The sequence below is a fragment of the Dermacentor silvarum genome, chromosome 4, assembly GCF_013339745.2.
Source record: "Dermacentor silvarum isolate Dsil-2018 chromosome 4, BIME_Dsil_1.4, whole genome shotgun sequence".
NCBI lineage: Eukaryota > Metazoa > Arthropoda > Arachnida > Ixodida > Ixodidae > Dermacentor > Dermacentor silvarum.
In genome coordinates, this window is record NC_051157.2 from 140,300,897 (window position 1) to 140,372,985 (window position 72,089).

The 72,089-nt window shown below is 45.1% G+C and overlaps 2 protein-coding genes across 4 annotated transcripts; both read left to right on the plus strand.

Moving 5' to 3' along the window:
* Positions 1 to 10,292: 10,292 nt before the first annotated feature.
* Positions 10,293 to 45,885, plus strand: LOC119450682 (uncharacterized). Of its 3 annotated transcripts, none has more exons than XM_037714195.2 (6): positions 10,293 to 10,715; positions 16,651 to 17,135; positions 22,870 to 23,156; positions 36,844 to 37,035; positions 39,695 to 40,546; positions 44,792 to 45,885. In XM_037714195.2, the coding sequence occupies exons 1-6, from the start codon at positions 10,537 to 10,539 to the stop codon at positions 45,062 to 45,064; spliced, it is 2,268 nt and encodes a 755-aa protein (XP_037570123.1). In that variant the 5' UTR covers positions 10,293 to 10,536; the 3' UTR covers positions 45,065 to 45,885. The 3 variants fall into 3 exon arrangements, with proteins under 3 accessions (XP_037570123.1, XP_037570124.1, XP_049522094.1); XM_049666137.1 differs by lacking the exon at positions 10,293 to 10,715 and adding an exon at positions 11,044 to 11,237; XM_037714196.2 differs by lacking the exon at positions 36,844 to 37,035.
* A 7,464-nt stretch (positions 45,886 to 53,349) lies between these two features.
* LOC119450683 (uncharacterized) lies at positions 53,350 to 60,993 on the plus strand. Its single transcript, XM_037714197.2, has 4 exons — positions 53,350 to 53,905; positions 58,825 to 58,899; positions 58,972 to 59,153; positions 60,690 to 60,993. The coding sequence occupies exons 1-4, from the start codon at positions 53,672 to 53,674 to the stop codon at positions 60,895 to 60,897; spliced, it is 699 nt and encodes a 232-aa protein (XP_037570125.1). The 5' UTR covers positions 53,350 to 53,671; the 3' UTR covers positions 60,898 to 60,993.
* Positions 60,994 to 72,089: the final 11,096 nt, after the last annotated feature.

A 72,089-nucleotide genomic window follows, 5' to 3' on the forward strand; every position in this document is an offset into this window, starting at 1 on the left:
GCCTTGGATTTCTCTTGATATTATTAAGATGGCCAGCCACAAGCGAGCCTTATTTAAGCGTGCTGCGCAGCTCAAGTGCCCTGTAACACTAAAGAAAGCCAAGGATCTCCAGCGCTCAATGAAGGCTACCATCCAAGTGGCCCATGATGATTACGCACGAAAAATTGCTCTCAAGGCTAAGGAGGACCCCAAGCTCTTTTGGTGGTATATTAAACGCTTTCAGTCCACTTCCCACAAACCTTGCTTTATGGACAACGCCGTACCTGTAACCGAACCCTCATCGATAGCACGGTTATTTGCTTCGCAGTTTTCATCCACATATAGCTCTACCACTTCTCTTGATCCTGATCTCCTTGCCGAAGAGGTAGAAACCAGAGTCACTACTCCTGCAGCCTCCATCAGTACCATCTCCTTCTCACATGATGACCTGCACGAGGCCGTGCGTTTCATTAAGCCGTCCCAAAATCCAGGCCCGGATTATATTGCTCCTTCCTTCCTGAAACTTATCTACCCACACGTATCCTACTCCCTCCTACTTATGTTTCAGTCTTTTATGGACAACGCCTTTGTTCCCCAGAAATGGAAGGAATCCTTTGTCACTCCTGTCCACAAGGGCCGAGGGAAGCCCACATGTGAGATGTCCAGCTATCGCCCAGTCTCAATCACCTCCATCCTTTGTAGGACCTTCGAGCGTCTCGTCAATCGCTCCATTATAGCCTTCCTTGAGCAGAACAGCATTCTTGCTTCCTCTCAGCACGGATTCCGTCCCAATCGCAGTTGTGAGACCGCCCTAGCCACGGTCGCACATTATGTCAGTTCCAACATGGATAGCGGCACGCCAACAGATCTGATCCAATTGGATCTCACTAACGCATTCGACACACTCGACCACGCAATTTTGGTGACAAAAGCAGCCCAAGCTGGTCTTCAAGGCACATTGCTCCTCTGGTTAGCACGCTTCGTGGTGGGACGCTCACAGCGGGTCCATTACCACGGATCGCACTCCGAGAGCTACCTTGCCCTTTCTGGAGTTCCCCAGGGTTCTGTGCTAGGTCCGACTCTCTTTTCCCTCTATGTTAACGACATGCCGCAGTCGAACGACGTTCTCCTGGTGCAGTATGCGGATGACACATCTATCTTGGCCCCTGTCTCATCGTGCGATAACTCCTCTGTCCACCTGCAAGACTACCTCACCCATGTTTCCCAGTGGGCATCGGTCAACCATCTCTCCATCAGTGAAACTAAGAGTGTCGTTCTCCGTTTTCACAACAGCAAGAGAGCTACCTCGCCTGTTTACACGCTTGAGGGCTATGTCCTGCGTAATGTTTCCTCAGCAGCAATTCTAGGAGTCACGTTCACCCCAACTCTTGATTTCTCACTGCACGTCTCCAACGCAGTGGCCAAAGCGCGTCGCACACTCGGTTTCGTGGTACGCACGTCGAAACCGTGCGGCCCGGATGCTTTCCGTGCACTTTATACTGCCCTTGTGCTGCCACGACTGGAGTACTGCTCTTCTGTGTGGAACCCCTTTCAGGTTCACCTAACCAATATGCTGGAGAGCGTCCAGCACCGTGCCACCCGGACATTGTTCACCCGCCTCGGCTGCAGCCGCGAAGCACTTCCACGGTATGAGGCACGACTGCAACGCCTTGGATGGCAGACGCTCCAGCAGCGGCGCACTGTCGCCCGGATAGGCTTTCTCTGCCGCTGCCTCGATGGATCCCTTGACGACTCCTACATCAGCTCAGTCGTCCGCTACAGCAAGCGAATGGGTCAGCCCGAACCAATGTATGCGAGAACAGTCCGCCACCAGAATTCACTCATTCCGGCTGCAGTGCGGGACTTTCTTTCTGCCCCACGACATGTGCGAACACCCCTCCCTTCGGACCGTGCGTCATCTAGGGAGCTGTGCAGAACAGTGGCAAGAAGCCTCCGTGACCGGGCCTAGATCCTGAATTAGCTGGTCAATCATTTGCCTTTTGTCTACCATCCTCCACAGTGTTTTAATCCTCCTCCCCCCTCCCCTGGGTGGATGGCTGGCAGGCGCTCCGCGTACGGGTTTGTACCTATCTGCCACGCCTAGCACGCCACCCAGGGCGATCCCCCTCTTTCTCTTTACTCCTCCCCCCCCCCTTTTTTTCCCTTCAAGTGCAAATAAAGATTATTATTATTATTATTATTATTATTATTATTATTATTATTATTATTATTATTATTATTATTATTATTATTATTATTATCCACCCTCTGCTAACGAAATCTGCCCTGATGGTAACGGACAAGAACGAAGTCACCAATAAACGATCTTTGCACAAAAGCCGCGGCCATGAATACTGTAACAAGCTGTAGCTGCAATTGACGGCAATATTTGTGTTTGTGTTGCACTTTTCAAACTGTGCGTGCGTGCGTGCGTGCGTGCGTGCGTGCGTGCGTGCGTGCGTGCGTGCGTACGTGCGTGCGTACGTGCGTGCGCGCGCGCTATGAGTCCCCCTCCATTACCCCCGAAGAGACTCTTAAGCCCTGTTTAAGACGAAAGAGAAGACAAATACTTCTCTGTTGTCTTGACCCTTGCGTGGTCCGCTTCACATCGCGTAATGCAATATCAACTATAGTACATCAGTCTATTCTGCTCAGGCACATATCCTCCCGAGACCCGAAAACAACTATATGGGATATGATCGCTCTTCAAGTTGGTTTCTATTGTCTACCGTTATGTTGTGAACTTAAAAGCCAATTTCTAAAATTGAAATACTATGTTTAGATGCCAAAAACTGCGGCCTCATGTACGTAAAGAAAATAGCCATCTCCATGATCTCCTCATGCTTGCTATGGCAAAATCTGCATTTCATTGCTTGAACGCAGAGATGAACATGGAAATGCGCACAGTACATTGCTATGTTGCTGCTGCGTCGGTATTTTCAGGCAATCTCAGTGATATCGAAACATGCCTCAAGGTTTCTTTCGGCCGTCTGGGACGACACAGCGGTCTATAACAATAACACAGAGGTTATAGATCAAATGACTGTCACATTCCTTGGAAGCGGATGACAAGAATATCAGTAAACCACTTATTTATAGTTACACATGCACCGTACTTCATACACGGATTGAATATTTTGCGTATAATCAGTTCCGTAAAAAGGTTTAAGAGGGTTAATTATGTTTTAAAAGATTGTATTGCCTCGATTCTCCATGCAGAGTAAAACCCATGCATTTAAATGTGCTTAGCGAAACAGAATGCGCGAATTGCATGAATATATGGCCGCCTAGGAGTTGCGAACAAAAGGCATGAAAAAAGTATAATAAAACGAACGACACCTAATTACGAAAGGCAAAGAAACAAGAAGTCGCAGTTTCGCCCGAAATGCGAAGCATCGATTGCGATTGCAAATTAGTAGACAGCTATACGAAGTAATGATAGAAGTTTTATCGGCCGTATAGACGAGGCAACCTAAAGTTTGCCCGCGTGGCACCAGCGCCGGATGCTCCCCTGGCGGAAGGATGGGAGTGTCGAAGGTCGTCGCTGGGCCAGCGCGCGCCCGTCTTCTCTACGGCGCGAGCGATCGTGCGCGTTCTTTTCGCGACGGCGAGTGCGACCTCATTAACCAGGAAAGGTGTCACGCAATACTTCTGTGTTGTTGATTGCCACAACAGCCTCGAAAGATAGAAAGCCGCCCGTGAAGTCGTACAGAATTCCCGGGAGGTGGTACGAGAAGGGACAAGCGTGGATAACTGCAGTGCGCCGAGTAAAGTAAGTCACGTACTTTCGCATTCGCGTGCAATATCACGGCCGCTCGATAAAAACGCAGTAGTAGTATGCCTGTATTTAGCATATGGCCGTTTCTTTTAGACGTGTCGCGTAGTTGAATCGTACAGTGGCATCCGTCGTGTTAGCTAAGCGGTAAATGCATACGTGTTGCGCCGCTAAGCTCGACGATGCGAGCTCGATTCACGGCCACGGCGGCCGCATTTCGATGGGGGCGAAATGCAAGAATACACTTGTCGCCATGTACTTTGATTTTTCTCACCCGCCGTGGTTGCTCAGTGGCTATGGTGTTGGGCTCAAAAATCGTTTACGGTGGCAAGGTAAACGACCCTAGGCTCTTTCTCCCTACTATGGACACACAATTTGCACTAGAAAGGTTTTTGTCGCGGACGCCAGAAATATTGTCACACACCCCGTGAACGAGGCGCCAACGTCGGGCCAAATTCCAAAGCCGACTTATCAGCTTCCGAAAATAACCCCACGAAAGCAAGGACAATTAATAAGGGGCCCTCTGGTGCGCCAGCGAACGCCGGTTGTGGTCCAAAGACCGAGTCAGAGCCCAGAGTTGTCAAAACACAACAAAATATATTCTTTCGGACAAGGCAGTTACATACACACGTGTACACTTAGGCTAGACACATCACAATACAATTCAGATGGGTATTAACGAAACACTGGAGAATAATTTAACGACAAGCACTAAGAGTCCGACCCGTAAAGTACAGAATGAATAGGAACACAAAGTTTCCAATCGTATTCACTCGTGCTGGTCTTGAGCCGGACGATCTCGCCGTAGCTCGAGGCAAATGTCGAATAAGGAACTTCTTCCGGAAATGCAGACGCTCGAGGAACTCGTCGACTAGCTTGCCGGGGAATCCTCTTCCGCAGACGGTCAGTCTTCACGTCACATCTCTTCACCGGCGCGGTCTGATCCCCCTTCTGATTCCCGCACGACGCTTTTATTGCCTTCGCCGGTTCTTCTCGAACCTTCCGTCGGAGTCACGATTCCGTAGGATTAACAAAGCCTGGGAATCTTCTAGACATTTCTCGCGTTTTCGATCGCGGCCGTCGGAGCGTCATCGAGGAGGGTGGTTACTCATCCGTAGGCGCAAGCCGGGTTGTCGTCCTCCCCTCCTCTCTCTCTCTCTGCTCGCCGAGTGAGAGGGTGTTTCGACGCGCGCGCTCTATCTCTCTCTCGTTACCATCGCTAGGGTGGCTAGCCATCCTACCGTCGCCTTCGCGTATCTTGTTGAAGCTTCTTGACTCCGTTTGTCGCGTCGGCTGTCTGTGGCTTATGCGCTCTCTCCCTCTGTCGAAGCTGCCGCGGGGCCGTCTTGTTTCCTTGCTGGCTCGAGTGATGCGCGGCGCGCGCGTAGATTATGCGATCTTTTGTGACAGTGGGCATGCGCAGCAGGCCCCTGTGATTGTTAGTTCTTAATGTTTCTGTTTCTTTTTTCCTTACCAGTGGAAATACTTCTTTTTCTTTGCATCTGTTCCTGGACATGCATAGATAAAGCATGTCAATAAAATAATCAGCTGGAAGTCAGCGGTTGTCCGTGTCTGCTATTCATCCCCGTGTTTCTTCTCGCGCTGTGTATAACCAGTATGAATAACCAACTAGCCCAATCAGCCACCTCCATACCACACAAGCCATTTCAAGAAGTTTTCTAGAAGTTTTGTGTTTGGTGGGTAGTGAACAGTTGTCCCCCCCATTAGTATGAAACGATCTTTATACATACTCGTATATTCACAACATTAGCACAACGTTAGCAACAGAAAGGTCTGTTCGATTCGCCTTCACCACTATAAACCATATTTAACGGCGTTTGCGCACGCGTATGCGCTGCTGCTTCGCACCTGTACGCCTGTACCAAGTCGGCACAGACATTAGAAAGTAGAGCTATTTTTTTTTTTTACTTGGTGTAGAAAAGTGTAGCTCCGCCCAGCTACACGAAGCCATTTTTCATAGATGTAGTGTAGCATGAAAACTACACTTTCTACAGTGCGGTTTCGATGAGTGTAGGCAGCAGCGACGAACAAGCAGGCTGGCGTTGGAAACGCGTGGCGCCATTTTGTCTACGACTGTCGGCGCTTATAGAGCGACGATAGTGAATATTCACTGCAAGGACGGTACCGAAGTGCTGGCAAGACCATGTCTCACAGAGTAAGGTGAGCTAATCTTCCAAGAAGTTAAAGGTATCTTACTCGCGGACGGTGCGGGCTGTTTCAGACTCCGCGCTCTATTATATGCATAGACAGGGTGTCTTCATGCACTGAGCATTCGCTATGTATTTCGCTTCATTTTGTCTAATTTTTTTTATGAAATGAAACTCGTACATTGGCGTTTAGTTTCAGGCAAGGGCATATAATACGCAGCCGGTAAGTGCGAAGCAGGGGCGTAGCCAGAAATGTTTTTCGGGGCGACTGGGGGGGGGGGGGGGGGGGGGGCAAGCGTCAGCTTTCCTCTGCGTGACGTGATCGATAATAAATATCGGTGCTTTGAGCAGACTCTATACATGTATATCAAAGACATGAACCCCCCCCCCCCCCCCCCCCCCCCCGCGTGCGCTTGTGAAGAAATTAAGCAAAAAGTAAAGTAAGCGCAGCAAAATACAGTAAGTACGACAGGTACAGTGGGCGTTTGGAGCAACGGCCTCTCATCGCGCCACTGAATGGATCGAAAACGCATCACTGAGACGACCCTCCCGATCGGAGAAGACATCGTAAAGCCCGGTCCACATGGTGCGATTTTGCACTGTGTTTTCAGCAGCTACGATTTCCGCAAATGCGAGCTTCGCATTGCTGTTTCACATGCACCGAGCGCGGCAGCTGCGATTTTCGCATTTGCGAGCACTTAGCGAAGGACTGAATTATTCTTGGCGTCAGTTCGTTTCGGTGAAAACAAAGTAAAAAGACTTTGAAACTGTTTTCGTGACCGTTTCTTGGGTTCGACTGCGTTACTTTATCAAGCCAAAAATTGAGCAGGCAGGCCACAATGACGCGTCTACGATCGACATTGTGATTGGTTCCTCGTACTTGCCGCATGTGCGTTTTCACAGAAAAGTTCAGCACTCCGAACATCGAAAAATCGCTCGCACGAAGGGTCGGACGGCCCATTTGACGCAAGTGCGAAAACGCAGTCAAATTCGCACCATGTGAAACGGACTTTAATCGTTAATCTCCGTTAAGCGTAGATGGCGTCGTCCTCGTCGGGGCGAAGTGCGTTTCACAAGTCAAGGACGGCTGAAAGATTGAACAAATGAAACATGAAAGATTGGTTGCCATCGTTCTTCTAAACATCCACCGTGAAATTCAAGTCCACCCGGAAGACGTTCTCTCTGTTCTTACCGGGAACGTAGACGGCTTCAGCTGAATGTGTAGCATGAACCACAGGCGCCTGCTGAAAATCAAGCAAGAAAGTGAAGTGAACTTATTCCGGGATTGAGATTTATCGAAAAGTCGTAAAAAACACAGTTCTTAAATGCTAATTGTTTCGGTTTAACGTCCCAAAACCACGATATGATTATGAGAGACGCCGTAGTGGAGGGCTCCGGAAATTTCCACCACCTGGGGTCTTTAACGTGCGCGCTAAATCTAAGCAAACACGCCTCGAGCGTTTTCGCCCCCATCTAAAATGCGGACGCCGCATTTGTTGCTTTATGTGTTGCGCATTCTCGCCCAAAACCTCACAGAGTGCCACAACCTTGCCAAACACCGCAACACGTTTTTTTTTTTTCCGTATGCAAACTGTGGGGTCTCAGACGGGCTCTTGGGACAAAGGAACGACAACACAGTAGTGCAAACAAACACAAGGGCATTTATTGCACCTTTCATACACTAATACAGGCTAGCTGAATTACTACCAATAGAACATTCACATGGGCGCGCGACAAATCAAGGAAGTCTGACTCACCGCGACCCGATAGCGAGCGAATATGTTCGCCCCATGCTGTGACACCATCGCCTAGTCGTTCACGCGTACGGTCACGCGAACGGTGGCGAGTTCGAACGATCCGTGTTCGTCCATACCGGTGCCCCGCTCCGAGCCACGCGAGACGTCTCGCGAAGCGTGGATCGGCGCACGCGCGGGACGTCCGCGTCGCGCTTTTGACCTTTTTCTCCCAAGTCACCCAGCCGTTCGGTGGCGTTAGCATGGCGACACTCGCGCCATCTCTCGCAACGCGCCGCAACCACTACGACCGCCTCCGGCACTTAGCCACGCGGTGAAGCCGGATTACAGGAGACGCGTGAGAGTCGCGCATCCCCACAAGATATGATTCACTGTAAATTACCAACCCAAACGGAAGCGCCCAGGAATGCAATTGTGATAGTAGCACCTGTTTCTTGAATCATGTCAGCGCGAAGCGACGAGAAGAAAGGGGGGACAAGTAGAGGGGGGGGGGGGGGGGGGGGTTCCTGCGCCCCTGGTGCGAAGGCAGGCGAAGTGTGGAGTCAGGCGCTTTTCGTCTGCTGATGCAGAAGACGACGCGCCGTCTGCTCTGATTAGCTACAGCCCAGTCAGCCAAGTGCAGCCTCTGCGCGGCACTACACTCGTCCACACGTGTAGGTAAAAACAAAAAATAGCCCTAGTGTGCAGCCAAATCGTAAACCAGCCCTGCAAAGTTTTCTGCACCTTCTGAAATGAACGGCGTGGTTCATAGCGTGACAATGCTGCGCTGCTGAAACGAATAGTAGGGCGCATCGAATCGGACGTACCTCAAGTGACAGCTGTTTAGCAGGAAAAGTCTGGCTCCGTGAATGACGCAGCGTGCTCCCTTACGTAACTTCTCGTCTTTTATGTCTACTATATGAGCGGCGGTATTAAATTTATCGCAGTTTCGTTCCAATTGTATACTTAATCGCGCACAGTTGAAACATTTTAAATGTCTGTTGGTGATTTCAAATATTCGAAAACTATTCGCAAGATATTTGTATTTACGAATAGTGACTATTCCGTTCAAAGGCCGATTGTAATAGGTCAATATTCAATTTGGTATTCTAAGGTTTCGAATTTTCGCACAGCCCTAAAAAAAATACCAAGCTAACATTTTTCTTACCTTTGTTGGACATGTTTGGCAGTATTGGGGGCGAGGAGTTACGGAGTCGCCATTTGTCGGAAGCGCCTCGCTTGCGTAGTATGAGGGATAACGCGGCGCATTCGTCATAGGTTTGGCTGTTGACGCTCAATAAAAACACCACGCGGGAGCCCTCCTGGCCATTTCTGTAAGTACTCTCCAGACGAGGGAAGTTTCTTACTATCAAAATAATAATCTTGGGCAGACAGAGAGCGCAGAATAGTTTACAGGCGATATCTATTTAGCGAACACGTATAGTGATCGCCCATTGCACGCGGTCGACGCGATGGAGTCCCCCGAACCAGCTTCTTGTGTGAAAGGTAGGCAATCGCTAAAAGCTATGTGAAACGTGTTCTTATAGAGTGCTGTCTGTATAACCAAATCGAGCACAAGAGAATGAAGCCTCAATGCAGTGATCGCACGGGTTCGCAGCTATCGACTGCGCGTATGCATGCATGTCCGCGCACGATGTTTCGCTTTCGCTGCGAGCGCGTTTCCGCAATGTGTCGTGAGCTTTAGGCCGCAGCATATGAACATTTGACAGTACACAAGAAACCATTGTTGCGTGGACGCTATCAGAGCTGTTCAAAAATAATTGCGTTATAACTATAGGGACTTCAACGCTATACGGCGACTCGTGATGTGATATCGTGGCGATACAATCATTTTTTTTTTTCTTTTCTTCTAAATTCTTGGGCATTTCAATATCGTTATTCCTCACGTTGCGTCGCACTGTATGTTTATCGATCTCCTCAGCGAGGAATTTCCCGCTGCTTCTTTTTGTTAATCCAGTATACATTCATTGTTTTTTGCTAACACAAACATGAACATATGCCATGTCTTTTTTTTTAATGTATTCTTACCGTTCCCTTTCCATTCTGGTGAACATGCCAGCCAGTATCTAGCATAAACAAGTCCATAGACCAAATCTTCATGACATTAACCGGGCAGCGGGCGCGGGCTAGCTTCTCAGGGCGCGCATTCTGCTACTCACCGAACATCGCAACCCCAACGCCGTAGCAGAAATCTTCCTCGCGAAAGTGCTTGCTACACAACCGAGAGGTAGCCGATGGCTGCTTGCCAGTTCTAAGTTTCGCAATCCAAGCTACACGCAGCTTCTTGGATTTCGGGTACGTGTGAAGGATGACACCGGACTCCGTTACGTGCGCGTCCGGCACTGCGGTACCGAGCAATAGCCTACCATGTCGGACGCCTTCAAAGGCAGCCACTACGTATTATAGTGCTTTAAAGTGCTGTCAAGCAGGCTACTCGAAGAGGGAAAACATCCCCACTTAATCAGAACCGTAGCGCAGGTGGGACTAAACTTTTTCGATCGTTTTCAGCTCGCTTCGGTGCTTCCGAAGCAGACGACGCGGCCGCTGTGCCCACGTGATCCCTCATACCACGTCAAGCCGATGGTGGCGCTTGCTTTTCCAGTGGTGGAACTCGCTAGTCGACCGGTTGGCGTGGTTTCGAATTCTATTCAAGAACTTTCGCGGCGTGTGAGCTGTGTCGGAACACGTGCCTATCCGTGCATTATTCTGCATTGTTGAGTTAAATATGTGTAGGCCGATTATCGGCTGGTATCTGCATGTACTTTAGTGAAGGGTGATGTTAATTACGAACATCATTTAGCTGCGCGCACCAACGTTTGTGAGCACATATTGTCTCCAAGTGCGTTTGACGCAGAAACCGATGATGTCTGGAACCAACGAAGTCATCATGGTGCAGGATAGTGCCGCATCTACGCCGAACCAAACTGTACTGCGCGCAAACATCGGGACTGCGCGTGCGGCAGAAGATTGGGTGAAAAAGTACAGCGCAGAGTCTTGCACATCTTGGATAGTCGAGAATGTGCGAACCCGTTGCACCAGGTAAGTTGCCCAAGTGGGTAATGACCGGTGTTGCAGGGGGGTTATTCTGTAAGTGTCCACTTACTGGACATTTAGCATTTCGGCTGCTGCTGAAGTGCTGATTGCCTGGGCTGGGGTACGCGCGAGGATGAGATAGGCGTCCTGTCTTCTACCCCGTACAGCTCCATTGCCAATCAGCGGCGGCCGAGATGGACAGCCCACACTTGCAGAATACTTCCCCAGAAGTTCCGGGGCGTCTTTTACGTCGCGTACACCGTCCCAAACGCCACATTACTCGTCTGAAGCGCCTATACTATGAAGAACCTAACTGGCGTCGCATAAGTAAATCGAGCTGCCAGTGCAAGCCACAGTCTCCTGGAACGTGTGCTCCGACAACCACTTCAGCGATACTATCGCCTTCGCGTGACGTAGTGCTCAATCAGCTCATCCGATTATGCTCTACCAGCCTATCATCGCACGCCTGTCGATACTGTCACCGAAAGTGATCGTCGCAGAATACGTTCCCAGCAGGTCACGAGAGAAGTGAGTTGCGCGTGCACTACGTCTAAACAACGTGCCTTTATTTAGCATACTTTGGCGGTGCCTATAAAACACCAAAGGGGCAACGTGCAAGTGTTCTGACTGATATTTCGAGGCCCTTTAGTACATGCATAGAAGGAAGCCGGTCATCCGAGAAGCAGCCACCCAGAAGCAAAATTCAGTGATTCTCCTGGGCCGGTATTTTGTAGCGATGCCTTTAAAGTAATAATGCCTTTTCGCGCTTATCGCGCTTTGTCAGTGGTCAGAGCGACGGTCCGCTCGCGTTATCAACGTTGATATCGTGAGCGGACCGTCGCTCTGACCACTGACTAAGCGCGAAAAGGCATTATTACTTTAAAGGCATCGCTACAAAATAGCGGCCCTGAATGAACACACTGCGGTATTTTTGTGCTACAATGCAGCGTGCTTATCTAGAGCACAAACCTTGTATTGTTTCAGAGTGTTTGTGATGCCTAATTTTTCCACTGTGATCGTGATATATAACTAGACGATGGACTTCTTGGCCAGGAAGGCAGCATTTTGATGAGAGCAGTTATGGAAAACATGCTTATGTACTGAGACATTCGTGCATGTTAATAAATTGAGCCCAAGTTGTTGAAAAGCACTGCATTCCAGCACCTCTCATACCTAAGCTGTAGGTTTGTTGTGTGAGAGAACTGTAGTTGATAAAGAGATGGTGAGGATAGTGCTCGTACCGTGTCATCACTTCGTCACTCAACACCGCCTGAGGTATAAGCTATGCAGTTTAGTGTCCCGGCCAGCACTGAGCCATGGATGCAAGAGGATACCCAGCATCGGTTATTTCTTGTGGCACTCAGCTGCAGAGCCAAACCGGTTGTTATGCCTACAGTTATTTTCAGCCTTAAAAGGCCATCCGTCGTAAGGGACATGGAGTACCATAATAATGTGTGGGCTGAAAGAATTGTGCTTTTGTGTTATCACATCACGAGGGAGCATCAGTAAAGAAGCGCCTTTGCCATCGCTTTCAGCTTACGGTTGCTTCACTCTTCAAGAGTGAAAAGATGGGCTAGCTTGTCAAGCTTGAGACTAAACATTGCTCTGGCAAAATGAAAAAAAAAGATCTTTGTGTGTTTTCTAATCTCCTTATCGTGTTTCCTTGTTTTCCTTTTTTTTCATTTATTTTGTATTATTTTTTTGCTTAAGCAATATTTAGTCTCTATTGCTTCTTTCAAGGTTAGAGGCTGATGGGATGACAGAGAGGCAGTCAACATGATGACAAGAAAAAGGGTTGTTGTTCATTGCATGCATACAAAAAAAAAAAAAATGGCATGAAAAAGATAAAAGTTGAGAGAAGCTAGGGGAGGATTCAAGACTTGCAACAGCAGCGCCTGCAATGGTAGGTGGAATGGAAGAGAAATCGGAATGTCGAGACTCATGAAAGAGGAACTTAGCAAGAATGAGCAAGGGAATGAAATTATGACTGTGAAGCTGGATGTAGGCAGTTATTTCAGTTGCATTTATTTTCTCCTTGAAGGCCTGGAGGCATTACATAACTTTATTAGATGTGACAATGTCAGAACAAATGAACAGAACACGAAGAATTGAAAGAGAGCAAAAAAAGAACTGTTGCAAAACAGGCAACATGATACCATTGGTAGGGTAAGGCTGGAGGAAGAGTATTATAATGAGATTAGACAAGATGGTTAGTGAACATTGCCTGAAATAACTTACGGTCAGTGCATGAGACTAGTGCATGTTTTCTGGGAGGCTGTTCCAATGGGTTATTGTGTCAGCGAAGAATAAAGTGTTCATGGCAGATGTCCGGGTGATAATGCATGTTATGGGATGACTGTAAGTGGGCAGATGTACATAAGGGTGGATCTAACAGGGAATGCCTGGTGTGCGGATTTTAATAAATTATGTGTGCTATCAGTGCGTACATGTTAGAACGGGGAACTAGCAATAAAAGGAAATGAAGAAGGGGGTCTTCTGGAACAATGTAGATGAACCAGTGCGACAGCTGGGTGTTAACGTTGGAGAGGACCTGAGCATGCACTTTGAAGCCCATACTGTACGTGTGGAAGGCCACTGAACGGCATGTGGAGGGCTCAGCTCTGAGGGAGAACAGCTGCTTCTCAATTGCATTAAACTGGAATCGTTAGCTCACTATTAGCAAATAAGACAGAGTGCACTATCACTTGTCTTAGCAGTTGGTGGAGCGCACAGTGACTGCTTTCTGTGCTGAATGAGAGATATGAATAGAATGCTCAAGACAAACATTAAAGGGACCCTGGAGCACTTTTTGAACATAGTAAGAAAACATTGCTGATCTGTCGTAGAGGCTGCTGTGAAGATGTAAGCCAAATATTACTGCACTGCATGCCACAGGGCATTTAAAATCCCGTGTCAAAAACCGTGAAAAATCGCTTGCTCTTGCTTACGCAATGCCGTCATGCAGCATCATCGAAAGCATCTGGACTTGCCAACGCTATTGGCTGATTCGGTAATCACGAGAGCATTCTCAGTAACGCATAATTGCTAGTCTTGAGTTAAATAAGTGAAAAATAAATATGCCTACGATCTCAAAAATACGGCGGAGTTATTACATCTTTGCACTGCTCGTAGCTGCGTCAGTTGCATGTGGCCTCTGAGATGGCAGTGGCATGCTGTATAGCGTAGTCTACCGCGGCCGCTACAGGGTGCCACAACAAATCCATTTACCCCCGAGGCTTTGCTCTCTTGGTTACTCCAATGTGTAGCTTCCAGAGCGCTAGCGGAGAAGAAAAGAGAGAAAGCCAGGTATCGGTGCGATAACTGCACTTACAGATGAAGGATGCGAAACATTTTTGCTCTACGAGATTTGCAAGACGACGTCCTTTAATAGTGATGCCATTCTGTGGTTAGTTAGAAAAGTGTTTCTCAGGGCCCCTTCAAGTTAAGCTCTTGGGACCTTTGAGGTATTATGAATAAATACGTAAACTTAAGTGATAGATTAGCACTGAAAGATGCCCGAGTCATCACTTTTAGCAAGATCAAAGCTCTTGCAAGCAAAAAGATGATGTTGCAGTCACGTATTGAATCATCATAGGCTTAATTATTAAAGAGTGGTAACCTTTCTTTTCTTTTTGTAAGAACCTCGCAATGTTTTATGCCGAGGGAAAGAACTGTGGCTTCCAAAAGTTGCTTAAGCGATATGAAGAAATTATGCTGCTGTGATCAGAAAAACCGAGCATTGAGAAGATTGATATGCCCACACACGATAAGAGATATATGTAAATAATTTTGTGTGCTTAAAGAGCAACTCTGGTGATTTTTCAAGGTCAACGTATATTAACCCCTTAACCGTTTTATTTTTTTGATATTTTCTGTGCCCAAACTGCTTATTTTTTTTTTAATTTGATATTGAATATTTTCCTTCTAAAAAGCAAGTTATCGGTGCTGAAAAAAAAAACAATTCAAGCACATACTAAGTCAAATTAGCATATTAAAGCTCATGATAAAAGAGGTCAGCTACTTGCTGGTAATCAGCAATAAAAAACAGAGCAAGAGCTCTGTTCGGAAAGGTTTATCAAGTCATCAAGCAATGTTATATTGAACGCCTTACCAGGGTCACCCAAAAACTGAAGCTGAGGACTCGTGGGAATTTCCTTCACATCGATGCGCCGCCAATGACATGCACTCGCAATAGTGTCTTCTAAGCAGTCTTCTTCATCTGATGAACTGCCAATTTCGAAGTCATCGCTATTGTCTGCTTCCAGAAACAAAGTAAACTTCAGTTTCTGAATCACTATCGTCCGAAAAGCTGGACGACGGCGAAATGCTTCTTTTCCGCGATGCCGGACCAGAAACACATGCGTCACCTCCACTGGATGATATTTTTGTAAACACGAGTTTCCCCCCAAAAAATGTGAAACGGCACTTGAAAAAACAAATTACCTGCCCAGTGCTGCCATCTGCAAAGCAACACACCAACTAGCCCGCAAGCGAGCGTGTCTCTTTCAAAACACTCAAAAGGAGATATCTCGAGCGGACGAGCTACACTCGTCCAAAACGGTTTTGGGACAGCTCGGCAAGGGACGAGCTGTGCTCGTCCGAAACGGTTAAGGGGTTAACAGAGTTTCTGCTACGTGTTCTTTGGCACTCTGATCATTTGTGCCAAACGGTACAATAGAAAGTTTAGTTTTACTTCAAATGAACTTTAAATGTTGCCATGTGCGCTCCCCACTCGTTCATGCAAAGTTATGACTTCTTACTGACCACCACATGTTTCCTGATGTCAGCAGACAATGATGACGAAAGAGTGGGTGCTTGCCGTTTAGTCTTTGGTCTTAAGCCTGTAGGCATTAGTATTAAAGCACAGACCTTTTAATATAATAATTTAAGAATAACGTTCAGTGGCTTCTTAGAGTCTTTAAGTTTCTTATATTCGAACTCGATGAAAACAGGTACTTAGGCAGCTCACAACCTTCACTGGGAAGTAGTTTTACTTTCTCGTGGAGTTGCTTCAAAGTATCCTTTCCCAGTTCCGTTGCAGTAAAATTTGAGCCACTTCAGTGCATGAGCACATGTGCTGTAGGATGCACTGGCTGTGCTTGTTGGAGTGCGGGAGCAGATGGTTTCTTTCATTTATTTTTCTTCTTCTTTTTAAGCAATCACTTATATAGCCCTAGTTGCATAGTTTATCATTTGTTCTTGTTTTTAAGTGACTGTTGCTGGCAATTGCTTCTCGAAACCATCTTTGTGTGCCTTTTTTTTTTGTGTGGAAATCAGACTGCTCTTAATTGTCATTTCAATTTTTGTTATATATGGTGATGTAAGCGCTATTAGAAGCCACATCATCACAACATTTACATTGTTTTGCACTTCTGGTCAAAAGCTTCTTCCCCTAGCTCTTTTTCTCTGACAGTGTGATCTCTGTGTTGAAAGGGTGAATCGACTGAATTGCGTGAAAAGCAACAGCTAACAACCCTTGGGCCTTGAAAACAGTGGTGTAGTTATATGTCATTTGAATTTTGCCAAGCATCCTCATAAATACAGTATCTTGAGAAATTGTTGTTTTACGTGTAATTAAAATATGTTTGAGAGGTAACTTTTCTTGCCTGTATGATTTTGTGCCTTGAAGTGCTGGTGACATGAGAAGCACACTACTTGTCTGAAGAAGCGTTCACTCTTGGTCATATCAGTTTATGGCCGTTTCATTACCCTCTTTCTTTCTTTCTTTCTTTCTTTCTTTCTTTCTTTCTTTCTTTCTTATTTTTTTTGTCTTGGTACAGGCATTTCTAGGTAGGCTTTTTAAAGATGAAATTCTCACAGGGTGTCTACAAATAGTGAGAAAAGATGTGGCTGCACTCAATAGCATTGCCAAGGTCATAGTTGCTGAACCTAAGGTAACAAGCTATCAAGACGGCTAAAACTTCTTTTTTTTTTTTCACAGGATGGTGTTCCACAAAGTATGGCTCTGCCATCTAAATCATCGGAACAAGACTCGTCCCGCCTCCCTGGAAAAACCATCTTGCCCAGCCAAGCTAAGCATTAAGATAAAGAAAATTAGCAGGGGCACCATAGCAAAGGACAAGTTCCTTCGCTCAAACCGTCCGCTTCCGGCCGTCATCAGACTGATCTCCGGCCACAATCACACAGTTGCATCGGCTGATGCACCTGTGTCGTTGCGATCTACATCAGAGACCAAGGCCCAGTTTGAACGCTACTTTGAAATGGGCATGATTCCATGCGAGGCAAAGCTCTACCACGAGCGGCTTCTTGCTGCACAAGGAAATGACACATTTCCCCACTCTAAGGCAGCACCAGACCCCACATCCATCTACAACTGGCACAAACAGTGGCGGAAAGCCAAATATGGATCACCCGAGAATCCTTTGCCAAAGTTGATGGAGAAAGCATCCGCCTATTCGGCAAGTGGTAAGTGGACGTTTCAGCAGTTCTTGTGAGCCACTGTGCTGATATCACGCATGCTCTCATTTGAAATTTCATATAGTAATCCATCTGAAATGTATTACATTATTTGTTTTTGTGCTCACTACAACACAGAAGCAAGGGACATCCAGGCAAACAAATTGAGTGTAAAATAACAGCCGACTTATTTTATGCTCAAATGTGTATGGCAAATCAGTTCTACGAAAGTCCGCAAGGTTAATTGAGGAAGGTTCCTGAAAAAGAAAACTGTAAGGGTGGGTAGATATTCGAAGGTTGGAATACATGTTAATTATTATAACGAACTATTCATATTCTAAAAGGAACTATTGGGCATTTTGTAATATTCAATGCTAACAAAATATTTTTTGTTATTCAGTACTAGCAAAATATTTCGCAACGTCCGACTGTTGAAGTCTGGATACTTTTCTCCGTATACCAAGCAAAGTATCGCAAAGTTTCGCAAATTATAAGAAGTGAAGCGACGACAAAAGTTTTGCAAGCAATGCAGAAACAAAACGGGTAGTGCAAGCTCCGTTTTCGGTTTTGCGGCAGAAACCTACATGACTACCTGTGATCTTTACTTGCAGTCTGTCATTTAGTATTTTTGCCACTCTAGTCATGTAGCAATTTTATTTTTAAAGACAAGTTCTGCTTTGATGACTTCAGATCGATTGGGATTCGTGGGATCTGAGTAGCTAACCGCTTTCCTGTAGTATATTACACGATTTGAGGCCTTCTAGTGCAGGTAGGACAACGAAAAAGGCATCAGAATGAAGCCTGGAACAAAAATGATGCACAAAGTTAGCGTAGAACCATGTACAGAGCAGTAATAATGCATAATTAGCACAAAAAAAAAAGAAAAAAGAGGCCCAAAGGTAACTTGTTCAAACTGCGCGCACCTAGAACTGAAACTGGAAGCGTGGCTTGTCTCAACGAAAAATGTGCGCTAAAACCAGAGATAGTGCAGTCTAAAAAGAAAGAAGGTAAAGTAAATGTTAAGTAAAGGGCTTATGGTAAGGGCAAGATGGTAATAAAACAGGGTTAAGTGCCCTTGGTGAAGTTAAGGCGATTAAGCAGCGGTTGACATCGAAGAAAGAACAAGGTCTTCTCGGAGAGCCTCTGTTCCCTCGTGAATAACAAACATAAAAATATTGTTTTTATGTTTGTTATAAAAACATAAAAATACCCCGCACCTCCACCAAAAATCTCACGGGTATAAACTATTTACAAGGTGTATTTACAGGAGATAGATAAACAGCAGCTGAGAATACAGAGAGGCTGTTTCCATGAACAGCACTTCATCCTCCTCTCCGTCGTCGACATTGTCTGCTTGCCTACCGTAACAATATGGAACAACAAACCACATGGTACACTAATGCACCCCGGAAGACCTAGTCTTTCTGCAAAGTCAGTCGCTGTTGACTTGCCTTTTTATGTCTTCTGTTGTTCAGTAAGACAGCGTCCAAGCACGTATGTGCCCGACATGACTGCAGCGTAGTATTTGAGATGACCTTTATATCTGAAGTGTTGCTAGATAATTTTTGCACGTTACAACCAATGATTTTTTTTCTCTTGCAATGGGCCCCTTTTCATGCATTTATGGCACGCAAATCCTTCAACAGTGTTTTTTCTCTATGAGTTACCACTACTTTTCCGCATCATGTATATCTATTACTAACATTTTTAGTTGTCCGATCCTGAAAATATTGCAGTCTAAATATGTGGGCCAATCACGAAAATAGTGCAGTAAAAAAGTGCAAGCTACCCAATGCTCTTCCTACTCCCCTCACGAGAGGGCTAACGTGATAAGAGTGCTGCGCACAGTGACTCTGCCCCTTTCTCACCCCCCAACTCACTCGGGAAGACATTGTCTTTGATCAACTTCAACTAGAGGTTCAATCGCCTTCCAAGTTTTTCTTTTGCACAATTGTGGTGGAATCAACGGTGCATGCCCATAAAATTGGGAAGGGCCAAGATCACGAACTGGGACGTCTTTCGGATGGACGACTACCCAATGAATATCAATGACGACCTAGAAGAGTGGACGCGGCTAATCGTACAGAGTGTCAACAAGCATGCTAAGGAGGTTCAACTCACCTCTAAAGCTCCTGCTGCAGACCCACATCTCCTACACCTTTGGGAGACACGAAGAAGCCTCACCTGAAGGTGGAAGAAGCAAAAAAGAAATAGGACGCTTAAGAAATGTATAGCCATGTTATCCAAGCAAGCGGAGGAGCACGTGGATAAGCTCGGCAAGAAAAATTGGAATCAGGTCTGCGACGGCCTACAAGGGACGCCAAGCACCTGAAAGACATGGAACATTCTACATTCACTCATCTCGAGAAAGGAATCCAAAACTGCGACTGGCCAACACATTGAGTTCATAACTTTCCGGGGACGGAAGAAGACGTCCTGAAGGCTGTTAAAGAAAAATTCACAGGACCACAACAATCATTGTCGGTACAACCTGCCACTCATCCCGACTACAGTGGACTACTGCACCCGGCCCTCGGCTGCCCATTTACCAGAGCCAAGCTTGAAGCAGCCCTTGGCAAGCTTACAAGAAATATGACTCCAGGATGAGATAGAATAAATAACAAAACACTTAAAAATCTCGCCAACGAAGCAAAAGAGAGCCTCCTAGGTCACATCAATGAAAGCTGGGAAAGTAGCACAATACCGGCGCTATGGAAACACGCCGACATTACAATGATTCCTAAACGAAACAAAGTCATCACAATACAATATCATCGACCCATATTGCATGACGTCTGGTGCCGGAAAGTTTTTCGAGCACGTGGTTCAAGATTGACTCTCTCCCTACTTGGAAGATAACCGAAAGATCCCAAACACCATGTATGGATTCCTACCACATTTGTCTACACAAGATATCCTTCTACAGATCAAAGAATGCGTTATTGACAACCTCAGTGCTACCCAACAGAATGCTATTCCAGCCCTTGACGTTAAAGGTGCCTTCGACAATGTGTCTCATAACGCCGTGTTGAAGAACTTGCAAGACACCGACTGCGGGCAAAGGGCCTACAACTATCTCAGAGACTTCCTCTCCAACCGTACAGCAACCGTAGGCCATGGAAGATTACGCAGTGACAAGTTTGCAATCTTCACAAAGGGCACTCCTCAGGGGTCAGTGTTATCTCCATTAATTTTCAACTTTGCAATTGTGAAACTACCTGAGAGACTGTGCAGTATTGCGGGACTCAATCATGCCATTTACGCAGAAAATATTAAATTCTGGGTCACAGGAGGCTCCATGGGGGAACAACAAGACGTCTTACAGGAAGGCGTCGATTGCACAGAGATGTATCTCAAAGCGTGCAGCCTCTCCTGTGCCCCTGAAAAAACAGAACTGCTTGTATTGCGCAGAAGGAGAGGTCGACCACCACCTACAAACCCCGACCCTTAAGTCAAACTTAATGGCACCATCATCCCATTGGTTGATATTCTGCGTGTGCTTGGGCCCGCTTTCTCCAAAAGGACAGAGCTGGCTCAGCCACTCTACAGAAGCTTCAAAGCACCATCACTCAAGTCACACATCTGGTGAAATGAGTGACGAGCAAACGACACTGGCTCAAGGAAGAAGACGCCCTAAAGCTAACACAAGCCCTAGCCACCAGCCGCGTCATCTATGGCACTATGTATTTGGGACTGAAGAATGCAGAAAAGAAGAAGTTGAATATTCTTACCCGCCAAGCGCATAAACTTGCACTGGGGCTCCTGACAAAAACCTGAAATGAGAAACTCCTCCAACTGGGTGTTAAACACACCTCAGAGGAGTTAGCGGAAGCTCACAGAGTCAGCCAAATCGAGTGACTCAATCTACCGGTACCTAGTAGAGCCACCCTATAGCAATTTGGATACAGAGAAGGGCTCGAGCGATACAGTGAACACAAACGCATACCTCTCCAACTCGGAGAATGTATTACGGTTGCTAATATACCTCGCAACATGCACCCTGTGTACCACAAGGGCAGACAAGAGGCAAGAATCAAAGCACTCAAGAAGGCGTATGAGAAAGATGCTGCAACAAGATACGTCGACACCGCTTAATACCCGAGCAAGACGGTGAACGCGGTGAACGTCACAGACAGATCAGAAAAAGAGCTTAATACAGCAACGTTCATTCTGAGCGACACCGACTCAGCAGAAGAGCTGCGATTGCACTCGCCACAACAACCTGTCAGGAACAATTTACAATACTTATTGACTTACAAGCAGCATGCAGAAATTTTTAAAAAGGCCTTATCTCCACAGTGGCATTCAATATACTACTCAAGGTACACATCCCACCACACATTCATATCGTGTGGATGCTTGGGCACGATTCCTTTGCGGGAAACAGCAGCTGATGCTGCAGCTGGAGGTCATACCAACCGGGCATCCTCAAGAGGCAGTCGTAGTGCGACGCCCATCCCAATACGATACAGAGGCATGCTAGAACATTAGTTTACACAGAAGGAAATACCCACCACCTCATACCATATGCTTAGTAGGGAGGAAGCTGTGCACCTACAAAGACTACTATCAATTTCCTTCCCACCATGCCACATTATTGCATAAGATACATCCCACACTATATGAATACAATTGTAAGTTCTGCAGAATACCCAATAGGCTCTATCATATGGTTTGGAAGTGCAATGGTGTCATGGAGGTACCAGCAAGTAGAGCACCATCTGAAGAACAGTGGGAGGACCTGCTGACCAGCGCTGACCCGGAGGACCAGCAACGACTGGTGGACCGAGCAAGGCGGACAGCCAAGGGCCATGCCATCCCGCACTAAGGAAGCCACCCACCTGAAGGCGACATACACAAGATCGCCGGCTCAATTTTTTTAAAATAAAATTTATTTTATCATCATCCACAATTGTGATGTTTTTTTTCAGCAACCATTTTATTTAGCTTTTATGGAAAGTTTGTCATCAGCAGCTAGTCATTCTCGGAAAGCTTGTTTGCAACCAGGCTCTATAGATGTTGGGAGGCTATTTGTGCAGTTTTTTAATGACAGTTAGTGATGTTATGTTTAAAATTTATCCTTTGCCCTAAAATTGAGCTTTTTCTTTTTTCGCTGGTTAGTACAAGCACGGTACCTAATTATACCGAAATAAATATTCTTGCTGTGAATATATGCGTCTGCGTCTGACCATCAGATATTCAATACTTACTATTCGTATCTGAAAATGTCGATATTCGCCTACCTCTAGAAAATTGTCATCCACCTGATTGTGGCACGAAGCAACAAAGGAAACCTATACGGGTTTTTTGGAAAGAAAGCTTCGAAGTTTACGAAAAATTCATCCTGGTCTGGGAGATTGAACCCAGCACCAACGCCTTTCATTGGTGGTCGCTCTCTACCATGTGAGTTAGACGTGTGCGTACCAGATGTGTGTATCTATAGAAGGGTTAAAGGACAAGAAATCATTGATTGACAGATGCATGTGAACGTGAGTACAAGTGCATGTTAATCACCGTACATGTGATATGCACAAATCTTATTTCTGCCTTCATTAAATGGTTCTTTATTGCTTGTCATTGCCTTTTGCATAAACCCTTTAAGGTGTGGTTTAATATCAGTTTGTGCTGCATTTGTCTATCTGTGTGTTCTCTTCCTTGCTTCTGTATTGTACCCAATGAAAAAAAGAAAAGGAACAGCAACCAACCAGCACCCTTCGTTTCCCTGTCCTACATTTCTTTGCAGGAGCAGACGTGAAATTGAGTGGCACGGAGGATTCCTGGGCTGTTATGATAGTGACACCAATCATGCATCGTGCCCAGAAGCTAACATCTGCTGGTGACTTGATCTTTGTGGACACTGTGCCCTCGTGCGACACAGCAGGAAGCACCGTTACTTCCTTATTGACAGCCACAAGGGCCGGGGCCGTGCCAATTGCTGTGTTCATTCACAGAGAACAGACCACTAAAGGGTACCAAATGGCCTTTGCCTTGCTTAGGACTGAGTATCCATTGTGCTTCGGGAACCGGCAGGTGAGAAGCCCTCCGTTGAGTGCTCTTCTGTAATTAGAATTGAGTAAAAGTAAGCTTGCAGTATCTTCTGCTCACTGCTAGTCTAACTAGCAGAGCATTGGCAAGCGACTGGTATGAAATAATGTGGGAAAAAGAAAACCAAATAGGGTAAACCTTGTTATAATGAAGTCGCACCTAACACAAAGGCACCTTTGTTATATCTAATAATTCATTATATCCCTAACCATTATATATCCAGTTTCAGCTGCACTTGGTTTATTGTGCAGTTTCTCTTGGTAAGCTGTAATTGGTTTTGCCTCGTGTATCTTCGGCATATTGTGCAGGAAAATATTCTACTCTTGACACGCTGTCTTGCCTTTGGGAGCCAGCATCTTTCCCTGAAATCAATTACTAATACATCTTGTACACCACTGTGTAGAAGTCTGCAGCGAGCAGCATCAATCATCAGATCTGTCTCATGACTGTTTGGTGGTAATATGATGGGACATTAGGGGCGCGATCTTGTACGCGTTCCAAAATGGAACGGAGGCGGTCCGTTCCATCGATCCGCACACGATTGGTCAATTTGAACCGTGATGATCAAATCGACCAATCGTGTGTGGCTCGATTGAACGGACCGCCTCCGTTCCATTTTGGAACGCGTACAAGATCGCACCCTAGGTATGTTCCGGCGTGCAGAAGTTGGATCAATGGCTTCGGGCTCTTAATTGTCTGTCACAATCTATGAATGGCTGAAGCTTTGCAATATGTGAGTCTGTCCTCACTCCTGTGTGTAAAAGGTCCCTAAGCTCCGAGTGGTAGTAATTCTAGCTGAACCAAAGATTGTTTTGCAGCTTGAACTTCAGTCGTTACCAAGGCACCTTTAGGTATTGTTTTGGTGAGGAAAGCAGACAGTGTCAACAACGGAGAAGACAACAAAGTGGCAACCGCCTCTCTGGGTTCTCAGCTGCTGTTTCTGTATCTCGTGTAAATACATCTTGTAAACAGTTTTATACCCGTGACATTTTGGTGGAGGTGCTGGGTACGCGTCTTCACCACGGAGCTTCGCAGCGGACGTCTCACCCAGCCTTGCAACATGCATCCAGCGGCAGGCACCACGTCTGCAGCTGCATCGCTGACTACGCATACCCAGTACGTCATTCTACCTCAGCCGCAAGACCCCGGCAAATTCAACGGCCTTAATGGTATTGACGTAGAAGAATGGTTGAAGATGTATGTGCACATCAGCAAGGTGAGCAGGTGGGATCCGACCATAATGCTGGCCAATGTCATGTTCTACCTCGATGAAACACCGCGAACATGGTATTACACACACGAGGAAGAGCTCACCAGCTGGGAGTTGTTTAAAGAGAAGCTGTCCGACGTTCTTGGCAATTCAATCGGTCGACAGCTAGCTGAAAAGCAACAACTAGCCACGTGTGCGCAAACTGCTACCGAGTCATATGTCTCCTACATGCAGGACGTCCTCGCCCTCTGTCATAAAATCGACACGTCCATGCCAGAGGCCGACAAGGTTGGGCACATTATCAAAGGCATTGCGGACGACGCATTCAACCTTCTGGTCTTTAGAAACCTATCGACTGTCGACGCCATCATGAAGGAATGCTGCCGTTTAGAGCATGCGAACAGTCGCCGTATGCATAATCTGTTTACACGGCTTCCAAATACTGCAGCGACCTCTTCTTGTACCGACCCAACCGACCAATCTAGCTTGCCACCACCAAATGAAAAGTAACCCACATTGTGTGCCGCGAACTCGAAGCAGCGTTTCCTGTCTCGCCTCAACAGACATCTTGGACCAACACTGCTGAGACGATATCGCTGATTCAGTCCGTGGTTCGCCAGGAAATCGCTAATATGGGTCTCCCCAGCGCCTGCTCCTTGAGTCGTCCTGACAACGGCCCTGCTCCTATGCCTCGGTCCTATCGCAGTCCACACTACAGTGCCCGTTATTCCTACAGTGCCCGGAATCCATCGGACTGGCGTACGCCTGATGACAGGCCAAACTGTTTCTGCTGCGGCCGAATCTGTCACGTTTCCCGTCACTGCCGTAGCCGGTAGTCGTCCCCGCCTCGAAAAACTTTCTGGAGTTCAAGTTCGCCCCGCAGTTCTTCACCCCGTTGCTTCTACGACGCTTCCGACGCCGCTACCTCTACTCGCCGCAATACTTGCTCGCCCTCGCCTCAACGTCGCCAGCCCCAGCTTCACCGCTCGCCCTCGCCGACCTGCCCAGGACCATCCCAGCTGGAAAACTAGGCAATGCGGCACTTTGGGGTGTGCTGCAATGTCGAATTCGCCGCAAAATCCTCCTTTGACGCTGTTTACGAGACAGAACCTTCTCAACGTCCACGCTGATGGCACTCCCGTCACAGCACTCATAGATACCGGAGCGCACATATCGATTATGACCAGCTGCCTTTGCTGCCATTTAAAAAAATTGTTACACCTGCCGTTACTCGGGTCGTACGAATCGCTGACGGCAGCACGGTGGCCGTGGTCCTTTGTTCTTACTTCCGCCACTTTGTTAAAGGTTTTGCCACCATGGCACGCCCCCTGACAGATCTTCTGAAGAAAAGTGTGCCGTTTTTATGGGGAGCCTCTCAGGCCACCGCCTTTTCTCGCCTTACCGCCATACTCAACCTCCCCCCCCCCCCCCCCCCCCCCGATTTTGGGACACTTCGATACGTCAGCCCCTGCAGAGGTGTGCACCGATGCGAGTGGCCACGGCATCGGTGCCGTCTTGGCACAAGTTCAGCACGGCCGTGAACGTGTTATTGCGTATGCTAGCAGTCTTTTGTCACCTGCGGAGCGGAATTGCTTTATTACCGAGCGCGAATGTTTGGCCCTTGTGTGGGCAGTAGCGAAATTCCTCCCCTATTTATACGGCAGGCCTTTTTCTATTGTAATGGACCACCATGCCCACTGTTGGCTTTCATCCTTAAAAGATCCCACAGGGAGGCTTGGACGATGGGATTTGCGGCTACAGGAGTATTCCTATTCTGTTGTGTATAGATCTGGTTGCCTACACAGTGACGCTGACTGCTTGTCCCGTTACCCTGTACACACGCCCGCCAACGCCGACACGGACGCTTCCGCAAGTGTTCTTTCCATTTCCCAGCTTTTGGACATGGCCCACGAGCAACGCCATGACGCTACCTTGAGGACCCTCATTGACCGAACGGAATCTGCTCCTACTGACCCATCATTACGGTGGTTCGTCCTAAACCAACGGATATTGTACCGCCGCAATTTTCACCCTGACGGTTCTCCCCTTCTATTTGTCGTTCCCCAACACCTCCGCTTAACCATGCTTCAGGACGCATCTACTGCCGGACACCTTGGGGTTGCATGCACTTACAACTGTGTGCACCGCCGCTTCTACTGGCCCGGCCTTGCACGCTCCGTACGGCGATACGTAGCTGCTTGCAAGCCCTGCCAACATCGGAAAAAACCAGCAATGCTTCCTGCCGGGTACTTACAGCTGATCGCCATTCCAACTGAACCATTCTTCCGCGTGGGTTTGGATCTCCTTGGCCCTTTCTCCCGAGTCCAGCTCTGGCAACAGGTGGATCGCTGTGACTACTGATTATGCGACGCGCTACGCCATCACTCGGGCGCTTCCCACAAGCGGCGCGACTGACGTCACCGATTTCCTACTCTGGGATATCACTTTAGTCCATGGCGCCCCGCGACAGCTCCTTACCGACCCTGGCCCCACTTTCCTCTCCCGAGTGATCGCTGATATCCTATGCTCCTATTCTACCAAGCACAAACTAGCTGCCTCCTATCATCCTCAGACCAACGGCCTTACTTACCATCACTGACATGCTCTCAAAATATGTTGCACCCGACCGCAAGGACTGGGATGTTGCGCTACCCTACGTCTCGTTCGCCTATAATTCGTCACGCCACGACATTGCTGGGTATTCCCCCATTTACTTGCTCTTCGGTCATGATCCTGTATTACCACTGGACGCCATCGCCCACGCTGACCATGCGCGCCAGCTTGCCCGTACTCATTTGTTGGGATCGCAGGAAACTCAAAAGCACGCCTACAATTGCCGCCATCATGAGACATACTTTTCACCAGGCTCTCTCGTCCTACTTTGGTCCCCTTGCCACCGAGTGGGGCTCTCCGAGAAACTCCTTCCGTGCATCAAAGGCCCTTACCGAGTTCTACGTCAAGTGACCAATGTCACCTATGAGATAATCCCAGTGACATCCGTCATGCCACCCAGTTCAGCATCACCTGACGTCGTACGTGTCTCTTGGCTTAAGCCTTACTATGCCCTTCCCGATGGTCCCATCTGAAGCACAGGGACGGTGCTTTTTCCGACAGGGGTTGTGTTACGGTGAAGAAAGCAGACAATGTCGACGACGAAGAATACCACGAAGTGGCACCAACCTCTCTGGGTTCTCAGCTGCTGTTTATGTATATCATGTAAATACATCGTGTAAATAGTTTTCTACCCGTGACAGCATTAAATCAGCTTTCTCGCAGAAACGTAGTATCTATGCGGTAACCTTGAGGAGCTTGTTCAGGTTGCTGTATTTCTGAATAGGTATTGGATCCGTTTTTGAAAGGTCTCTGGTTTTAACGTGACGAACTGTTGTTGGTGTTGAAGGGTCATGACTTTTGTGGCCAGTCACCTTTGGACAAGCAAAGCCAACTAGATCCTTGCCACCAAACTGTGCTGTTTAAAATCTCATTAGCTGTACTCCCATGACTCAGCAGTTGAAGGGAGGAGAAGAATGAAGGGAGGACCACTACCCGAGACGTTAGTAAAGTTATCTTTCGTGTGTGCCGTACTAGGGCTTTACTACATGACAAAATGTGATTCTATGTGACAGTCGCTTATGTCACAACTCTCAAAGGCCACAAAAGTTGTGTTTGGGACATTCACTGTTTCTTTACTTATTTGGCGCCGAAAAAGGCCACTTCAAGCAGGTGTAGTGAAGCCAACTTTATCTAGACTTACACAAATTGTTCTGGGTGTCCTGCAAATAAATATAGTATTGTGAGTGTATTTCGGACAAATATTTAATGTGCTGATTCAAACAAAGCACTTAGAAATCGGCATTTTGGTAACTTTTTGTTTTTTCAACGATAACTCTGGAAGTAAAAGTTAAACATAAGTGATCTCGGAGCAAATAAGCCTAGCTGCAACACAGAACATTAGTTGCCTTGCTTCACTGACAACCTCAGGCACTGTAATAACATATTTTATGGTTTCGCACCTACTTACCTAAAAAAGTGCACAAAATGCATGCGTCTTTGGTATAACACAGCACTCATAACGCACAACTAAACGAATGGAAATTTACTGGTAACCTAAAGAAACCAAGGTGAACCTTCACTAATTCACAAGCAGGTAGCTTCACACTCGGATGGCTTATGGAACAGTATGCTGTGCCAAGAATCTTAGTCGAACAAGAGTGGTGACTGTCATGTGCAGTGCCTCGGGGAAATGCATGCAGCAGTACCTGCTTTCCTGCCTTTGCTCATGCCACATCAGCCGATTAATCTCGATTAAATCATTAATCGACAAATTCGAGAGTAAGAATTGCCCTGCAGATAGCACTGCTGGTAATAAAATCACCTCCATCGCTTGTCGAATGGATGCCTAAGTGCTACAGTTGACCTTTCGAGGGGGGGCCGAGCCCCTCCTTAAAAAATGGAGGGGGGGCCGGGCGCCCCTGAGCCCCTCCTGACTTTAAGCACTGGTCATAGGCGTGTCATATGTGTCATGGGAGCTTACCACTGTCGTTGAAAAAAAAAAAGTGTACATTCATTGCATTCTATAGGTGCTAAGATGTGGTGCAGAAACTTGGAGGTTAACAAAGAAGCTCGAGAACAAGTGAAGGACCGCACAAAGAGCGATGGAACGAAAAATGTTAGGCCTAACGCCAAGAGACACGAAGAGAGCGGTGTAGATCAGAGAGCAAACGGGGATAGCCAATATTCTAATTGGCATTAAGAGAAAAAAATGGAGCTGGGCAGGCCATGTAATGTGTAGGATGGATAACCAGTGGACCATTAGAGTTACAGAATGAATACCAAGAGAAGGGGAGCACAGTCGAGGACGGCAGAAAACTAGGTGGAGTGATGAAGTAAGGAAATTTGCAGGCGTAAGTTGGAATCAGCTAACGCAAGACGGGTAATTGGAGATCGCAGAGAGAGGCCTTCGTCCTACAATGGACATAAATATAGGCTGATAATGATGATGATGATGTGTCATAGGCGTCTTGTTCAAAACAAGAAGCTTGACGGTCACATATAACACTCCATCTTTGTCCCACACTGTGCCAAATACTTTCCGCTTCTTAGGCGGCAGTATTGGATCCCAGGATTCAGCACCAGAATGTCTAAGAAAGGAGAACATAGCCATGACTGGACCTGGAGCTGAACTGGAGTCTTCCTTCCTCATTATGTGCTGTCAGTGACATAATCATCATGTATTTTATATGTATGATGATTATGGATATATCTCATTATCTTCTTTCTTCAAACAGAAGTGTAGTGCAACACAAGAATTTTCTTGGCCCATTTCTGTTCAGTTTGATGTCACATGATATTGTTAGCATTTCTGGGGCTCCCGTCTATATCTTTCACTATGGATGTCTTCACTAGTGTGTGTCTGCTGCACTCGGAGCACTACAATGCCAATCACAATACCCACCAGTGGCCTGTTATACTGGTATTGCGGATTTATCAGGCAGCTTTGGTCTTGCTGTGTGTGGCACTTCAGTAGTGAATTTCATTGCAGTGCCAATGGCTTGAATTTACAGTTAGTAAAATTTTGTCATGACGTGAACAGGTATAAAGGTTAACAGCGAAATTTCATTTTGTGCAGCAGAACATCACAGCCAAATTGAGACTACTATTGTTTAATTTGCCTTTTCCTCTGTCATAGCAAATTTTTGTTTTGTAAGAAGCGGTGATATTTGTATATCGCAGTTTTTCTTCTTTTTTTCTCTCCTTTTTCTTTTTTTTTTTCATTGGACGCACAGTGGCCTAGCAGATGCAGTAATAAATTTTAAGGAATAGATTAAAAATTAGTGTTAGCATCGACTGCAAGAGAGTCGACGGGCACCCATGAAACCAAAGGTATTGTGTTGATGCATTGTATCACAACCTCAAGTGTCGTATAGTTGGTGACTTTGTCCTCTAGGTCCATGAATATGAAAGCAGTACACATGCGTTGCCTTTTGTGTATGAGTCGACGATAATGACAAACAATGCGCTGCCCGCCAGGCCTTGCTCCATCAGCTTAATTACTTAGGTACCCCTAGGACCGTGGTCTCATCTTTCTTGTTTTAATGAAGAATGACCAGTCAATTTGAAAGAGCTTGTTTTGAAATAGATAGGCTAGTCTTTAACATTGAGCTGTCCAGATACTCAGAATGAAAACGGTTCTGCTTGACATGCGTAGCAGCCATCGATAGACTTAGGCAATGTTGCTTCATGAGGCTATGAATTATGTATGCTAGTGTTGCCTTTTGTAAAGTTGACAATGTTGTAGTGCAGTTCTTTCAAGCGCTGTGCTGGTTGTTATTGGCGCAGCATCTCTCCTCCCAGCTTTTATGCTCTTGCATTCAGGGTGTCAAACGAAACCTTTTTCGGGTTCGGTTCATGTTCACGCTTTTGAGTTCGGTTCAGATTCAGCTCCGGAACGAAAATTAATATGGTTCAAACCAGTTCAGAACCCAAACCAGTTGATTTGGATTCAGACAGTTTCAAAGGAAAAAAGAAAAGCATTGGCGTGCCTCTGGTTGTTGGAGAAACACACTGTATATTAGCAGAGACATGTTTTTTTCGGTATTAAGGTAGAATTACTGTAAACCGTTTTTTTTTTTTTTTTTTTGCACGGCCATTAATTTGAAAGGATAAATAATTAAGAGAGATGTGGCACCCTGTGCGGCTATCCAGTGCATTGCCCTTCCACCCTCCCCTAAATTTCATCCTTCTTTGGTTTCTTAATGGGACACTAAAGAGAAACAGTAAATCAGTTAAAAAAAAAATGCTTTGTCAGTCTAAACTTTATTACCATTAATTCCACAGTAATAGGTTGAATAACGTGAGAGAGACAAAGAAGGTTAATTCCACTGATTGGATTTTATGTGGTGACTTCAGCACTGGCACAACAGTGTGATGTCACGGACTTCAAACGTTCTTGCACAATTGGACCGTTGTACCTCAGTAAAAGTTCTTGAAACTTGCCAAATTTGGTCATTGGCTCTTTTAAAATGCATTGTAGTCCGTCTCTACCGATAAAAAATTAACTGTACGCAAGCAGACGTCATCAAAATCAGTGACGTCGCAGCGTCCTGGTGCGGGAGCTTCAAGGCGGTGTTGCCAACCGCCATTAGTTTTTGCATGTTTTCTAGCTTGCCAATTCCCTTCTCATGATAAGAGCGGGTTATTTTTGGTACTGTGGAAGGGCGTCTTACTTAATGTAGCTTAAATAATTTTTGAACGGCAAAGCTGTTTAAGCCAACCGTAAGTCCGTGTGTCGCGAACAAAAAACCTCGCTGAACAATGACGTCACCTGCGTTGCCTAGCAACCACCTGCCACAGCTGCACCTCGCTTCTCCTAGCTCCAGCAATGCTCCGCCACTGCCGCGCCAGCGATGATATCACTGCACGTTGCATAGCGCAGCTCGCAAAACCGACACGGCGTTCCAGCAGACCCGCTCTGTCAATGCAGTCGCCTAGCAATCACTTACCCAGCTTCACCCAGCCATATCAGTGCTTCACGCCACAATTCTTGCTTTGCTTAGTCATGACAACACTTTGTGAAGCTTGGCCATGATGTCACACTGATTATAAAGATCATGTCGCCGCAACAGCGACACACACAACTCTCGTAGACTTCGCACTGAGTAAATGTAACATGGGATGGCCGAAGAAGTACAAGACTCCCGAAGAAGAAGCCGCTCAGCTGGAAGCTCGTCGTGCCGCCAGCTGAGAACGAATGCGGCGATTGCGTGCTCATCCGGAGTATCATCCGGAGCCTGGGAAAACTTAGGCGAACGTAGCAAAACTTAGCCAAGCCTAGTGAAACTGGAAGAAGCTAGGTGATCACCAGCTCCGCTGTTTCTCCAGCCGTGCACAACTTAGTGCCAGCTATGCTAATTTTTTTTCTTTGTTTCTTTAGAAGAGTACTGACATAAAATTGTGTTGCTTTGTTAGCTGCTTGTTCTGTAATTGCGGTATGAGACCCTCAATTCCTCGAAAGTTCAACCAATCATAGAAATTCAAAATGCATGCCAAATCGAGCACGGCTTCTTGGCCTACGGTGTTACTTGCAAAGGTTCCTCTAGATGTCATGAAAATCGGGTTGTGGTGGTTATGTCGTATCACTGACGCACGGGTCGATGTGGTCAAAGCCGCATTGAAAGTTTTAGGTGACAGCATACATGGGAGAGAAGGTGATGAAAAGGGTGCTGCATATTCTGAGAGAAGCGACTTCAGAGGACCAAGCTTATTATCCCATATCGAATAGAAGCGTAGAGTGAAATAGAAAGGAATATGCTATGCAGCGTGCATCGAGCTTTCAGCGATACGTTCATTATGTTGCTCGCAGCCACTACACCAGGATTGCTGATGCATGCTCAGCGGTTTCTGATACCACGTGACCACTGCCTGCGATTTTTGTGACTTGTAGAGAAGCCCTTGTAAATAATTGCCATGCCAAAAAGCCCTGCTCCATCTATCATGTGTTTTGAAAAAGTCAATAAAAGAGAATATAATGAGTGATTACTTGCGCATTCGAGGAATTCTGGCACCCTACTGTAGCTGTGGGGTCAACAGCTAACTAATGGAGAAGACACCAAAATTTTGTGTCAGTGTTCAGCTAAAGTTGCTCACGCTCATTGTCCACATTGTCCTGCAGAAAATAAAGTAATATACCTTATCTAATGCTCAACTTCCCATGGATTCTATGTTCATTTTTGTTAAAATGAAAGAAGGCACCTAGTTCTAAGAAAACATGTACGATCATTTCGCAAAGGTGAGCTGTTGGTTGTAATTACTGCAATTTTACAAATACTTCCTTGAAGTGCTTTGCATTGACAAAAAACAGTAAGTAGTGCAGACACTCAGCAGAACACGGTAGACATCATGTGATATTTGTTCCCGCATGGTTGAGTGGAGATCTCGGACTAATGTATTTTGGCATTCTGCAACGATAATGTTCTATCCTGACTTTCTCCAGAACGCTCATGCAAACTGCCTCGCAAGCAAAAAGGAATGCCACCTAAAACCTATACAAAGAGCCTACAATTACATGAAGTCGTGATATCGGCTATTAATAGGCCGAGCACAGTGAAACAAAGTCTGCATTCCCTCTTACATTGCTGAGTTGTCGCCATCTGCAGGACCAATAAAAGTCACTGAATGTACACTGCAATTAAACTGCAACACACGTATCGGACAGCACAACCAATATGCTGCTGTGCCTGAACACAGCACATACCACGAGCACGAGCAGTATCCTCCACGCCAATGACGCGCCGACTCAGCGCACAATGTACAGTTTAGCCAATCATGCCATCAGTTGGGTGAGTCAATTCGATCGCTGTGAAGAGCCACATGACTGTTTCCAATCAGCACTAGAGTGTAATAGTGGAGTGGGTCCCAGTAGTACACCACACACTGGGCCATATAGGTACAATAAATATTGTCTGCTCTCATTAAATTACAACAAATACAACCTTGGGCTGAACCTGTGATCAAACGAGTTCGGAACGGTTCCTCGAAAAAGTTCTGGTTTGGGTACAGTTCCAAGATGGCGGAAGAAGTATTCATTCTGTTCGGTTCCGATTCAGTTTCAGTTCAACATCTTGCTTGCATTATCCTGAGGTGTAACCGAAATGAGCAGCATAGGAATAGGATTAATCTTAATAAAAGAAATAAAGAAGCTGGAAAAGACTTCATGTTGGGGTCCCTCTACTTTTTTTTTTGTCATCATCATGTCCCAACAAAGTAATGATATTATGAGGCTTATTAAACTGCCAAAGCAACTCACGTGCTATGAAAAAATACTGCTGCAGGGGCTCTAGATTATTGTAAACCACATGGGGTTCTTTTAACATGTGCTCAAAGCACAATACACAAGCATTCCTGCTATTAGCCCCTTTCAAAATGCACGCACCATGGCCAGGAATCAAAGCCATATGGTCTCGTGCTTGGAAGCAAAACACTGTAGCAACTGAGCCACCGTGTTAGGGTTTAACAAGCTGGGCTACTTTTGCAAGCTGGCTAGGCCACAGTATGGATCAGAATAAGTTTGTAGAGTTCGAAGGAAAAAAAAAAAAGATATCAAGAAGGTGTTTCTTATGTGTAGGAGGTTCCATGTTGGGTTGCCTGCATGTATATTGTAGGTTGGGTAGTGGAAATTGAGCGTGAAATCACAACCAAAAGGGACTTGCAACTAACAGCAACTAGTAGAACTGCTCTCAACTGGTTAAAAAAAAAAAAAAAAGCTGTCATTCTTAAAAGTCCCAAAGGCTGCCTTACGCGAGAAAAGGGTTACAGGCTTGGGCAGTGCTTGTTATAGCAACGGCATTTGCTTTTTCCTTGTCCTAGAAGAAACTGTTATCTTCAGCTGTATTCAGCTGTATAGGTGGTCTGTTCTTTATTACTATTTGTTTCACAGCGCATTGCGGATTCTTTTGGGCTGCAATACCTTGCCTGCCTCTTATTTTGCCAGAAATGAGCATGTTAATTTCCCTTACTACTTGTCTGTCCTCTCTAATCCCGCTGTGATCATTTCACCATGCCATTTCAACAGCTAGTTACTTGTAAATATACAAGGATGACTGAAAAGTTTTTGAACCCCTATAAGAATGAACAAGGCTGAGATTTTTTGCTTTCATTTTCAACATAACCTCCTTCTAATGCAACAACCTTGTGTCAGGGCCACTGCAGTGCCTTCATCGCCGTAGTAACAGAACCTTTCAAATTCTGAGTCCAGGAGCACCTCCAAAATTTATGTACCATGACTGCCTAAAAGACAGGCTTTTCCTATGTCTTGATAACAGAATATTTTTATTCTTATAATGATGAAGTAACGTCTTCCAAATGGTTTTTGGTCATTTGAAGTTGCACTGAACAGAAATAGTCTAATTATGCTAACCTAAGCAAACATAAAATTTTCACTTTGAAAAGTGGGAATGAAATTTATTTGCAAGAAAATAGTGTAAAGCATGCTTGACGATTGCAAAACATGATAGTGTGTGGTGCAACTAATCTTCAAAATAAACGGCTTGTCAGTGAAATTATGATTTTTCTTTTTTCTTTTTATTCATTCAATTTATTGATAAATCACAAGAGATGGTTGCAAACTATCTGGACCGATAGCCTACATTGGCTTGTGGTCGCACATATAGAGCTTCTATGTGCGACGCCAAATTACTAGAATTATGAGCAAAATGCAAAATCTGCATTCCACTACCCTGTCGCTCAGTCAATGCGAAGTTTTTTGAATGAGCCCTGAGATTGTGCTCCATTTTCAAAGCTGCATAGGTGGTTTACTTGCTCGATGTGATGTTTTGTGACTGAGTCACGGGATCATGTCCTTAGCCTTGATGGCTGTGGATATATGGAAGATACATATTGCCACGAGACAGTGAAGGGGCTGCTACTGTCGGTCGGACGAAGACGACAGCGACGAAGTAGCCAGAGGCGCGCGACAGCCTTGCATCCGTCGCCGCTGCTTGTCCAAAGTTTGTATATAGCAATACTCCCTAACTAAACGTTATCCCCGTAACAATATAAATATACGCCGTTTGTTGGCCTCTTAAGGCTGGCATTTATAAAATTAACATTAGAAAAAAATATGAGTGGTAATTGCAGAGCACAGTGCTGTGCAAGCACGCAGTTCAGAGTGCAAGTAAACAAATGAAAATGCGGCTATTCTAGCCCGAGCACCTGGTGGTGGATCTTGCACCGAGCTTTTGACAGCAGAGCATGAAAGGTCACCATCATGTAAAGTACTCAGCATGTCAACAAATTTAACAGCTTGATGCGGAAATGTAGCTGAAACTAAACTCTGTACAGCATTTTTCATGCTAATAAGGGCTCGGCCCATGATGCCTACATATAGCAGAAATACAGAGTTGTGCTGGGTATTTGTGCATGATGCAACTTGTCAAAGAAAGTAACTAACTCAAGTTATAGATAAAAACAGTTTTCTATTGAGCTAGTTGGTGGTTTGGAATGAAAAAAGTGCACTCTAATAGGCCAAGAAAAGAGGAGGCAGACACCACAGAGCTGACTTGCAAATCTTTTTTTTTTTTTTTTTACTTCAAAGTATAATTTCCTTTCCATGCAGTGATGTATATATATAAGGAAAACAAGGGAACATCACAAAATGTAATTGTGAGAGTGAGGAGAGAGGAGCACAACCCTGACGTCAGCGCAATAACGACCTTGAAAAGGCGAGATGAACTATATTGCGTCACAAACACTTGCAACAGCTGGTGCAAGGTCAGTGTGCGCAACAGCAATTCTCTAAGCAGGGCAACAGGAGTCTTCTGGCCAGTGCTGAACTGGAAAACAAGGGAGGGAAATCATCACTGTGTGTCTTTGGACCGCAGCAAAGTAGCAAGTCTTACTTATTGTTTGTTTTACAGTTTACTGTATTAGTACTAAACAGTTAATGTAATTTTTCTTTTCTTCCAGCTTCCTGCAGCCTTCGTAACTGATTGTTCGGCTCCAGTTAAGGCAGCTCTTCTCCAAACTTGGCCAGGAGCCAGACAGCTGCTCTGCCATGTCCATACTCTGCAGGCAGAGTGGCACTGGCTCAATAACAGTGACGAAGCAAGTGGGGTGCCCAGACAAAGCCGCTTGAAGTTTTTTTCTTGTTTCCGAAAGGTGAAATTAGCTCAGCACTGGTCTAGCTGGCATGGCCCATTGCGTATAACTTTTAACCGAAAGGCACTTCTAAGTCCTTTGAACTGACTGTACATTTTGTGCTTGGAAGTGTCCATAAGCAGAGACAGGCTAGATGGGACAAAGAGTTTCTTCAAAAGCGGGTACTGCCGATCTCATTTTACGGCCACTGTAGATTCCAGTGTAGATTTTTGACGAGGGTGCTCAGTTGTGGGCTGCTCTTTCACCCCTTCAAGACACCTGTCCCAGCTGCCATGCACCTCTGACGCCTCTGTTCACATCTCCGAGCGTCTATTGCTGTTACCATATGAAGTTCTTGCATAAAAATATGGCATTTGGTGCTTCAGTGGACTTTAGGGGGGGAGGGGGGGGGTTATTCTGTAAGAGTTCACCTAGTTGACTGTCCATTTCGGCCGCCGCTGATTGGCTGCAGCTGTACCAGTGAGGAGACTGGCTGGGGGCGCCTGTCTCCTTCTTGCTGGTACCCCTGTCCAGCCAATCAGCACTTCAGCAGCTGGCGATATGGTCGGCCCACTAGGTGTACTCTTGCAGAATGCCCCCCCCCCCCCCAACCTCCTCATCAAGCTGTGTAAGCACATTGCCAATTCTTCTACCTGAGTCTTCCTTTAAGGGCCCCTAAACCACCCAGAGGTCGAAATTTAGTTGTGGTGTTGCAGTTGTGCACAAGTCTACAACGAACACGCAGCCGCGAGAATTTTTCGAAATGGTGCCGTAATAGTGGAGTTACACGCGTTTGATGGTCGAAACATGGCCCTCGCTCGTTTCGCTCTTTTCTTCACTACTCTCCTCGTCGGCTGGTCTCTCCTCCTTGCTGAGTGCTCCTTTAAATGTTACGTGACATACGTCATCGCCAACGCGCTTCTCAAAACATTATCCACTTCCGGTTAAGGCACGTCCACGCTAAAGCCCCTCCATCCACGCGTCAGCACCACTATTGCTCGGTGAAAACGTGTATGGAGAGGCTTTAGTCCACGCTGGCAGCAAACATACCGACGGCGAACCAGTCTCCAGCGCCGTAGAACGTCTACCGCGCGAGAGCTGTCCAAAGTAGATGGCAGTTAGGCCGACGCACCGGCTGCAGCACGATCAACAGGCCAATCGACGACCGCGAAGCTGCGCGTCTCCGCCACCGGCGACGAAAACATCGGCTGCAGCTTCTGTTGCAAGGAAAATAATTTCCACTAGATAAAGCAATGCATAAATTGTACATTTTATGAAAAACAATATCCACTGTCAAACGTTAAACATGAACGAGAGCTCCGATACTTGTCGAGCTCAGCAGCAGTGCACGGGTTATACCGACGGCACCGCTAATATCAGCGTATTTTTCTTCTTTGTGTACAATTATTGCGAAGAGCGATAACAACAATAAGAAAATATTGCGGCTTGTGAGCGTTGGTAATTCATTCTGAAAAGCCGTCCGCTTTAGCATTTAAGTGAACCGTAAAAGGCCTAGCGACGATATCGGCGCTGTCGAGCGATCAGCGGCGGTGAGGCTGCCACACAAATGGGTCCCGGTCTCATCCTCTCTACGGCAAGGAAATCTCGTCGTTGACGAGCAAAACTGCCGCCGAACGGCGGCCCGCGAATGGGAGCCCACGAATGGCAGCCCACGAATAGCAAACGGCATGCAGCAAGTTACTGTGCCGGCTACCCACTTTTGCTGCTTTCACGGCTACTCGCTGTTGCTGCTGTGCCAGCCTGTGCTCACGCGAAGCGTGCTGCTATGGACCCTGTGTTGCGCGCACATGTAGAAAGGCCAACACCGTCGAACTCTGTTCGCGCAGCTAATCAGACCGCTAAGCACGACTGTGTTCGAACGTGATCAATTTGGCACTTGCGTTGCGGGCTGTAATTATGTCAATTCGCAAGTGCGCACAAGCGAGCAAGACGACGAGGCGGAGCAGGGAGCGCGCGTACCTGCTAGCAGACTAACCGGAAGTCGTAGGTCCTTGCTCGACCATTGGACATCGTCACCGCTGTTGACATCACCAGATGCACCCTGGTGACATCGTGACGACCGCTGGGGATACCGGAAAAGCCAGGAGAGGAGGACGGCATCGTTTTTTTTTATGTTGTGGCGCGCCTGCAGCGCGTAGCGTGCAGTGTTTGGCATCGTTGATTGTGACGGCATTCTGAACTCAATGCACGTGTTTACTTGAAATGTTAAAAAAATATCTGAGGTGGTTTAGGAGCCCTTTACCTGACACTTTTTCAGTTTACTGCATGGTAGCTGCAGGCTACCTGCCTTTGTGGGAGAGTGAATTACCTCTCCAACTTCAGTCATGTGTTTCACTCCTAGTACAAGCATGTTGGTCACATTCAGGTGCACCAAGATTTTCAGTACAAAAGATTAATGCCTGTTCACAGGATGGAGGGGAGAGACCCAGAATTTATCTGAGCACCTTCTTTGCAGCACTCCTGTGCACGTTAATTCTGGGAAGAATATTAGATTACACGTTGTGACTTCAAAATTGCATTGCTCCTGTCATAGTGTTGTTCCTGACCTAAAGTTTGTAATCAAACAAGGCTACTCACGTCGACAGTCTTGATGTCAATAAGAGGCACTGCATTTTAATAAATGCATAATTAGTAATATACTATGTCTCTCTGCCTGTAGGTTCTGTATGCAAGGTCAGAAGAGGAACTTGAACGGGCTAAGGAAGAGATTCGTCAGTGCAAACATAAAGCCTATTTAGAACGGGCTGAAGCCTTCTTTGTTCGTGAGAGAGAGTGGTCACTTTTGTGCCGTGTTGATCTTACTGCACAGAAGCAGGACATAAATGCTTATTCTGAAGTCTCCATACGAATCCTCAGGGACATTCTTCTCGGCAAAATGTTACCTTATAACGCAGTTGCGTTACTGGAAATTGTCATCACAGAATGGGAGGCATACTTGAAAGCAAGAATCCTGCAGCACAGTCACCCTGCGTCCCACTTTGACCACCGCTGTGGAGGTTCGTGTGTGAAAAGCCTTGCAAAGCTTCTTAGATGGACGCCAAGTGCTTCTCAGGGCATCCCTGTCGTTCAAAGGGAAAGTGAAAATGTGTTCTCTATCAGAAGTGCTCCTGGTCGCATAGAATGCAAGGTGCAGTACGACCTTGGTCTCTGCAGCTGCTGGCCAGGCAAACAGGGCGCATTTTGCAAGCACCAGGTTGCCGTTGTACAGGAGTTTAAGCGGCCTTTTCCCTGCATGCCAGAGACGACTGCTGAAGAGTGCCGTCAACTTGTGATGCTTGCACTGGGCAAGAGATCTCAATCCCCATCCTCCTCTGCGTCACCAACCACACAAACCTGCAACTTGGACTCAACATTGGATGTCGGAGAAGGGGATGTTGGGAAGACACCTGATCACAATGGGTTGGAGGCTGCTACTGGAGATACCGGAGACCCCCGCATGCAGGAGTCTGAACTGGAGATGGAAAAGTCCACCTGTTTAGAGCACCTGCAGGATAATGCACGGGTCCCAGAGGTGTGTCTTGTTTTCATTGCTACATTTAAGACTCTTATGAACGCCTTCAAGTTCTTGTTATTCGGAAAATGTGGAAAATAGTTGAAAACAGAAGAGTTTACTGTGTAAGGCAACTTACAAGATGTGTGCAAGAACTGTTACCAGCTGTACAAGTTAGCTTTCCGTAGAAAAAAGAGACGTGGCCATAGACAGTGAGACCAAAGTTCAACACTGTAGTCTTCGTCCAATTTGCCACTGAAAACTAACATATACAACTCGTTAAACAACCACCTCTTGAGATGTACAGCCAAGTATAAGCAGTGTTTTCACTCTTTATTGCGACAGCAATTATACAGGCACTCGAGGCACGTTTGTTCTATCGCCATTGGTGGCATTGTCGTGCTGTCACGGTATTGTGTAGGTTTAGAATGTCACCAGAGACGCGCTGTGCTCATTCGGCTCAGTGGGAGCCAGGGCGGTGCTCTGGCTACCTCTGCTGGCATGAGCACTGTGCGCACACACATTAGCGTTCCCGCTGAGTAACTGTATGCAAACCACTCCGTGTTGCATATACTGGTGCGAGGGAAAGGGACGGTAAGCATCTAGGTACGAAATCGTATCTAATCCTTTCTTTGGGCGCTGACAAACGCCCATGGTTTTCCTTCAGTCACATCTCATGCACCATCGAGATGTGACACCTACAATGCCATTGGCATTGCTCTTTATCACGCCAGCTTTCTGAGACGCCCTCGGCGCAACACTATACATTGCCATCGCTTTCAGCGCTTTGCCTTTGGGTGAAACTGCCAAATTTCTTAATGCTGAGCATTTTTTTACTCATCCCAGGTACTTTGTGGTCGGTAGTTGGCTGTCTCGCGTTTCATAAAAGAAAAAGAAAGTGTGTGACTTTTTAATCGAACCACCGAAACTGAGCACACCAGTCCGATGCTCTGTTAGGCCACAGTCGCATGCATGCTTGTCTCATGCCAGTGCCAACTAGGTCTCCAAGACGACCGACGTGTGCGTCACGTGAAGTAACACGAGCTAGAGCATGTGTGCTTATTCTAGTTTCCATTCGGCCACGGACTTACCGCCGTCTTTTCCTTGCGTCACGACATGCCAGTTCTCCCATTCTTGCCTCACGGCAGCAAACACTCTCAGACATTGTGTCGAACTTCACCGCTTTCAGGACCTGCCCACACTCCCCAGTCCTTTCCTCATGGCAGAATGCTACAAAGACACTGCGCGACATTGTACCACCTTTGGTATCAGTCCAGGCTGTAATGGAACAGATTGCAACATTTATGCCGGGGGACAAAAAATTGGTTGTAATGCCGTTGTTGCCTTATACTTCTGTACTCTCTGCATGCTTAACACAAACATGTTGATTCTTCTGGTAACTCTTCGAAGAAACCCAAACGGTGCTGGATAGCCAGCTACCTGTAAAATGCTGCAATACAAAATCGATTCCCACACTGCGTCGGATCTTCAAAATTTATTTTAAGCAGGAGCATAGCCACACCTGGGAGGCTTTACCAGATGTAAGGTCTTTTGCAGCTCCAGCCACTATATGGCATTTTTTAGCTAAATTTTAGTGTGACAAGTTTAAACCTCTCTTAAATTTTTAGCAAGCGCATGAATGTTTTTGCATATACCACAAGATCACTGGCAAACGAGCACTGTGCACTGGTTCTAGTAATTTGCATACTGTAACACCCAAAGCACTCTTTACCTTGAAATATTGATTGTTTTGTTTATATGTGCTTTCTAAACATTTTTGATGTACAGTCTACATCAGTATGACAGGGCACACTTCTCTGTTCTGTCTCTGTTCAAACAGTGATTCCTGCCTAAGCTAAGCAAGAACTTCAGTCACTGTTATTTGATATATAGTTCTCGTGTTGAAGAATACCTCTTACATAACCTAACCTAAGATTTGGTGCAATAACATGGAAAATCTGGCATTCCTGTTCATGTTGATGTCTATGGTGTACCATGCACCTCACAAAGACAATCGTTTTTACATGATCAAAGTTGCGATGGACATGCTACATAGACTATAATGGTTGCTTTATGACTTAGTAAGTATAAAAATTCGAGGAAGGCAAATATAAACTTTTTCAAACATGAATCAAATGTGAATAGTAAGTATCAAATATTGAGAATAGACAAACGCAGACGCTTATATTTACAGCAGAAATATTTATTTTGGTATAATTAGGTACCACACTTGACTAGTGAAAAAAAAAAAGGCAGCCAACTATGACGGACAATTAGGATCAGTTTTAAACACAAGATTGCTAATTGCCAATGAAAGAACTGCTTGAATAGCCTCTCAACAACTTGAGAGCTTGGCTGCAAACAAGCTTTCGAAGAATTAATGGCTGCTGTACGACTAGCTTTGTAAAAACGCGAAATATTAGTTGTTGAAAGAGGATCAGAAGTGTAAAAAAAAGAAGAAGAAAAAAAAAGCTATTGAAGAACTTTGTGCTGTAGGGGACACATGTAAAAAGTCCCATTGCAGGAAAACATCACTGGTTGTAGCATAAAATACAAAGCTTCAACATTATTAGACTGCAAGAAACTTCAAAATACAGATTACAAGCAAAAATCACAGGTTGTCATACAGGCTTCCACTGTAAATCCGAAAACAAAGCTTGGATTACCTATTTTCTTTTTGCATTGTTTTGAAAAATTCAGTCATTGTATTACTACTGATAATTTGCGATACTTTGTTTCACCATAAGGAGAATAGTAAGCTGACTTTAACAGTCAGCTGTTGCAAAATATTTGATTAGTTTCGATATTCGAAAATATCAAATATATAATTTACAAATACGAATAGTTGGTGTCAAATATTGGATTCGTATTCGAAACTTTGAATATTCGCCCACCCCTAATAAAAATAATTCATCATGGATGTTCCTGTGCAATGATAAAACATGTTTTGCCTTTTTTTTATCTGCACACTCTAGCAAAAAAAGAAGTGTGACAAGGTCATTTTTTTTCCTATAATTTTTCCATTTCTTTTTATTGACCAGCTTATATCTGTGTGAACTCTTGGTAGTGAGAAAACATTTTCAACAGGTTACAAAAGTTGACATGCGATTAGCAGAGACGCTAGCACTGAGCTATCTGAAAAGTTTACCGTTGTCACCTTTAATTCGGAGAGGCTGAAGCATTAAGCAACAGTTATACGTGAAATGCACGCTGTGTGTGAACTTTCCCGTAAAAACTTATGCCATGGAAAGTAATAGTAAGAGTGTGGGCATATTTATTTTCATGTTTATTTTCTGCACAATACATGCGAAGTTTTTCAGATAAACAATTATTACAGAGTAAATGTACTAATCTTAGACATTGCATAATGTGTCAGGTAGAGTAGTCAGCATCAAGCCATGACATTTCTTCCTTCCCATTTTTTCTTTCTCTAAACTTTCTTTTTATCATGAAGGTATATCTTTAATTTAATAGTTAATTCAAGATATGTGTTCAAATGCAAGGAATCGTAAGCAGTAGCCCCGCACAGAACATGTAGCACTCACGTTGACATACACATTTCCAGACGTGAATTATTTCATGGTGCAGCATTGAATTTGGCAACATGACATTTACACAGATAGGAAGCTTCAGAAGGAGCTGCACTGAAAGAGGAGTCAGTTCCCATGACAGGGTCTCAGTAGCTCCTGACGGATCTCTTGAAATTTCAGTGTCTTTTCATTTGTCAAATAGATGTTCACTGTAAATTTTCGTTCAGTGTTTTCGAGAGATACGTGAAAGTCATAGAATGAGAGTGACATATGCATACATGCATTTAGAACATCTCCGGAAGATCGCAGCGAGTTTTCCCCGGATGGCGATATCTGGGACTGTGCTATTGCTGTGTGTCAAATGTCACCTTGTCACCCACCACAACTATGGCTTAAGTGGTGATGCAGTAATTGCTGGCTGCATGAATGCAGCTGTCAATCAGAAATTGTGTCCTCATTTGTGCATGGTAACTGTGAGCTCATCCATAAAATAAATATGGCCACATTGCCTCTTGTTCTTAGTAATTGCTGCAGGCACACATCATTAGTAATGGCAGTGTAATCAATAAATCATGCTGTAATCAATAAATCATGCTGACAGCCTTTGAGCACAATGGCCTGAAACCTTTGCGAATTCTAGTAGTCCTGTGGGTTCTTTTGTGTTTAAGCTACTCAAGTTGAAAACGATGCGAAAGGCTCCAAGCTGTTGAATCTTACTGCCATGTAAAATCTGCAGGAACAAAGTTACGAAGCTCTGGTGTCATCACTGAATCAGGTCCATGAGCTGGCCAAGCACGTCCCCGGCTACTTGACCCTTGTGGACAGAGTTGTCTCGGAAGTGAAAAAGCTGGAAACAAGCCATGCAGCGTACGGCTTCTTGTTGCGACTTGATGCATCAGCTGCTGCAGAAAGGCACAGGTTGTTAGCGCCAACCTCCAAGCGTCCCAGAAAGAGGCTTCGCACTTCAGTACAAGACAAGAACAGCATGCCTGGAGCTGGACTGCACTAGTTACGAATGCTGGCCTTCATACGTCCATAGACATGCCCGTTTCACCACTTACATTCAACACATTGCATGTGTAGAGTCTGAATATTTTCATAGTGGACTCTATTGAAAGCCGTGAGCAAGAACATCTGTGAAGCTCGTTATCAGTACCTGAGCTACATTTTAGTAGAAACGTGGACATTTAGTGAGATCAAGTGTTTTAATGAGAATTTTAATTTTGCATTTATTATTTAACTGCTAGGGCAGACAAATGACCTTTCTCTGTCACAGCTATCTTATGGTCTTTCGTAAAACTGGTGATGTGTTTTCTGATTTTGCTAATGTAAGTGCTTTTTTGTCTGCTATTTAATCTGCAAAACAACCTGCTGGGCAGTTTGGGAACAACTAGTCAGAGTGCACTGCATTGCGTTAACTTATAGTGCTTTTGTATTATTTTTGCAGCAGTGCCAAAGTACAAGTGTCTTAAAAGTGTCATTTGTTAAGAATAACAAATGTGAAATAATAAAGTGTGATTGTTGCTGACTTGGCAGAGCTGACTCAATTACAAAACTTATTTGAGGGAAATTTGAACTTCCTCAGCTATGCATCTGAAGCAGTGAGCTTCATCAATTGCATGTCCACCACTTGTAATGGCATAAATTTATTGCCCCCTTTAATGTGAATAGCGAGGCAAATTAATTGGAGTAATGGATTTGCATAAAAGTGCCTATCAAGTTTTTGCACTTTAATAGACACAAAGTATGTTATTTATCAAATTTGGTACTGTGTCATATGCTTTGACAGACTTCATTTGATGTTTTTATTGCCATGCAGTCGAACCTCGTTATAGTTAGGTCACGTCCGACATTAAAAAGGTTCGTTATATCCGATATTTGTTATATATGTACTCGCCAATATCAACAACAAAAAATCACGACCAAGTCTATGCAAAAGAAATGCAAGCGGACACCTCCGACGGACCAGCAAGGGATCATTTGCGGATTTTGACTGCCCAATGGAGACATGTTGTGCCGATACGTGAAACGGGAACAACAATTGCGATCAGTATGATCGCACGGCGTCACCACGTTGGCTTATCGACTGCGGTCCAAGCCAAGCTGCGTGCAAAAGCGCACACGCATCCAGAACGTGCCATTTTAACATCCCTTCCCGTGTACTCTTCTAACAACTGCGTACTTAGCGCCGGAGCGGTTTCTCGCGCGCACCATATCTTGAAAGCGATCGCCAGACGGCTCTGACCTTTTGTATGCGCCGCGCTCTCGCCGCTCAGTTTCCGTTGAAGCGATAGACCGCACGAACCTTCGCTCGCTGCGGGCTGCGGCGGCCGCGCTCGCTCGTGCGCGCTGACACCACGCGTGTTAATTCAGTGAGTTTTTTTTTTTTTTTCTCTCAAGTTTCGGTTGCTATTTTGAACGTGGCGTGTACACTGAGCAGGTGTCTCGGAGACCCATGTCTCAGTGATCGGCGCTACCTCCTGTACCTTCGCGAGAGCTAAGCTGTGCGAAGCTCGTTTCTTGGATCTCCATGGCGAACTCCGTTGGCGGAGATCGCCAACGCGGTGACGTTCGTGTCGACTGTACACGGAGACGACGTCATTGCTGCGCAAATCCAAGCAAGTCGATCCCCTCCAAGCGTAGTATGAGGCAGGGCATTATTAGAGATTTTTTTTTAAGCCGCACGTACTATAAGTTTTTTTTTTTTTTTTCCGCCGAACGAATTTTCCGGACTATTTTTCAGTCCCCACGAGCTTGGAAAATCGGTTGGCGACTGTACGGAGCGCCCTAACCTAACCGCCGCACGTTGCTACTAGCCAGAAACTTCGAATTATCCGAATAGAGCCGCGCGGGCCATTCAAATTATCCGGTAGAATTTGCATTGAGAATGACGGGACCGCTCAAATTCTTCGAATTAACCGAAATTTCGAATTAACCGAGTTCGAATTATCGAGGTTTTACTGTAGGTGTTTTGAATTCGCGATATATTGAGGCGAAGAATTTGAATCTGAAATACAGGGTCTCCTCGGCGGCAGCGCTGAGCCTCTGCTCAGCAGCAGCAGACGAAGCAGCAGACGAAGCACGCGTCGCTCATTATTCAGAAAGAAAGCCTGAACACGGGAACGCATTGTGCGCACGGAGCGCATTCTGTAGTGGCGGCGGCACAGGCAAAGTAGCGCGTGCAAAGTAAGTCCGAAGCCTACGCCAGCACTTTGTTTCCATATGTGGTATCAGTGGACATGCTCGCCGCATGCCATAGTAATGACGTCATCGGTGATGGCGCACGCTACTCTGGTACCATCTCGTGCAGCACTCCGCTTTCCTCTTCACCCTTTCGCCCTACTCTCCTCTTTCCTCCTCGCGCTCTCTTTGCTATCGCCATCTTTCATGCTCCGCCGCACTCTGCGTTCGCTCTCTTTTTTTCATTCCTTGGTGGGCTCGTTCGTTCTGCCGGTTACGCCGAGGCCGATGCTCAACGCAGGAACGGGCTCCTAAGAGCTGCACTCTAAAACGAGAACAGACCCATGTCCGAAAAATCGGGCATCTGAAAAATCGATTTTGACATTTTGCTACCAGAATTTATATTTTCAGCCTTGTGCAAACAAATTTGCTTCACCTTAATCGATATCGCATCAGATCCCGCATTTTCGGTTTCATCTAGCCGCAGAATACTACACCGAAATAAAGCATGCTCAACCGCATTTTTATATTTTCTTTGTTATATCTGTTTTTTATTTATCAAGGCTCCACTTACTGTCGTTTTATTGTTAAGAAATGCTTGATGTGATAGCTAGCCTAAAAATTGTGTGTGGTTACTGCCAAACCACAGTTTAGCGAAAATCTGCCAAATGTAATCTGATTTATTGATAATAATTGTTATTTTCATTCCACAGATACGTCCCCGTGGAAAATTGGGCATTACCTATTTCGACTTACAGAAGTCTTTGTGCTTTGTACAGCCGCTTCTGCAGCATCCATGACAGTGAAGCACACGAAATGAACAAGCATCGGAATTCTAATGAAAATCTTATACAGTGCAATCCCTAGGGAAACACGTCAACTACTGCATTAGCTCATTAGTTCATTTTGCCTTAGTAACACCATAGTCCCTTAATAGCAAACGCCAACTGTTGTCACATGCAGACAGCCTCTAATGAGATCCAGTTTACGCTCCTCCTCTGCTCTGACCACCAAATTCCTAGTAGCTGCCTGCACACGACATGCCTCTGAAGATATCATACATCAGACCAGCGCGCTGTCACCCAAACATTTGTGTGCTTTTGATTTCGCATCCGTACCTTGTGCTATGCTTGATCCAAGGTTCGTGTAGCTCTGATTTCTGCTGTTAAGTTAAAAACTTGCAACAAAACTTTTTTTTTTTGCTTTCTTGGATACTGGTCTGACATCAACATGAGGCAAGCTACTACAAAGGTGCTGCTGCGTTACTGCTAAGATGTACCGGATTATGCGGCAAATTGTGATCACCGTGTGACATTGTATGTCTCGATGGCTGACACTGTGTATGACTATGTGGCACCTTTACAGACTGTGTGACAGTGCCCATGCAAGCAGACATTGTTCATTCTTCCCTTCTTTTTCTCTCATCTTCGTGCCTTCTTCCCAGTACAGGGTAACTCACAGGAGGTATCCTCTGGTTAACCTCCCAGTCTGCTTTTATCCTTCTCGGGAACGATCGCTCGCAACGCTTGTTTTCCTATGCTATAAGGGGCCACTCGTTACGTAGTTGTGACAAGTGTATACTTTGTACTGTCTCCGCATTTCGTACTGCTACATTTCAGTTTTCATTCTTTTGGGATCACGCGAAGCGCCAAATACCAGATCCCAGCAATAATGTGTAGCATGTCCCAGCCAGTAACGTTGGATAAAAAAAAATGAAAGTGATATGGAATGTTAAAAAGATGTGGCTTTAGTCCTCCCAGTCTGTACCAACAACTGGAGCAATTAGATCACTCATCCTGAGAACTTTCACCTAACACAGTAAAGCCTACAGGCACAGCACGTGAAAACTTGATTCGGGCCTCATGTGTAGGTTCTAGACTGGGAGCAACACTATGAGGTTGTTCAAGAAGACATAATCAGAAACACGCATGAGGTTTTGTGGGATGACAGGAACAGCCAAATTTCTTGCACCTTATCCCTCTCAACTCCACTCCAGTGTTTAAAGTCATTCTGTTTCCTAGGTGTGGTGGCTGTTTGTGGGTGCTTCTCCAAGAGATGTGGCTTGGTACATGAATAAAAAGAATAATGAACTTTTGTGGTTGACTGTACATCTTGAAACACTTGATTGGAGCTGTACTAAGTTTGTATAATACTATGTGTAAAGTGTTTTTGGAAAACAAGTTGGAAGGTAGACAACACAGTGTTTGCTCTGTGTGATGTTGACACATAGCAGGTACATTTGTTTCATTGTTTTTCACTGTGTTTTAGCATCAGGCATGTTTTTGATGTGGCAGCTTAGGCGCAAGCTAGACATAAAATAGTTGATGTTCTCATGCATGGCTTTTCTGTCGAGAGTTCTTGCTTGGAGTCTGCTTTTGTGTAAACTTTACAAAACCCATTGAAGAGTTTAATCCATTTTGCAGCTGGATACTTTTCATGATTCTGAGGCTGCAAGAAATGTGATAAATCAAAATATTGAATTGACAGAATTAATTGATGCCTGAAGGTGCTATAGCACTGAAGCATTTCATGCGTTCTCACAGTGTGGAGGGAGAACTGAAGTGGAGCTGCCCAGAATCTATCTGAGTCTCTCCTTTGCAGCAATGCTGTGCACCTTACTGATGTCAGGAGTACTGGATTGCACATTGTGACTTTAAAATTAGGTTGCTCCTGTCCTAAAATTTGTAATAACAAGTAAGGTTGGAATGTTGTTAAAAGCCTTGATGTTGGTAACAGACACTGCATAATTAGTAAGATGCTATATCTCTCTGCCTGTAGATTCTGAATGCAAGGTCAGAAGAGCTACTTGCACAGAGCAAGGAAGAGATCCGTCAGTGCAAACATAAAGCCTATAACAGGCTGAAGCCTTCTTTGCTTGTGAGAGAGAGTGGTCACTTTCGTGCCGTGTTGATCTTACTGCACAGATGCAGGACGTGAACACCTATTCTGAAGTCTCTGTACGAATCCGCAGGGATATTCTCCTCAGCAAAACAGTAGCATATAATGCAGTGGTGTTACTGGGTTTTGTCACAGAAGGGGAGGCATACTTGAAAGCAAGGATGCTGCAGTGCACTCGCCCTGCATCCCATTTCGACCACCAGTGTGGAGGCCCATGCGTGACAAGCCTATAAAAGCTTATTAGCTGGACGCCAGGTGCTTCTCAGGGCAGTGCAGTCGTACAAAAGGAAAGTGAAAATGCATTCTCTATCAGAAGTGCTCCTGGTCGCATAGAATGTGAGGTGCAGTACGACCTTGGTCTCTGCAGCTGCTGCAAGCACCAGGTTGCCGTTGCACGAGAGTTTAAGCTGCCTTTTCCCTGCACACCGGAGCTGACCGCTGAAGAGTGCCGTCAATTTGGGACGCTTGCACTGGGCGACAGATCTCCATCCCCATCCACCTCTGCTTCACCAACCACACAAATGTGAGAATTGGACTCCACATTAAATGCCGGAGAAGAGGATGTTGGGAAGGTGCCTGACCACAATGAGTTTGAGGCTACCATTGGGGATGCCAGAGATGCCTGTATACAGGAGCCTGAACAGGAGATGGAGGCGTCCACCTGTTCAGAGCACTTGCAGGACAAAGCACAGGCCACTGAGGTGTGCGTGGTTTTCATTGCTACACTGGAACATTTATTTAGTTAGCATTCTTAGGGTACTTCACTCACTTTCTAGAGGCTATGTATGTATGTTTGTTTGTATCTAATCATTTCCCGCCTACCTGGGTCAATGGGTTGTCCATGGTTGAATGGGTAGTGCATCGGGCTGCTCTGCTGAGGGAACAGGGTTCGAAACCAACCGTTGGACAAACTTGGGTCACTGAGTATGTGGCAATGCATGCATATGTGCTGCTCTTCAACAAACCTCTTTCATGCGGACATGGGCCAATCAGACACGGGACTGGGTAGGTACCCCTGTTCAAAGAAACTTTTTGACGCCAACTTGGAGTACTGCGCACGTGCCACTCGGTCTACGCTGGTCTCCAGTGAACATCTTTGATGCCAACTTGGGTCACTGGCTATGTGCCACTGTACAATGATGAAGAAGGTCCCTTAAATTTATCCGATGACGAGCGGAATCAAACCAACATCACAAGGGTTCCTCAAGAACAGCAGCCCGGTGCATTAGCAGTCTGCGCCACAAATGCACTGGGTATATGTACCACTTTTTAATGAACGCCTTTCATGCCGACGCTTTAGTGAGCTACACCACAAATGCACAGGGTATATGCTGCTTTTGAATGAACCTCACACCAACTTGGGTCACTGAGTATATGCCACTGGATGTGCAGCAAGCGAGGGAACAATTCTCAGTGTACGCAGGCACCGGCGCGCCAAGCTTCTAGTCTCGCAGGCGACACGCAGACTTCTTGGCAGTGCCACTAGATGGTGCAGTACGTCCAGAAAGAAGCGCGGGTGCCGCATGATGCATTTCTCAGCATTCGCACCCACCGGAGCGCCATGCATTTCGGAGGCTACGCACAGGCTTTGCGATGGCAGCACTAAATGGCACCGGTGCGAGTGTTGTTAGGGAAGTGTGAAAGAGGAGTCCCGCTACAGTACACGCCTCGTACATAACTTGTTTCGACGGTGGCAGTACGCTGTGTCTCTATATTAATTCGATGCTAATGCATTATCGTCGACTGTCATCGTGAGGTGGGCTCAGCCACAATTGTACTTTTTTTTTTCAGGCGAAGCTTTCTTAGCCTTTTAACCCACTTTACCAGGTGCTGGCTAGTGCTGTGCCTAATAGACACGCAGAGCAACAGGCAAATCTGCTACAGAACATTGCAGCAGTCCATTACAGAAAAGTGAAGAAGTTAGCATCAAAGCACCCAAGCGTGGCAAAATAAGTGGAGTGAACAAAATGGGACTAGAGCGTGGCATTTTGCATAATATGCAATTTCCTTGCTTTAGCCAGAGGAATCCAACACCAAATAAAATGCCTAATAATTACAATAATTTAATGACACCAAGGATGATGACGATGTTTATTTCTTCAGTGATTTACTGTAAGTAAAATAAGAGTGAATGAATGAATACAAGACAGTGATAGTATTTTTGTTAATGAGGAAAATTCGACTTCAAGCATGTGAACAGAGCACTGAAGCTACACGTTGGACTGGTTGGGCTGGACGCGTGGGCGGGGGTTACAACTTACAACGCCCCCCCCCCCCCCCCCCCCCCCCCCTCGGTCGGTGCGCCACTGTGCACTACTTACCTGGTGCAACGGAAAGACAAGATGTGCGAGAATCTGCGCTGTATGTTCTCATACACTCTTCTGCGGCACGCGCACTAGCTATCAATGTTACCATGCATCAACGCAGCACTATCGTGTCCTGCTTAGATGCGGAACTTTCCTCCACCATAATGACGCTGTCGCCTCCAGACATCATTCGTTGAGTTGTGGTTTCAGCTCCAAACGCACACTCGGATAAACTACGCGATCACAAACATTGGCGGGCAAGGCCGTGTGATGTTTCTTATCTACAACAGCAGAGTTCCCTAAAGTCGGTATAGCTGCCAACCGATAATCGGCTTACACATATGCATATCAACAATGCACAGCATTGCACGGAAGGGCAGATGAAACAGAAAGCAACAACCGCGCGAGACGGCGAGACTCTGTTCTCAGTAGAGTGTACTAGAATACTTCTCAGCATTCAGAAAGAAATCGAAACCCCGCCATTCCGCCAGCTAGTGTTGCCAATCTATACATGGCCAAGATGTCTAACGACACTTCACGAATAGTTTTGTCAGATTAAGCTGCATTATCGATGCTTCCAAGCGCGTTAGACACGACCAACAGTGTTGTGTGTGTCCATCCGTTGACCCTATCTAATGCGCTGAGAAACATTAATTTTGACATCAAACCGACGGCAAGTTGTTTTTTCATCTACTTTCATTTTCGTTTACTTTATAGTTTCTGCACTCCAATTAATACTAGAAATAATTCCCCCTATGCTTTCCCTCGCTTTATATAGTTATCGGTTCCCTCGCTGGAATGGGGAGGCGGGGAGGTGTCAAATGTGTCAAAGTTTGTATGGGTGTTCTGTGGTGTAGCGTTGTTTGTTTTGTGTCGAGCAAGGGGCTTGCTGCTGTACTGCTGCTGTACTGCTGCTGGCGTCCTCCAGCGGTGACTGGAACTGCTAGAACCCCTCAGAGCGCACCAGGGTTACAGTGGCTAGGGTGGGCTGTGACAACACAGGTGTTCTGTGCCAACACCCCCTAACCAGTGCCCAGAAAAATGCGAGTCTAGAGGATCTGCTTGTGCGGCTTGCACAGGCAGTACACGCCATTTGATCGTCAGCTGCGTACATGGCAGCACCGCGGCCGCTGCCACGGTCCACCCTTCGCTTTCTATCATTTGTGGCCTTTATGCAAAACAAAACTTAACCGTACGTCGGGAGCTCCAGTAGGACGCGTTTCCACAGCACCATGTATATTGGGAAAAGGTGCGCCGTCGTCGGCTGCAGAAACTGTGACGGGGACATCAAGGTTTGGAAAGAGTCTGTGTGCAAACTTCACCCGCCTTTGCTGCATGAGGACTGCCCGTGCTTGAAACCATTTTCTATGCACTCGTTCCCGCAAGGGGAACGCAACAAGTCGATCCGGCAGTGCTGGATCCAGAACCTTCAGAGAAAGAACTTCGACCCCGGCACAACGTTTAGGGTATGTTCTGTGGTCGCCGACCCAAGGGCGCATGGCCTGAGCATGTCCTGCGCACATTTTCAGTAGTTCCTGTGTGATTCGAGGCCATTGATAATTCTTTATTATTATTATGTTTTAATAAGGCGAGTGCTATTTCACGTCAGCTTTTATGGGTGAAGTATCTAACGTCAGGTGCGCGGGGTATTCGAAAACTTAATAAAGACTTTAGAAAAAGCAATGATCATTTCGAAAAAAAATTACATATATCTGCTTCAAGCTTGTATTGTTTATTCACTGATGATTTTAAACACTGTGAGATATTATCACTGAATAAAAGCTTCAGTAATTAGCATAATGTGCCTTTGAAGATGTGCTTGCTCAGGCCAGGTAGTAATTATTGATGTCAGTCATGCTTCCACAATAGCTGCCTATGGTGAATCTAGCATCGTGCGGTTGTTTGCTAGGCTTCCTTTGAGAATGACGCCGCATTAAGGGTTACACGATTGCAAAACTTCACAGCCAGTAACTCTTGGGTCATGTGTGCCATGTGAAAGGAAGCATGTATATGTGTGTTACCTATGACTGGTGCCTAATATCCCCGTGCGTGGAATGCCTGACCCTTGACAGTTTCACCCAGAGCTGGTTCAAAAACATCATTATTGACTTTTCAAAGTCATCACTCGATCGCGAAGGCCTCAACCTGCTGGAGAAACTCGGCCATCTGAATGACGTCTGAGCAGTATGAAAGTGCTTTGCTTTATATGACACAGATGACACTTTCTCATCACTAGCTACGAGTTCTTTTCTTACTGTGAAATCAAGAGGCCTGACAGCTGCATTCAGGCAGTCACTGTGGTTGGCATCTAAAGTGACTAGTACTGCAAGCATTTTCATTTTCTCTCTGAGACTGTAAGCTGCTACCCTTGAGTATATGTGACACAGGGGCTGACCAAGGTGAAATGCATGCATGAAAATGTTATTGTCTGCAGCGATTAGAGCTGTGCTGTCAAATACCTTGCACACACAGTATGTGTATGTATGTAATTAAATCTAACAACTGTATCTCAGATACACCTTGAAGCTATGAAAGCATACACGATGCAGCCTGTAGCATACACTAAATCACATTTTCTGAGATTACATCTTTCATGGAAAATGTCATATTGAGATGTCGTCATCACTGACATTGCTGATCACTTTGGTATGTTCATGTTAGTACAAAAGGAGTGCGGTACATCGAAAAAAAAACCAAAGGAACATTTTGTTCCAAGTGATTACATAAACACAACTTGAGCAGTTCCACAGGCCCATCAGGCAGCAGACTTATGAATGAATTTACTGTGATGTGGCGTATAACAATTTTATAAATACTTTTAAGAATTTCCATTAAAAGTACTTCCATTAAAAAAAAAAATGTGGGAGGTGCGTAAGGGTATGCAAACCGTGGGTGAATTATGAAATTTTACAAATGATAATAAGGTGTAAGATTGAATTATGTGCACATTTTGTGAAAACAAAAGATCTCAAGGCACTTAGCGAATGGAAAGCACACCGTAGTAAACTCGCATCTAAGCTGAAGGTGGCAAAATTCAAGTACATGAACATTTTGGGGTGAGAGTTTGCATAGGTCAGACATAGTCCGGAAGAAATTCAGGCAGCTCTTGAATCCTAACACTACTGACAATTTCCCAGATAGCATAGAGTTCACAGGCGAGGAACTCTCAAGTACTGAAATGGAAAGTTAATTTAATTGGTTGTTTATTGAAGAAGGCCATGTGAGCAATGATATTGCTAGTATTACTAGCACAAACGCTAAATTTTTTATTTTTTATTAAATGTGTGTTCAGGAGAGGTTGGCATCAAGGGCAGTGCCCGCTACTCCTTCTCTCTTAGGCAAACACTACTTATAAAAAATTGTCCAGCTAAAACAAACGACAGAAAAAGAAAGAGACAGTACATAAAGATAGGCTAACTGAAACCGACACAAAAAGAGATACAATATCAACATAAAAGGTAAATAAAAGTTCGGAAGTGCTAACGCAGAGTTCAGATAAAGTTCAAATTGGCACATGGTATGTCACATGAAATTTGCACAGCAAGTAATGTCATTTAAGAGTATAGAGCAAACTTGTAATCCACTTGTATTTCATGTGAGTGCAGTCTACCACACAATATATGGGGTGATCATATTTAAGTTTTACAGAATTTTTAAAAATCTCCTGTGGCTGATACATAATTCTTGTCCTTGAGCTGGATTATTTGTAGAGGCGTACATTATTAGCACGAGAAATCGAAACACATATCCAACTAATTAACTTCTTCATTTCTCTATAGCACTTATTGCAATTAACGAATTGTAGCCGGTGAATACAAGGTGTATCCAGTTGGAACTGAATCTCTAGGATGATACCAGTTTGGAGATATTATTTCCCAATGTGTGGAATGAAATACAGGGGTGTTCCAGTTACTTTTGTGCTTCAGTGCATAAAAGTAAAATTGCAGGAAAGTAAATGGAACAGAGCATTTTTACGGTAAGTTTGATGGCACATAACCCCAAACTGATGTCATTTTAGAAGTTTATTCCAAGTGGATATGCCTTGCAAACTCACTGGCTACAATTCATAAATTGGCATATGTGCTGTGAACTAATTAATTAAAAAGTCAATAAGTGATTCTTGTTAATTATTGAATCAGTATTTCGATTTCTCATGCAAGTAATGGCCCCCTCTCTGAATAATCCAGCTGAAGGACTAGAATTGTGTTATGTACAACAGGCAATTTTTTTTTTTTAATTTGGTAAAACTTAAAAATGATCACCCTGTGTGTAAGCTTGCACCATAGGTTGTAACAAAGTCAAGATCGAGGGCACATTCAAAAAACATTAAGCTGCTGTGCATAACCACAGAACATAATTACTATGCTCTAGTAATTATGTACAATTCATTTTACTTCCAGAAATTTTTCTAAGGTGCTAAATGTATGCTTTTGCGGTTCAATTGTTGGTTATGACCCCACAAAATTTTCCCAATGAGAGTGGATGTTTGTTCAGAGCACACAATTAATTTCGCGATTTTTTCTATGCTGAGCGTGAATATTGAAGTGCAACAAGAGGTGTTCATTATCTTCTAATTTCAAGCAAGAGCACACCGCACTTTTCGTTCATCCCATTTGGTTCGTGCTAGACACAGCGTACTTTGTGTACGCTGGGCCTATATCTATAAACGTAATCTATATATTACTGTTTCAAGAGAACTCTAATCGTTACTCAAATAGTGGGTCAATCAGAAATAAAATGGAGTTTCGACCACAGTTTTCAAGCCAGCTATCTCTTGATAATCTGACTAAAGGTTGAGGTAAACTGTTGTGTGCATCGCTGTGTTAGAGAGGTATCGCATGAGTCTTATTTACAGCATGCACTGCAGCATAAACTGCCTGCCTCTGTGTTGCCTGGACTGCCTCATAAATAAAAAGGAATCCAATCAGTATAGTAAGTAGTCAGTGTGACTGTTTCTGTATAGTTACCTTTTCAGGGTACAGCGGGTATCACTAATATGTCTAAGTTGCATCTGCTTCAAAAAAGGCCATGTGGTGTATAGCTAATGTACATTATAATGAGCCCTCTAGCCAGTTATATAACAACAGAATATTACTGTGCTATAGATTGTCTGTCAAACAGAATAAAACAGCTGGTCATAACACAACTCCCCAAACTGCATATAACTGAAAGTAACCAGAAACAAATAACTATGGAAAATACCAACTCTGTGAGCAAAGTACTTCAGTCTTTATCCTATACCCTTGTGCAATTACTGAATAATTTGCATCAAGAATCGTTTGACCAGTTTTATTACTCTTAACAAAGAAATTCAATTGTTTTTATCGCATCTGTTTAAGCTATTTGTATGTTTCCCCTGTATTTGTGCTATCTCATAAGAAGCAATCTTTGAATTTATGTAAGTATTCGCAATGTACTTGGGAAATGCCGCTATTTTGCTCATGTGTATCGCATGTATTCTATTACTGCTGAATGTGCAGTGCACATGTTGTGTGCTAGGCCATCTGCTGTACATGCCAAAACAAAGGGAGCAGGGACCTTTGTCAAGCCATTCTCATGGCTTTTAGTCCCACTTCCTCCTATTGAAAAGGAAATGAAAGTATTGATTCATGCATTCATTGACCAAAGCTGCTGTTTTTGCAATGATGACTAAGACTTTAAATGTGTTGTGTATTCATATGTTCTGGCAGGACAGCTGTGTGCTTTAGTCACTGCGATAAGAACAATGCTATATAATCTATGCACTTTTCCGCCAGTATTTCAAATAGAGTTGTTTGAGTGTGATTCATGCCATGGTTGAAGCAGTGACCGCATTTTATCTGCATAGGTTCAGTGAAATTAACTTTCCTATGGTTCAGTAGGAAAGGGGGCCCCAAAGAATGTCAGGACTTTGTTGTTGTCAAGTGAACAAACTAATTTGTAACATTGCAATGATGTCTTTCAAAAAGCAATGCAGTATTTCAGACAAAATTTATATATGCTCAGAATTGTTGCGTGGTGTTCGTTTCATTGCTGTTAGTGATGATTATTTAGTACAACCACCTTCAGCTTTGATCACCGACTCAGTGCGGCTTAAAGATTGCTGCATGCGGGGGATTATATTGTCCTTAATGTTGGCCATTGCTTCCAAAATGGCAGCCTTCAAAAAGGCTTTGGTATTTTGCTATTGTTTGTCAGTGGCCCCCTCAGTAATGCTGAGATGCCATAAGTCAATGGGTGACTTGTTTATAAGCAGCCAGCAACTCTCGAGTGATATAAGGCCATGTGGGCAGAAGCAAAGCCGCCTTGAACTTGTACCTAAATTGTGCACAGCCTGACTATTGACCTTGCCACGAGGAGCTTCTTGGCAGTGGCACTAAAAACTTTCTTGGTTGTTGTTTTTCAGGTGTGCTCAATTCACTTCGTCGATGGGCGTCCCACCGAAGACAACCCATACCCAACACTACATCTCGGAACACCGGTAAGTTTTGCACAGCTCCGCTGTTGCCAGTGCGTGTAATTCCTCTTTGGTGTCCTTTGATTTTGCTGACAGTATGTCCGCCACAAGGGAAGACGAAAAATCAAGAAACATGTGACAGTGCCGGCAAAGCCAGATGTCAGCGCAAGCCAGCCTAGCTCATCTTCCACTGTCAACAACCCACAGAAGCCGGATGATGACCAATCTGAAGTCAGCAGCATGTTCCGTAATATTAGAACATACCAGCGACCACGCAGGTACAGTATTCATTGCCTCTGTTGATTAGTCTTTGCATGCTGTGCTTTTATGCAGAAAACAAAAATGCATAATGTTGGCATCTCCAGTAAGCACTCATATTCTTTGGCAGTGTGACCAGCAGGCGACCTTATTGATGTAATAATCACATTACCAGGCATCTTCTTCCCTCGAGGGAGTTTTCAGGCTAGAACTCTACTGTAAGCTTTGAAAGATGTGAAAAATAGTACTGATAGCCTATAGATATTGTGACTACTATCTATGGAAGTGTTACTTCAATAGCTTTGTTAATCTTGACAGTGGATGATGTGCTTATAGACCTTGAAGGGACCTTGAAGCGTTAGCTTCTCCCTTTGGGTCAGATGGCTTCAGTCATACTGCAGGTCGTTTGGTGTTTTTTTTCCTCAGTCTAAGAAGCTGCCTCATGTATTCTTTTTTGACATAATGCATGTGAATATTGTATAATAGAATTTGTAATTGGTAGCTGGGGAAAGATGATTTACCTTATCCATTTTACATATGACCATGTAGTTACTTGCTGTATCTACATTAAGTGCTTTGTACTGTAATTGTTTGAACTGTTTAGTCTAAATTTTGGGAACAAGTACAACTAAGCACTAGCCACATTGGCGCAAATGTAACAAAAATTATTAATGAAATCATTCGAAGATGATTCTCAAAGTAAGCAAATAGCTTATGCTGACCGAAGAAATCAAATAGACACACAGCAATAGTTCAAATGTATACTGCACCTGTCAATAATGGTGGCTGATGATGGCGGCAAAAGTTATCATGTTTTGGTAGACGGCATGACAGCATGACGATGGTGTGATGATGATGGAGACGTTGACTGAATCGCTACAGCGGCGGCCTCACAACAGCATGATGATGATAGCTTGACAACGGCTTGGCACCTGCGCTTACTTTTCCGCTCCCAACAGCGGCCTTTAACAATAAATCATCCAGATTCCGTGTGGAGTGGGAGTTGGTCTAAGCACAGCTGTGGTGAGCAAACAAAGTGAAACGGCACAGCTCGACAAGAGGCATGCAGCGGACTTCAGCCTTTTTGGCGGCAAACATGCCCCATAACCATCAGCACAGGTGATGGAGAAATGCAACACAGTGGCACCACTGACCACAGCTTGTAAACCTTTAAATGCCACAAAGGCCTGACCTGTCTCAAAGAGCTGGTTGGCTCTCGGTGACATACACCCCCGCAACTAGGTTAGATAGCTGTCACGCAGGAGCGTATGCCCTTTCCCTCAAGAAGCATACCTGGCAGCACCCATCCGCAAGACGATAGCAAAAGAAAGCTGTTTTAGAGTAACTGCTGCTAGTGATCCACACATAGTATGATGTTTTTATCAATGTCTTTAGTATTCAGTTCACTTATTATCTCAGGGTAGTCTGCAGTGTCTGATTCAGAGATGTAAATACTGATAAAATGGTTGAGGTGCTGTCTATGTTTCTATAAACAATAGTCTTTCCTACTCTCATGCCTGCTCTGTTCTTTTTTTTTTTTTTTTTTTTTTGCACAGAACAAATGATCAAGTCCTGGCAAACTGCCCAACATGTGGCTGCGAACGTCATGTCATCAAAAAAGTAGACAAGTGTATCCAAGTCCAGCTACAACCAAACCAGTACCAGCCTTACATTGCAGGTCCAGAACAATACTTGAATTTGCAGCTTACTGTCGACAATGCCAGCCAGATTGTAGTGAAAACTGAGCCCTTGACTGAAAACTGATCCCTTGCAGTGTAGTAATACTGTTTTCTGTCTTGACTGGTGTATGATAAAATGTGATAAAGAAGATATGTAATAAACAATGTGTTTTTCTTTGTGGCCAATGCCCCATTATTCACAATGGCAGTTGAAGGTCAATGTTGACAAGACTGAAGTTGGGCACTTGTGTTTCGTGATCTCAGAATTGTATTGGTGTCATTACAGCAACTGTTGGCATGGTCTTTTGCCTATGGTGTCAGAATTAGCACAGTTTGATTGGAAGTACCTTGAGTTTAGATCAGAGAGCAAACGAGGGTAGCCGATATTCTAGTTGACATTAACAGGAAGAAACGTATGCATAGTACATATAACCAGTGGTCTATTAGTGTTACAGAATAATTGTCATGAGAATGGAAGTGCAATCGGGGATGGCGGAAAACTAGATTTTCAGGCGCTAGATGATGTCAGCTGGCACAAGGCAAGAATAACTGTTTTTCCCAGTAATTGGAGATCACTGGGAGAAACGGTCATGCTGCAGTAGACATAGACTGATAATGATGACCTTGAATATTTTTGGCTTTCAAAGGTGTAATGCAGCCAATCTTTCCTGCCACTTCCCTAGAATTTTCCTCGACCTAATAGTTTTAGCTGTTTGTTGGAATATCAGGCTGCCTCTGGCGAAGTAATGGGACAAAGTCGATGCATGCCTCGCAGCACTACTAAGACGTGCACGTAGTAACACCAAGTGCTTTTGTAGCAATGGTGCAGGTACAAGGGGATGGTAATATTGGAGTCCAAACATTTCCTGCCATATGTATGTATTCAATTCCTCATTCTTTTTACATAATAGAAAATGCACAAATATGTTTTGACTCATGGCCAGTTGGCGGTATAAATACGCAGAACTGGTATTATAGTGCTAGTAAGAGCAACATATTTCACTTGAAGGCAAACTGGCACAAACACACTATATGAATGAATGGATAATTAACAAAGAGAACATATTTTAGCAGTAAATAAAACAGCAAAAAAAAAACGTGAGCAAAATTTAGCACCAAAGAGGTGTAAAATGCATACACGCCAACCTGGGAAGCTAGAAATTCGGGAGATTCGCCTAGGTTAGAGGTGAACGACAACAGAAGAAAAAGACATATGCGGATCTCGCGCACTGTATTAATTGATAAGCGGAGCCTTCTGTGCTGGTATGCGTTCATTGACGGTATTTGACAGTGATGTTGACGGCATACAACAGTCGTGATATAATGTGAAATGTTATGTTGCCTGTGTGATTTGTGTTTGTCCGCGTAGTACGCAGAACGCACAGAGAGACGTGTTTGCTTGAGGCGTTGTGAGCCATTGTTCGTAGCCAGCGAGAAGATTAGCACTGTCACTGGTTCACACGGCACATCATATTGTGGCCAAAGCGTTAATATGCTCAACGCCCACTTGCGTAGTGTCGTCCAGACGCAGCGACACCGGCAGAATGGTAAGCAAGGACGCGTGAACGGATAAGTATGAAACGTAGTGCTTAACTTTGATTGTCTGAATTTTCCTTGCAAAAACGTGATCGATTGCACCACCAGTTCTTGAACTTGGTAATAGTGTGTTGGAGTCGCAGCTCGTGAGGTGCACACCGAATACATCTTGCATAAACGCTGGCAGCCAGCAGTTTTAGGGTTTCTGCAAATCGGATTAATTTTGACCCCCTGGGGTTCATTAACGACCACTTAAACGTAAGTACACGAACGTTTTGATTGCGATAGCAATTATATGGACACTCAAGGTGTATTTCTGCCATCGGCTTCGTTGTCGCTGTGAGGTTCCGTGCAAAGTCCACGGGTGATTAAATCGTCTCCGCGCGCTGTATGCTCTGTGTGCGAGTGAAAGCGTGCAAAGGTGAGCCGGCGATCGCGGCTTAAATCTCGCGCACGCAAGGGTGTGAAGAGAGAACGAAGCGCACCATCTTCCAGTCGCGCGCATCGCTCTGGAGGAAGTGGAAGGGAGAGTTTGCTCTGCGCCGCCCAAGCGACCGCACACGCGCGCCAGGCCCAAGGCTCCGGGGGGAGGGTAGGGAAGGGGGAGGCCACGTACTAAGCCGCGCGCTCCCGCCGGCCGGCTGTATCCTATGGCTGTGTCTTGAAAGCCATCTGCGGCGGGGGCAGAGTCCTTCCTCCCTGCGCTTTGTTTTCATGACTTAGTTCGCGTTGATGCGAGCGGTGGGACGAAGCTCAATTCACTTGCTGCTGCTGCCGCGCTTACTCACTACAGCATTTTGACAGCGAGTTTGCGTGGTCATCGAGTGAGATGCGTTCATGTTTGCTTGTGCGCACGTGAGACCATGCTTGTTAATTTAGTTCGTATGCCTATGTTTACAAGTTTATACGGCCGATAGAACTACTATCCTTACTTTGTATAGCTGTCCACTAGTTTGCTATCGCAATGGATGATTCGCCTTTCCGGCGAAACTGCGACTTTTTTGTATTTTGCCCCCGTCGTAATGGGGGTTCCGCGGTCGGGATCGAACCCGCGATCTCGAGCAATGCTATCGCTGCAAAGCTACCACGGCGGGCACAGAAGTGTTGAATTAAAGTGCGAGGCCTACACTCTACTGTGCTACAATGTCGCCTAGATTCTATGGGGCTTTAATGTGGCTTTGAATTGCACGCTGTGCATCAGTTGTGCGCTTGACAAATTTGCATGGTGTTTATTTTTCAGAAATAGTCCGCAACCGCTGTCTTGTCTAGAAGTACCTAGGGTGCCTCGGGGGCACACGCTCATCGAGACGCCTAGTAGTAGCGTTTCCTCGATCGCCTTCTCATGTTGCACTTTTCCTCTCCTGCCCTCCTCACATGCATGCGAGTTGCGACAGTTGGTGTAGGTTGCGAAGAGTGCCAAGGCGTGGCTGCGTCGGTTCTACCCATTCTCCGCAATGCTTTTGCGGGGGGGGGGGGGGGGTCATCGATAATTACAGCTGTCAAGAGGCTAATGTTAGGGTGCCTCGAAAACCTCCTCCTCAGCCGGGGGAGGAAGACATCGAGGCAGCCTAGCTAATGTACATACATGGCGATGCCCAGGGAGCTCCAGAGGGCATATTGTGCACATTCGACTTGGGGCAAAGGTCCAAACGAGTTTCTCGCGTCACCTTTACTCTCTGCGGCGCTCCTGTCACGTATACACATGCCCTGAACCACCCCCCGATGCGGTGTGCCAGACAGCAATAGCAGCAGCAGCAGCAAGAAAGTCGAAGGAAGCGGTAAAGAAAGCATCGCTTTATGCGCACTTTTTCTTCTTTATGAGGGGGGAGCACAGCAACGTCAGAAAACAGCTTTGCATGGCTACCAATACAGTTTAATAATTAAACGTTTTGGTGCTCGTACTGTCACCAGAAATTGCGTGTGCACGTGTGTACAATTACGGAACGTGTACTGGGTCCCGTTATGGTCTCATATGGGGCGTGCAAGGTGGCCGAAAGAAGGGCTCTGATTACCACAGTCACATCAGAAACAGCTGACTGGCTGCCAGTACAGATCATATTAGAAGTCTGCGTTCGTACTGCAACCCGAAACGGCGCGTATATAATGAAGGAATACATATTATATGTGTTCTTAAGTAGCCTATGTCAGTGGACATAGGCTATGTGTTCTTAAGTAACCTTTTTCTACTATTAACATGCTTAACAGCATAACACTGCTATGTAGCGGAGAAGCTGCCTTTAACGAACCGGCCATTGTGCAATGCACATTGGTGGTCCTTTGCCTCCCAGTCAAAAAAAGCAATTTACTCCAATTGGTACCAATTGGAAAATTTCCAATCGTAAATTAGTACATAACTGGACCAATTGAACCAACTGGAACGTGACCAATTGGTTTTTGTTGGAGTGACCAATTGTACCCAATGGGTGCCAATTGGTTTGAAACCAATTGATTGGAATGGCCAATTGCACCTGTGGGCAATACCAATACACATGTATATATACCCCACAAAGCAAACCTAAATAGGATTCCAGCTGTCAGAAACAGGTTTGCTATAGCCTTAGTACTGCATGCATAAATAGCTATATCTCATTCCAGTTTGGCAATACCAATACACATGTATATATACCCCACAAAGCAAACCTAAATAGGATTCCAGCTGTCAGAAACAGGTTTGCTATAGCCTTAGTACTGCATGCATAAATAGCTATATCTCATTCCAGTTTCCTTGAATGGGTTCATAAACTGAAAGTATGATTTCCCAGTTGGTTACATTCTAGTTAGTTTATTCCTATTGGTAGTCCAATTAGACTCAGTTGGGAATGTAAGGTGGGCCTAGCTAGTTCAAACTGGTAAGTCCAATTGGACTCAAGTAGTTCCATCCCTGACTCAATCATAACCAATGGGAGGTAAGAATTTCCCAATGGGGCCCAGTTGATTAAAATTGGCAAGTCCAATCGGACTTAATTGGTTTCACTGTGACTCAATCATAACCAGTTGGAACTAGGGATTTTCCAATCGGTTGGAAAATCGGTTGGGAATCGGTTGTAGCCAGCAGCCTCCTTTTCGAGGCACGGGCCGGCGCTTTGATGACAACGTGGGAAGCGCTATGTGCAGAGTGTGTGATCCGGACTAACGCACTCGCCAGCGAGTGCGCTTTGCAGCAAGTGTCACTACGCATGCCCGTGTGACAGCATGCGAATGACACTCGGGGCGAAGTGCACTCGTTCAAAGTGCACTTAGGTTGTCCCGTGTGACAGGGGTATAAGAGACAATTGAACATTTGGTCCTGCACTGCGCGAGCCTCAAACCAGCGCCTATAGATGGCACCACGCTCCCGCTAGCGCTCGGCTTCTCCCCTCGCGTTCCATCTAGCGGTGGTGGCTGTGACCAAGTAGCCACAACCAAAAGTCGACTTAATGAGTGGTGGGCCATAGTACGTGCACATTAACAGCCAAACTTGGCGTGCGCCTGATATTGACATTGATAATGTGTGTGAATGCATTTGTGACTGTGCGTATGTGTGCATGTACCTGATATTTGTTACCTACCAAGGCCAGGGCATTGCTACATTTTCACGGCGATGCCCACCCGTTCCAAAGGGTGAGGCCAATAAATCCAATCCGGAAATAGGGTGCTGTGCAATATGAGAGTTTTACTGGGTTTCTCACCGCTACGGGTACGCATCGTGTTCCCGCTGGCTGGGCTGCTTTGTGGTAAATGTGGCACCTACACATATAAATCTATGTAGTATCGAGCCCTGTCGAGTTAACACACAGTCTGAACTGACTTGTATGGGCATCCCCAGCAGTTTCTTGCTTCTTACACTGCCGTTACACCGGGTTCTGTCGCCCCAGCCCAGCTATTGCATTTTGTGCAGGACTACTAATAAAGTGCCAAGTTTCGGGTGGCATTGACAGGAATAAATGCAAACAACACCAAAGATTGAGTCAGCTTGAAAATATTTTATTGGCATTTTACAAGCAGACCAAAAAAAGAAGCACCAGACTACGCGTTCACATAAACAAACGCAGTTACATAGTTGAGAAATGGCTCATAACTTGTACAAACGCATAAGAAAGAAGACCTAAGCTGCAAGACGTACGCTCGGCTACGATCGAAGTATAATAATTTTCCTGTCACCGCATGTCACTTTATGCAGCATCTTTGTGGCACAACTAGGCCGGGTAGCTTGGCGGAAAGAGCGCAACAGCTTACGGCGCAGCCTCCTGTTAACTTTTTGATGGCCATTTACTTTTGTGAAACCAGCTGAATCCAAGTTCTGTTTTTCCAACTAGAACTTGTGGTATCTTGCTTCACAAATTTCAATGGACTCAAAATTAGTTAAAACAGTGCAGCTAAAGGTAACCCAACAAAGACGTTCTGGATGAAATCATATTATGAATACTATTTGTATTTTTTCTACAAAGGCAACTGGCTAGGCTGTACTCAAAAGATGCAAGTAATGACAAAGAATAGCAGAAATTAGTTGCAACTAGCAGCTGACCGCAGACAAATAGGCTAGGAAAATTCCCAACTTGCTTGGCAAAGGGCCCACTTGACAGCATGGCAAGTGCCTAGAAACCAATTGGGATGGTCTAATCTTTCTGTGCGTTTGTGCATCTTAGAGGAGCCACATGCTGAATTGACAATATAAATGCAAGAAGTAAATATTCGAACATAATCGTGCTACGGTACAAAATATAGAAACAATAGCTAATCACATGAAAAAGCATAAAACAGGCAAAGAGCAAGTGAGCAACAAACACTTGGGAGCCCCTTGGTGTTAAGTGAGTTTCTGCAGCTTTCACTTTGCAGCAGACTTCCAAGTCTTTGCCTGACTGAGTTCTCTGTTTTTATATTTCAAATACCAGAGAATCCTAATGTGGACAAACTTTTGCAGGAACAATTTGTGACACTCAGCACTGCATAATGGGAAACCTGTCTCCTTCATCACAATGTGAAGCAATTTCTCCGATACCTTTTCGTAGTGTGCAATAGCACCTATTTGTGCAGAAAACAATTTTTCTAATTTTCGTACAAAATTGAAAGCTGCTTCTGTGGGCACTTAAATTTCCGAGAGTCTTGTTCTGCACCTCCACTGCTCTGAACATCATGTATATTTGGCTTGGTGAGATAGTTCCTAGCTTTTATCATTTAAGAGATCCTTATACTGTGAACATGGAACTGTTTTTAGAAATGCTTGGACTAGGTAACCTGACACATAACAAACTTTGTTTGGCTCTTCAGTGCTCGTAGAAAAGGAGTCTGAAACTGAGCTATAGCTCTCAGTCGCAGCAGGGCTCACTTGGTCAAGTCTCAGTTTCTTTAGCTCAGTTGAAAGGATGGCTTTGTCTGCTTCACAATTGTTGCTGTCTGAAAGCCTTAAAAGCTTTCCAACAATAATATGCTTGAGACTAGCAGCAAACTGGAATGCATTGGGAGTCTCATTACAGCCATGCTGCTTCCAAATAATCCCGAACAGGTTCTCTAAGGGGTGCTGATTTAGACAGCGAGCAAGCAAAAATTTGAAGTTGAAGGATTCCTGCAGATATGTCCACATCATACTAATTGTTTTTATTGTAACCTGCCAACTCGATCCGTATGCTTGTGAGCTGTCTAGGTGCTTTGAACTTCCAAGATTTAATCTGCAAGATGCATGAATTTAAGAAGTCTATGTGCTCTGTAGGACTAATCGCATGCCTCATTTTTCGCTCTGTGATCTCTACACAAGAACTATTTAACGAATCAAACAACTGATCCATTTTTCCGAGAAACTCGGCAGTGCTCGTGGCTTTTAGTGGAAGGAAACCAAAGGCTATAAATGCTTCTATTGCCAGATAGACACTGTTGCTGAGCACCTGAGCAGCCCAACTAACTTTCATATTACCAAATTAACTCTCATAGATGAGCTTATGAGTCAGTTTGGGTAGGTATTTTCAGGTGATGTTCCAACTCATATAAAGTTTGAATGTGGCTCCAGGAAGCAACTTTATCACCAATGTAAAGATCATGCTTTCTCAGATTATTCCTGGTATATTTCAATAAGTGAGCACTGAGGAGTGTCAAAAATGAAGATCTTCACTCCATCGGTGATAAAAAAGGGCTTTTCAGGACTGTCATTCACTGACCTAGCAATAACACAACTACTGGCTCCCTGATCATAAACTAATGCCTTTACAATGAGGCCACATGCCTTCAGCTGGATGATTAGCTGTTTTAACAAGAGTAAAAGGGGCTCGCAGCGGACTGCACCATCCCTGGTCAAAAAAAGTACTGGCTGAATCCATTTTTTTGGCTATTCCCGAGACTAACACAAGAGCAGCTGTGTTGGCTATGCCACTAGTTGTTTTTCTTGCATTATCGACATAACCATGTATGATGTCTTGCTTCAGATCAAACTGCAAATTTCTTTTCTATGAAATTTCATCGAAGATCAGGCAACAAGCTGTCTCGTGGTTCCCATTTTCTTGCAGTTTCTTTAATGAAGTCGAGAATATGAGGCAAAACCCCTGGCTTTATCAAAATTTCTGATAACCATGTTCTCACAGACTTCACAGTAGGAAGGCTTAGTACCGTTGATGGGTACCTATATGCCTTGGGGCTTGTAAAATAAAGATTGAGGGCAAACTGTCAAAATTCCATGGGCTGTCGTCTCCCATGTTTTTTCAATGGCTGTAGATGCATTTGCACTCTCCGAATATCCAAGAAATCTTTGTTAAGATACCATCTTGCTTCACACAGAAGCTGTGCACGGGACGCAATTGGTCTTGCGGGCTTCTTTAGGCTTGTAACAAGTTGACGGAGGCGGGAATTCTCATCCCGATAGTGCTGCAGCCTCTTCAAGGAGCGAGGAGTCGACACCTTCTGGATCCTGGTCATAATTCTAGGCATTCCTGGAAAATTAAATAAAGCAGGATTACTAATGGGAAGTCTAGGTGCAAGAAGTCTAAAAGCATAACGTGAAGCTTTAGTGAAGCAGTTAATTAAATTTTGTACAACAAAAATGCATACAATTATTTCTGATGTAACATTTATATTTTCCAGCACAAAGGTCACAACTTTCTTCTCATGCAATTTTTATGTTTGCGCACTACGCAGTTCATAAGCTACACCGAAATGGAAACACCAACCAGGATTTTTCAAAAAACTAATTTGGTGTTTGCATTCCACGAGCATGAAGGCAATGCATGATGCTTGTAGAGGGAAGAATGTAGCTCTTGTGTCACAAAGGCACATACCCATTCTGGAGAATTGGCCGAAATTGGGCATGCGCCCAGTGACACACACCAAACGATTAAATTGAAAGAAAATCAAGTAAATTAAACAATCTGTTGAATATGATGGGCTATTAACACGTCAGTTCACCAACATTAAAGGCTTACATTGCGTGCAGGTACTTTTGTTTTTGTTGCACAGAACAAAGGCGCTCTCACTGCACTACTTTGTCAGCAGCCACACCAAACCTACAAGGAAAAGCAAACAAAGCTTTGTTTTAAAAGAAGGAAAGGGAACATACTTTGTGTTGATGTTGCTGTTGCAGATGGCTGCTGTGCTCCCAGGGAAGCTTGGTCTTGGGGTGTTGAAGGTTGCGAAGCCATTTCAGAGTTCACTGGAAGAGAGCAGTGCATCTTACACAAATGCTCGAGCAGGAGCACAGGCACTGATTTTAATTCTTAGCAAGCACCGAAGGTTTGATGCCGACAGCTCTAGAGACAAGTCGGGGAATTCCTGGTGCTCTAAAATAAAGAGAGCAACACATTCAGTTGCACATATGCTTGAGAAGCAAGGCATCACGTGGAATACACTGCTTCGAGCAAGTAGGCAGTGAAACTTGCCATCCATGGCAATAGCTGCCACAAGCCGTGATTTGTACGACTGAAACGTGGACATCTTGGTCCTGGTCCTGGCTTTTGGTGTGCCGTGAATTGATTGAACTGTGTTATGAATGCTCTTAGTAATTGGTACAACCAACCTACTGTGTGTGAGCACAGGTGCCACAGGTGACTTGAAGATTGGAGAGGCTTGAAGACTGGGAGACACTGGTGATTCTGATGGGAAGTCTAGCATTAAGGTGTCCACTAAATAGAAAAGAACATGTTTCATGTTGACAGAATGTACACAAAGGGTGATTTTGCTAACCAGTGCACTGCATTCTATCGCCATATAATTCCTCAAGCATACCATCCACAGCAGTATCACTGAGGCTTGTTGTCACTGGGAGGTCTAGTTGGGCAGGGCTTGCTAAATGAAGGGAAGGGCAGCATTTGATTACACAACTGTTCAAGTAGAAGCATAGATATCTCAGTAGCGAAGGAATTGCAGGAAAAATATTGTATGAAGCAGCAGAAGACTTACTATTTGTGGCAGTAGCAGCTTTGAGCCTTGATTCGAAGGAGCATGGTGTTCTACTCTGGGTACTGGTCCTGTCTCGTCTTGGCGTGCCTTGAATTGACAGATTGAGAAAGTTTATGAAGTAATAGCTTTTACGAAAATCACAGTACAACACAGCTGTAACAACAAACATGCTGTGCATGAACTTGGTCAACAATGCATCTGGATAGGCTTGAAGGCCCGATTACATGGGCAGCACTGAGAGGCATAGTGTGCATGCTTGTGCACGACATGGAATATGCACAGTTTTCATAGCTTGAGTAAAACCGCTGCTTTCAGTCATAAAACAAAATAAATTGTGCCTTCATATAGCTGTATTAAGTGGGTGTACAAAATATGTTCGAAGCATATGTTGATAGCACCAGCCAGTGCTATGAGCCAAAATGAAAGTATAGTAGGCATTTTGGAACGATTTAAGAGACACCTGTCTGTGTCGTGATCGAGGTGACCCAAACATAACTTGTTTGAAATTATAGGCAGCTACTATTACCAGTGGCTGGCTCCATTTCACTGGGTGTTTCAGTGATGACGTCATTAATTTTCTAATGCAGTACAGTAGAGACGCACAGGTTATTCATTCAGCAGCACATTCATGCAGACAGCCAATGTGTGGTAACCCTTTGATAAATGCTCAAGGGACATCCACAATTATTGCAGATTCCGAGACTTGCCCCAATCTCTCATTATCCTCCCTCAAAGTGCCATCAAATGCAATACGAGTTACGTCTATCAATTTCTTAGTGTGCATGGAAGCCTCCAAAATTTTCATGTCCCTCCGCATGTTTTCACAAGGTATTTTTGAAAAACGTGGAGTCATTCTTGAAGGTTTCACTTAGGGTCATATGACAACAATTTATTAATAGTTTAACGAATGACATAACTAATGAATACGACACATGTACTGGCGTCTGCAGGCAAGAATAACGTACTACTGATAAAATTTTGCTACTACGCCTTTTTTTTCCCCCCTTCTTTCTTGCGTCCTCGGGGTTTTTTTTTTTTTTTTTCCGCTTTTTCAAGAACGTTCACCAGTTTAACAATGTCCCGCGTGTTCGCGACGCATACCCGAGGGGTATTGGCCATCATTCGCCTGGCCACTTAGAAATAAAGGGGGAGTAAAACCGCAACAGTTGAAACTTCCGAGCGTGCATCGTTTGAAAATGCCGCTTTTGCCGGCGCCTGCTATTCGTCGTTGAAACGGCCGCGCTCGTGCGGCCGCATTTTCCCCGGTTAAATATAGGGCACGATCGAAGTATGCAATTGTTTTAAATAAAAAAGGGAGAAAAGGAGGCAAATGGTGTAAAAAGCGTCTCTTGTATTTCATGTGAGGACCCGTAGTGGTGGGACCAA

Excerpts from the sequence above, each read along its gene's own strand:
- LOC119450682 (XM_037714195.2), top strand. The coding sequence starts at position 10,537 with ATGATGTCTGGAACCAACGAAGTCATCATGGTGCAGGATAGTGCCGCA. Across the intron at positions 10,716-16,650 it reads GTGCGAACCCGTTGCACCAG|GATGGTGTTCCACAAAGTAT; the intron begins GTAAGTTGCCCA and ends TTTTTTTCACAG. Across the intron at positions 17,136-22,869 it reads ATCCGCCTATTCGGCAAGTG|GAGCAGACGTGAAATTGAGT; the intron begins GTAAGTGGACGT and ends ATTTCTTTGCAG.
- LOC119450683 (XM_037714197.2), top strand. The coding sequence starts at position 53,672 with ATGTATATTGGGAAAAGGTGCGCCGTCGTCGGCTGCAGAAACTGTGAC. Across the intron at positions 53,906-58,824 it reads ACCCCGGCACAACGTTTAGG|GTGTGCTCAATTCACTTCGT; the intron begins GTATGTTCTGTG and ends GTTGTTTTTCAG. Across the intron at positions 59,154-60,689 it reads ACATACCAGCGACCACGCAG|AACAAATGATCAAGTCCTGG; the intron begins GTACAGTATTCA and ends TTTTTTGCACAG.